A 72,089-nucleotide genomic window follows, 5' to 3' on the forward strand; every position below is an offset into this window, starting at 1 on the left:
CATCCTTGATGTATAGGGTGTGACTTCATATCTGGTTAAGTGACAAATATCAAAGTAAATGATCTAAAAAATTTTTTGTTTGGTCAGAGAGAAAGAGGTGTGTACAGGTAATATATATACCGCATCACCAGTTTATAACCTGTGGGGACATTTTTTGTTGGTTTTTATCTGTGAAGATTCGCCATGCTCTCCACCTGGAAGAGCTTGAAAGTATAGCCCAAGCTATACTAGTGGCAGCATAATCTGTCGCTAACCATATGTCGCAGCCGCAAGAATCCACAGAGGATTACAGTACCTGATCGGGTGCACATACAACAACTCTCCAGCTGAGGTCTTCTAGGTACGTATAAATGCACCAGTGTGGTGGACACTGGCCACATGCATGGCGACCCGCACACATAAGAATACAGCAAGGTCTAGCTGTTCACATAACTGTTCCGCCTACTTAATCCAGACAACACGTCAACACCTCTGACATCAGTATGCAGCAAAGACATATTACAAATTCGGGCCAGCTGGACACAAAGTGAGTCTCCAGCACTCACACCATCTCCTGACCCCTCTCTGCACCCATTCAAATGCCTGACCGCATGGGTTGCTCTCTTCCGGAGCCTGGCCTGGCCTGCTAAACCTTATCATGGTCAAATGCACAAACGCATTCTAATCCTACTCTTTTATCTTGAGCAGTCTGGATTTCGGTCACCAAGGTCGTTCCCACCACAAGCACATTGAGGATATAATAATGGTAAAAGGCACTATATAAATGGCAACTAAAATACATTACAATACAATCTGGACTAATAGCCCAACATATGGGTCTTCCTCACTACTCCTTTACCAAACTTGACAAGGCACTTACCATCCTAAAAACAGATATTAAAAGTTACTGTTACCCAAATTAGTTCCTAATATAGAATTGTGGGTCATGCCTATGAAGACATGGGCAAATTCAAATACATTTAATGCATGCAGTAAGCATGTGGTAATGAGCATGATCATGTGCAACCTTCAGTTAGTCCCGATTTTCGGATTTTCATACTATTGCATCATTTACTTCATACAGTAACATTGCACCAGGAACGGATTTTATGTGATTCCCTGCACACAAAGCCAGGCGGATATGGCGACTTTCCCATTTAAAACTCAGAATTTGCTTGTGCAGTAAAAGTGTCAGTAATTCTTTTAACACCACTTTGTAATGCACAGTCAAGCTACTTAATCCACCTGCTAAAGAAAAACCATGTGGCTCTCACATCAGATTAGAGGCACCTCAAGTGCTACTGACAGAATTCGAGATGTTTTCACGCCGCCGAGCAATGACTCAGTTTTGTTCAGACACTTATGCTTGTATGAATACTTAATGCTGCCTCTCAGTAGTGCTAATTATTAGATGCAGTGCAGCAGTTTCTCAGTCCCAACACAGCGACTGTCGCTAGGATTTACCATTACACTTGTGCCCAGCTATGCCACAATTGATAGTTTCTATAGGAGCTGCTTAGCATAAGCGATGTAGGGCAGATGAAGGCTGACAACTAAGTATTATGACTTCTCCTGTGTCTTTCGTAAAATGGCCACCCAGGCGTTTCCTTTTTAATTTGGTACTTTCTGTTCTGGATTTAGAATGGGAAATATACATCTACAAGTCCCAGAATGCAACATTGAAAACAGGACCCGTTGAGCCTTTCTGGAACGAAATGGGGCATGCGGGCTCATATAAGAACATTGGTGAATTACAAGCGCAAGCCGATCATTCTGAGCTGTAGGAAAAGTGTTGATAGCTGTGGTGTAGGTACCAGTCAATGTGATGTGTATATGTTCTTTTGCATAAAAATGTATTGAATAGTGATACCACAACATGTTGGGCCATCTGGGAGAATGGATGCCACTGTATGCTCTGCGATCTGAGTAACTTGCTTATCTGTGACCCTCCTTGAGTTGCCCTTGCTGTTGACATGGTTTTGTGCTTGTTGTCTGCTGCGAATATAGATATTTGATTGATGTATGGACTTGTCAATAGCACCACCGATACCATTGTACTATAGCGTTAAGACCCGATCAGGTCTTATGGCCCAGGGCATGAGTAAAAGGGCCGAGAGAAGCAAAGCCTTTTAACAAGAGGAAGGAACATTGAACAAAAGATACGTGTTGGAGGGGAGGAGTTGGTGCTGCGGGTGGGGGAAGAAGCCTCCAGGTTCCATCAAATTGGCAGTTTCAGCCCATGGTTCAAGGCATCTGAATGGCTGCTTCCCCCACCCCGGGGTGCAAGTATTAGAAAATAGCAGCCATGTTGATGCAGCCTTAGTTCATCCACCTCACCTGCTGAGCGGCCAGCCCCTGGCTCAATCCGTTTGCATTGTCCCCATTTATGTTAACTACGTTAACCATCGGTGGCCATATTGTCTGGTCGACGGTGCTTGTCAAAGTAGAATGGTCTTAAGTACTCAATAGTGTTGACCCCAGGGTGGGTAACATACTCATTTTATCTCAAGCCTAGCTCCAGAGATTGTTTTATCTTTGCAGCAGGGTTATTCATCAGCATTGCGCAAGCCTGCCCCCTTTATTGACTCTTCTACCTGATCAACACCACCTACCGTGCAGGTAGCCGATAGCCTCTTAACATCCTATCTCAAGACTGAGCTCCATTTGTACAGCCAAATGGTTCTTTCTGCCTTGCTCGATTTTTTGCACTACAGCTTCTTTGCACGAGCTTCACAATAAGTATAATTACCTCCATCTTGTCTGCTTAGGTTATCCTTCGTCTTTAAGTTCGCCCAGCATTCCACTTCTTTCTCTTCACCTGCATGGACCACATGTGGCATAATCTCCCCTCTCAGTGTACAGTCGGCCAGGATGCCATGTTTAGCATCTGAGTAAGCCTTCCCCTTCTATTCCCTCCCAATTCCATGTTAAAGACCTATTTCTTTGCTTACATGGCCCTCCTATTCTCCTTCGGGCAGTTCTTTCTGTTTGACGCAAGGCAGGTGCAAGATTTCCCTCACATAAAAAATGTTGCACTTTCACTCAACTTTCACTCTCCCTCCCAGCATTCGGCACTTAGTTGTGAACTCAAAGACAAGTTAAAATCCCTCCATTTGCTGTGAATCACTGCACATGTCTTGTGGAACACTGCAGACCCTCTGTAAAACTGCACTCTCACTGCCTCTGGAATTCCGCACTTCAAGCCTTTTGTGCTACCCTGCACTTCACATGCCAGGTGAGCACTTAGCTTCTGAGCTATTCAGCGATGACAGAGATAAAGAGCCTCATTACGAGGTTGGAGGTAGCCATGGCGTTATTAGCGCCATGGCTGCCTCCAAACTTGTTCCGACTCCGCCCTGGTGAATGGAGCAATTACTGGTCCATTCCAAGGTTGGCGGGACCGGTAATTCCCCATTCACCAGGGCTATTTCCCATTCCCATTTGAGCCCCCATAGGACTTAATGGGAATGGGGAAGGCGCTAATAACGGTACCGCAAATTGTGGTACCGTTATTAGCTCCAGAGTCCCCCTTGCGGGTCCCGTCCTTAACGCCTGGAAAAACCAGGCGTAAAGGGAGGACCTGCAAAGGGAACTCGTAGTAGGGCGGTAAGGGATTACCGGTACCGGTACCCTTACCGGTGCCGGTAATCCCTTACAGCCCACCTCGTAATGAGGCCCAAAGACTATAATGGAATACTGCATAAAGGGATTAACAAAAAACCTATGATTGTCTTGCTCAGGGCTCACCATTACCCTCAAAGATGAAAAAAATCCCATTAATGTACTTTACCATAGAAACATATTTTTAGATGTGTGCTGAAAGAAGTATACAATGGTTATTTTTCGAGGTGACAGATTAGAGTTTGCAGGTTTCGCCAACGAATAATGAATAAATGACCATTTTATAATCCAAAAATCACTTTTAAAATATGATTTTGTAATATAGCTGAAAAAAACCGCAGCGGTTTCAAATTGCCCCGTAGTACATTTTCTCTGGGAAAACGGTTAGATTGTCCTCGATATGCAAGATTTGTGTAGCAATATGTCTGTGGTTCAAGGCTCTGGCAGTGACATGGTGGTAAGCTCTTCTCTTGTGAATGGACATGAGGCGACCGGAGCAGTTGATTAAAGTTCGCCTCAAATGGTTCAATAAACTAACTTTGTGTTGTGGGAATTGGGGGTGCCTTGTGAAGTCCCATGTTGTAATTGAAGACGGTGTGGGAAGGGTTAATTGACCCTATTATGGAACATAATCTATGCTTTTCTATAAGGGTTCAAAGTGCGAACATCAATCAGCTTTATATGGGGAGATTTTTTCATGTCGCATGATCATAAATGCTAATGACTCTTTATTGTATAAAAGTTCTACATTTAGGGGTGTTTCTTTGACAATGCCTTTTCATGCAGCTCTGTTCCGTGGTCTGGCTGAATATAACTGCCCCAGCTATGTCTGAGCCCTTAATAAAACTCTGTTACTTCTTGCATTTCCGCACACTTCTTTCTGACTAGTTTTTGTAATTTTTTGTTGAGTTTCGAGGCAACCTGGATTCTGGCCAGCACTTCAGTCAAATGGAATTCCTCAGCAATCCTCCCTCTGTGGTTCCACGGAAGTCTCACAGCCTCCTTTTTCTAGTCTCCCAAGCAATATTTCCACCCAGAATAAATTTCAGCAGATATCCTTCGGTGATTCTTTTGGCAGTTGTCTCTTCATCCATAGTGTAAGACGTTTTTACTTGCTGAGCCCCGCCAAACGAATGTGATCATTGGGTGGTGCTAAGCCAGGATTGGACATTTATATTTCTCTCCATCCCAAAGCCCAGCCTCTCTGTAAGGATTGGTACAGGAGTCTAGAACAGAAATATTGCAACTCCCATTTGAAAGTCTGATTTCCTTTTGCATGTCAACTTTTTGCCACAAAGTACCTACATAGCAAAAGTTTGTAATTTACTAATTAATGCCATGATATATATATATATATATATATTCCGCTTCAGCCAGCTAATCATGGGGGATTTGATGAAACGACGGCCATGTTCACACCATGTTGCACGGGCGCATGTTAATTTCTTCGCCATTTATACAAATATATAACATGAACATGCAATTTACTCTCCAGATACCTAATTTTACTCTCCATCAGCTCGCCAATTCATACATTCTGGACATTTTCGGGGCAGCCAGAAACAGAATTTGGGTGATAACATAATTTCCAAAAATCACATTTGGATCAAATTTACATCAGAAGGTCCAGCTTGTTACTAGCTTTCAAATGACAGATGAATGGATGCAGTGCAACCTATTGTTGCTGAGAAAATCACTAGTTATGACAGTCCATTTAAACTAATGGGAAATGTTCACATGTATGCAAATCTTAGCTCCCATTTCTCTAGGTCAGTTTAATTTCTTAGTAAGCACATGACCGGAGCCTCCTGGACTGAATGTTTTTTTAAGGTCCGGGTAAAAGCCATTAGCCTCTTTGTTGTTTGAAAGTTGGTGGGATGAGGAGGTCCTTATCATACAGCAGACAATTCACCTCTGCCATGAGAAGTCATAAGTTCATGCTGGCACCTGCCACTTTGTCCTATTATCTGAAGTTGACCACAATTTTGATCTCAAAACCTTTTATTTCTACTCCCTCACCCATGGCTGATGATCACTTTATTGCAGTTGTAAATAACTAGAATTCAGGAACATCAAAGGGATCCCCTTTCCAGATTAGGAGGCCAACAGCCCTACAGTGAGGAAGTCATTTGTGAATTCTGCCCTGCAACAAGCAACAGGGTTTGCCTCGAGCCTAAATGAAGTTTAAATGTGACCCATGGAAACTAGGTGGTCATTTCTTTTCAATCATTGCTAGCATTTTGCATGTGAATCATATCTATTTGAATATATTACAACATTCTTTCCTCCTCTGACACCTCCAGGTTCTCTCTGATGTCACAAGCTGCTGCAGGGTTCCACAGATCAAGTATTTATTTATTTAATTTATTAATCCATGAGCAGAGAATGTCAGATGCAACAGCACCATTCAGAATGGTGCAGGTGCATCTGGCCTCCCCATTCCCATTGAGCCCTATTGGGCTCAATGGGAATGGGGAGCATTTTTTTACTGGCACCCGAAAAAGGCCAATTACCGGGTCCAGCGGGGCTGTAATGACTTGGTAATTGCCAATTCCGGGTGCCAGAAAAATACACAAGTTCGGCGGTAGCCTGCCGGTTTTATCAGCAAGGTTACTGCCAAACTTGTAATGAGGCCCATTGTCTTTGTGAAACATTGATGCATGTCTAGTACTGTGCTATCCTCTCTGAAAACGTTTGCCTTCTCACATTCTGGTGACATTGTTAAGCCCATTGTCTCTACTTTATTTTCACACAGGCCCTTTGAGTGGAATGTATGTAGAAAGAGAAGAGCTGTTCATATGTCACAAGTCTCTGGCTACTGTATCTTCAGGACTGCCTATTTGACACAAAACAGTTTGCTTCTTTGCACAATTTCAAATGTTCATCTGCATATCATGAAAAACAATCAGCAGGTCTGTGTGCTGATTGCATTAAAGGCTTTAAAATACAGTAATAAAAGCAATATCAGATTTTTTAGGATCATATTCTGGTACCTCTATACTTACCTTGATGTGCGAGACAATGATGCAAGAATCATTCTCCTTTTGCTTAACATGTTTCTGTAAAGAATTGTCATAAAAATATTGTTATGTTGGATTTTTCTGTCATTTTTGTACTTTTCATCTCAGGTTTACAAAACAGGGTATTGTCAAATAATTGCACCATGCTGTACGGCAAGAAGTGGGAAACAATGTGGTCAAATCCAGACATTTCACATTGAGCTCAAACCAGATTCCACTCCTACCGGAAGTGTGTGTGATTCAGTGCAACTCATTTAATCTCATGCTGCTGAACCTGTTAAAACTACCAGCCCCCAAGTATTTGTCAGCACCAAAGAGTGATTTAGTTTGCAGAATGTGCATTTTGCTTCATATATAATATTAGGGAACTTTGATATACTGTCCAATCCATAGGTATTTGTTTCTCTGCTGACTAATGGCAGCATAACCTTAAAACCATGGGCATCAATATGCTGAAATCTTTTTTTTCCGGTGCCCAGGAATAGGCAATTATGGCCTTGCCAGACCTGGTAATTGCCCATTCCTGGGCGCCAGAAAATGTTCTTCCCCATTCCCATTTGAGCCCCATAGGGCTCAATGGGAAGGGGGAAGCCAGAGCATCGGCAACGTTAGCAATGGCGCCCGCGAGCAGAACTCGTAGTTTGCCGTTCCGGGAACTACAGTACCGGCATGCTTACGGGTACCGTAGTTCCGAGACCGGCAAACTTATAATGAGGCCCCATGTCTTTCGACTAATGTCGGTGTGTGCTCAGAAACCAGAATATTCCTGCTAGCATTTAATCTGTATACACAATATATGGGTATTCAGTGATAAAGTCGCCTGGGTAAATGTTCACTGTTGCCTATTGCACATGACCAACATAATTCCCACAGGAAGGAAAGAATGCTACAGAGTTGTGCCGTAAGGAACACACAAATTATGTATACCACAGTGAACACGGAAAGCAATACATGATGAATTGATCAAGGCAGAATGTACTTGTCAAAACAGAAAGGCAATGGGTTTACGGACTCAGCAGCACCCCATAAAATATCCTGATGTATGCTATTTAAGACTGGTTAACAATGTAATCTTACTTCTTCAGATCCCTTTTTGGGCCCCCGCCTCCAAGGTGGGGGCCCTGGGCAAGTGCCCCTTTTGCCCTCCCATAAAGACGTCTCTGGGTCTGCAGTGGGGTTATCAACAAGATGGAATTTAAAAATACAGGTAGAATGCTAGACCATGCTCACATTTTGAGGCGCATCTTTAATCTGAGATCACTAAACGTTGTGGTAAAATCGCGCTGTGTGAACCTTGCAGAAAATGATGTCATCAAATGTACTTCCTTCGAACACAGGAGGATGATTCTAATGGCAGTACTGAATGTCCTACCTTTGAAGGGTCTTGTGTGCTGGCTTGGAAAAAAAAAGCCCAAGGCGCGCGTGGGTCCGGAGCCACTGTAGGACTATTTCACTTTATTTTGATCTGTTACCTGCTGACGGATGTTAGGAGGAAGCGGTTCTGGAGCCATTTTATCTGTTATTATGTAACAACTACAATGGAGGCGATGTCTCTTTCAATAAACTGTAATTACATGAATTTGATTGTAGACTTACTGGCTATAGCCATATAAAAAGGTATTTGAAAAAAAAAGCGGTTCATTACAAGTTTGGTGTCACCCCGCTGGTATTACCCGTGGGATACTACCAAAAGGACTTAACATTACTGGCAAGGAATGTCTGGCAGATTCCGAGTGGCAGTAATATAAGTAATTCCCCATTCCATGGAGTCCCATAGGTTCCATGGAGGGGATTGCCGAAATTACCAGCACCGGAATTACCAGTGCCGGTAATTATGGCCTTTTCTTCTGCCAGTCGGGGAAATATTTACCTCCAGCTCTTGCCTGGAGGTAAATAAGTACCCCAACCAGAAAACACGTGTTTTGTTGGTGCAGTAAAAGTGCTGGTGCCCGAATTAACAGCAGTGTTACTGCCACTTCGACAGCACCGAAAAAACTGTACACTATCTGGCACTTTAAGACATTGATAGTCAAGACAGGCTTCTGTGTGGCCTGAGGCACCTGCTACAGAAAGGAAAGACAGTCTTTACGGGTGTGATAAAGGCTCTAACAGCATCAAGATCAAGTTACCTATACTGCAGCCTATTTACCTTCCACGTGCTATGATTAAAATGTGTCCTGTACCTATGCTTGAACACAAGTACGCTTATAATGGACTGCTAATGATGCCCTTGAAGTAACAGTTTTTTATTAATCAGATTGCAGCAAAGTTGAAGGGGGTAAGAGAAATTGATGGAGTGCCCATGCTTATTTTGAACGCTTGCAGGGTAAAATATCAAGCTTTGGATTGTGATTGTTCCCATGTATCGCGTCACAAGAGATTCCTAATCCCTTCGTATCTTTTCTTCAGTGGCAGCCTAAAATCTTTTTGGACTAAATTGTGGAACACGCAGCTACCATTTTGAACTAGAACTCCACTTAAGTGTTATTGCTAAATTGCAATGAGTTCCAATTATAGCAACAGAAGGAACTGTACACTGTAGACTTGAAAAAAATCTCTTTATAAACAGTAAACATGTAAAATGTACCACAACTACTTGAAGCTGGTGTGTGCATCATAAGAGAAATTACTATTGCATTGTTACTGCAAAAACATTTAGTTGAACTGTGCAATTCCTAGTTGCTGAACATGTTCATGCCAACACAGAGCTTCTTAAGGGATTTACTGAGACTTTTTCTGAATTCTAATAGAACATTGCTTGCATTTGCATTTAGATTTTTATAGCGCTCACACAGCGCGTAGGCTTCGAGGCACTGTACAGGATTTTTAAAAAATTTTTTTAGTTGCGTAATTGTTTTTTTGTCTTAGTTGCGTATTTATAACGCGCTTAAATACCAAGAGGTTTCTAAGCGCGGACCTGAGGATCAAACCTGTGTTGCTTTGTGTCATCTTGCTTCCAAGGCAAGCACGTTGCTGCTGAGCTATCCTCCTGGGACGTCCCGTCCCTCCCGTGCTCATCTTTATATCTAATTACTGCTTTATAGGTACACATTCTGTTGTTAAGTGATTGAGCTTGGCCTTTTGGTGGGCTATACTGTTCAGGAGGGATTTGACCTGGCACAGAAGCAATCAGGAAACCACAGAAAACCAGACTTTCAGAATAAAGGGGCACTCTGGATTTCAAGATGGGCTGTCATGATCTCTGCTTCCAAAAGGTCAGGGTTTTCACAACTCCCTTGGAAGCAGATCCATAACCCAGGTTCCGAGTGCCAACCAGTCCCAATTGGGACCTTTTGGACCCAGTCCTGGCGCCAGTGGCACCAGGCTCATAAATATGCCCAGTCCCAGCGCTGGAAGCGCCGGGCTCATAATGCTTGGGTGGACTTACCTGCAGCAGACCATGCTGCTTACTTGCCTGCCAGTTGAGCCTCTGATCCTCTTCTGTTTGGAACTACTTTTCCTGTTGGGTGGGGCAGGAGCCACTCCCTAGATTCAGAACACTGGAACTCTTCTGGAAAGCAGGAACTCTTTTCTTACCTAGGCGTGGCTGTGGAAGGAGACACCTAAGCACTACAGGAGGCTATTTAAACCACACCCGATGGATGAATCTTGCTTTGCGTTATTCTGCATCCTCTGCAGCAGAACGCTCATCGTGTCTTCTGCATCTGATCCTGGGCCTAAGGAAAAAGGCTTACCATCCTGAATCCAGTCTTCAGCAACACCTATAAAGACAAGAAAGAACAGGTTAGCATTACGGTCTTCAGTGACAGCTCTTCACTTACCTGGTCCATCGGCTGTCACCAACGCCTCGCGCTGCATTCCTGCATCTGAAAGACAAAGGCTTACCTACTCTTCGTGCGCTCCGGAGGTCTTCACACTGCATTCCGGCATCTGAAAGACAAAAGCTTACCAACTCTTCGCACGCTCCGGAGGCCTTCGGCGCTGCATCCCGCATCTGAAAGACAAAACAAGGTGCGTTTAAAGACATTGGGGAACTTTAATACTCACGTGCCATTACTCCTTTCCACATCTAACCCAGTGGGTATTCCGGCACCCTGCAGCCGCTCCGAGCTTGTACCTGCAAAATAAAAAGACAGTTAGAGCGCATCGTGAAGCAGGCAACAAGCGCTTACTTACGTGCTTCCAGGCGCTTCTATTCATCACACGGGCTCCATCTTCAACTCACTCCAGCCCGTCATCCGCCATCGCCGGAACCCTGCAAAACAAGAAACATCATTACTAAAGACTTTAAAGACATTAGAATTACTCGAAACTTACCGTTCGTGCAGTAAACGACGGACAGCAGTCCTCTGAAGTCAAGAGGCCTGCTCCCCTTATCCAGTGAAGAAACTGGTTACAGCACCCTGCCCCGAGGCAGATGGAGAGCACGGCGTTCACTTACCTAAGGTGAGAGCGTTAACCTTTGGGGTTCTACAGGAGAAGAGAAAGGGAAGAAGAGAGAGACATTCAATAACCCAGTTCCTTAATCCCATATTTTCTATCTGCAGACATCTTACCCTTCAAGTCAGACATACAGTGCACAGAGGTCCAGCCCAAAGAGCCAGCCGTGTGTTACACATCACCTTTGCAGATACGGTATACGCCCAGTCAAGACCGGCGCCTCTACGGGAATCAGGTGAGCGTTACATGGGCGTTCTTAGGCACACAATTTCAGCATCAAATGTCAGTGTGAAAGAATAACTGGGGCACTTCAAATATGCTTACTTATGGTCTTTGGCGCTCAAGAGCATCACGTTCTACTTGTTTTCTATTTTGGCTTGGAGCATTATTAAAGTGGGATCTGATTAGCAGATCTCACTTTCTGAAGCAGAATTACCTGTATAATTTTTATAATTAAGAATAAAAAAGCTCATCCTGTCCGGCACTCACCAGATGACATTTTGTGGCATACCCCCAGCCAAATGGTTGAGCCTTTTAACCCTTCTAAGGGTTGTGCACATCATCAAGACAAAAATACCTACTGAGACTATCTGCATTGTAGTGCAGAAATCCAGGTTTGTTTTGGAGTCCATTTCTAGCCCCCATAGGGATATGGCCCATCACAGCAATTTAGGATTCTCTACCTGCATGGCCTTAACCACGTGAGAGTTCTGTGGTAATTCCTGAACCACTTGCACCTTTGCTTGGAGGTGTTGTTTTTTACCACCACCTACGTGGTGTCCTGACTCAGTCATGGTATTTTTTGTCCACCTGAAACTTTAAAGCCTTGATAGTCAATCCAGGCTTCTGCGTAGCCTGAAGAACCTGGTTCAGATAGGAAAGCTAGTCTTTTCAGGTGTGAATAAAGACAGTAAAATCATCAAGACAGGCAATGCTGAAATTCTGTAGGCCATGGAGGACCTGGTTTACCATTCTTTGAAAGGTGGCAGGGGCATTATTTAACCCAAGAGTAAAACAGTGAACTTATAGCGGTCCTCTGGTGTGGAAAATACTGACCTTTCATTTACTCGGTCAGGCCACCCTGCCAGTACCCAGTCATGAGATCAAAGGTAGTTATGTATTTGTTAGCACCTACCTTCATCCTTAGTTTGTCTGCACAAGCTTTTGGGTCAGCATGTCTCTTAGTCACAGAAGTGAGCCGTCTGTAATCCACACAAAAATGGACTTCAGTATTTCCATTGCTGAACTTTCTAAGAACCAGCACCACAGGACTAGCTCATATATTATTTGAAGGATAACAACCCTGAGGGCCAGAATCTTGGAAATGTCCTTGTTAATAGTGTTGCACACACTATCAGACATACATTGAATTCTGCTCACCACCGGCTTAATGTCACCTCTGTCCATGTCATGGACACACCCATCCCTGTGGCCTCAAATTAGCGAGAAAAGATCCACAAACTGGACTTGAAATTGCTTTCTATCAGGTCAGAGAAAATGTGCACCCCTCTAAGGTCACATCTTTGGCTTCTGCACATAGCAGGTTTAGGAGTAAATCTGTGTACACTTCAAACTCACCATCCGTCACCAGAGACAACACCAAATCAATCCTGTTGTATTGTGGATTTAGTGAGTTGACACTTATCCTGAAGTCCACTCGTGTTTACACTTCCATCATCCAGATCATCTGTTTTCGAGTGTACTCTGTCAAAGTGGCTTTCTGGTCATACCAGTGCTTTATCAACTCTGAGCTATCCTGATTCTTTGTAGATTGTTCCATGTACGTTGTGGAGTCCGCCCCAAGCACATAATCCATTATGTTGTGACAAGCCTTGAGGATTACCCTCTTATCTAGAATTTGAGGATCCTTAACAGGATGGCCAACCAGAAGCTTAATGGGACTGAACCCTACTTCATTATGCGGCACCTCTCTGTAGGTCGACCAGCAGATATAGCAGGAGAAAATCCCACTATTCACTCCTGTGTTTGTCCAGACCACCAATCGTCCCTGTTGGGCATGAGTCATGGCTCACCAAACTGGCTTCAAACACCAAAAGCCAATGGCTGTAGAAATGTGAAATTGCAGTAGCCACCACGTTTCATTCAGACATGGCTTCTATTAATATTTTAATAACTGCAACCAGGTTGTCTGGATTACGCAATTAAACCAAAGGTGCAGAAGGTGAAGAGGGTTTCAAAGGCACTGCTGCATTTTGCCGGTCAGTTGATGGGAATGTCAGGAAACCGTCCTAGCATGGTATATGTGTCTATTATGCTTATTGTCACAGAACGTTATGAAAGTAGAATCCGATTAGCAGATCTTTCAATTCAGAAACAGAATAAGCTGAATAATTTTATAATTAAAAATGAAGAAAGCTCAGGCTACCCCATAGTCGACAGATGGGATTCTGTCACAGTCATCCTCAATCTATCTGCTGCCTTTGACACTGATGCCCACTCATCTTTCTTTCTAATTTTTCCTCCTGAGCCTCTCCTGGCCGAAGTATAAAGCTGAACGCCTTTGTTTAGATTGCCTACTATTTCACAGGTTGCTCTATTCCTATCTCCCACAGCATGATAGGGAGGTCCATGGTCCTCTCCATATGACACTCTACATTGAGTGTCCTTTGGTAATCCCTAAAAATAACTGGAGGGAAATCAGGTATATCTAAAGGTTTCAAGGGAGCAAACCTGACACATCTTAAACAAAAACAAAAGGCTCCTGCACCTAATATTGGTTTGGACACACAGCTCACTGGATAGTTCTAGGGTTATCACACTTACAAAACAGTTCAAGCAATGGCAAGTGGAAGTTCATGGAAAATACAACCTGACTCCAATAATTATTCTGTTAAAATGGGTAATATTTAATAAAAATGTACTTGAAAGTAAACACATAAAAGCTAACATATAAAAACTAACAAATTGACCAGTGCACCAGAAAGTGCTTAGTGCTAATCACCAGACAACGGACAATGTACAAAATGCGCAATAGATCTGTACCTCTCTCTTAGATACTAGAATGACATCACGTGTACATGTAAACATATAAACAACTTCAGGTAATTCAAACCTTATATCTTTGGTAAACAAAACCACACAATGAACAAAATGAGAGACCTTCTTTGTGTAATGACTCTAATTTTGATGCCTATGTCGACAAATACCTAAAGTGCACCTTACAAGAGCTTCTAATACTCATCCAGATACTTATCATTAGTATCTGCAATTGCCCTACATGTTTCGTTCCTATAGTCCATGAGGTTGGTATTAGGAACTTCTTCAGGGGAGTATGTGGGCCAGGGCATATAAACACCCACAGCCCAACTCGTGGTAGTATTTGGGTAGAACTTGACAAGTCAAAGCTGTCGTGGCAGTGTGAAATCTTGAATAATGTTTCCCAGTGGACAGTTCAATGAGGTAAATGTCCAAAGCCAATTTACTTTAGTACAAGGGTTTAAGTCCAGGCCAAACCGTCTCTTAGTGTCGGTAAACAATCCTTGGGGGCTGCAATGATTCTTAGTGTAGCAGTCCCAGCGGTCCTTGACATGTAGCTGGAAGCTAAGTGAAGTGTTTGTTCGTCTTCTTCATATTGTAGTCCTTTGGGAATCCCACCTGCTTCGGGTTGTACCATCTTATTGGTAATGATACACGCATTTTCTCCTTCAAATCTTCCCCTCATACCCCTCCTTCACCTTCTAAGGCATTGCCCACTTGTCCCCTCACCTCTATCCTTTCCCCCTAATACAGGTACTCCCATCCCCCATTGTTCACAACTTGGGTGTTCTCTTTGACAGCATTCTTTGACCACAAACTGAAACTGCAACATTTCATAACCTCCAGCACTGTGGCTCCCAAGTTTCATTTCCTGATGATTCGTAAAGTTTGCTTCAAACTCATCGTCCAATCTGCTAAAGCTCATCTGCAACAGTCTCCTTTGCAATTTTCTGCCATGGCTCTCCAACTATCTGACCACCCTCCCAATGATCAAGCCCACACCCCAAATGGTACACCCCTTCCCTAAAAGCTCTCAAAACACTCAAGCGAACGTGTAGGGCCTACCATACTCCACAAAATGAAACAGCATTCACAAGACTTAACAGGGCATGCCTGTATGAAATCAAGGAAGCCAAAAAAAAACCACTATGGAAACATAATGTCCACATCCAATAAGCCTTACAAGGAACTGCACACGAAATTCAAGTCCACTAGCTGTCTAACCCCCCCTTCCACCAACACACAAGCGTTCTGCGATGAACTACCCAACCACTTTCATAACATTGTGCTTATTGTAATCAATTTAAAGTGATTTGAGATAATTTGTTTGTTACCACCCAATCTCCAACACCTGCTTCATTGCTAAACAAATAGACTGCACTGCATAAAACAACTTGGCCTCTTTACAGAAGCCAATAGGTTCCTCGACCCAGCCCAATCGGGGTTCCGACCCCTCTGTGGAACGGCATCCTCACTGGTCTCTACCTGGCATGACCTAAAAAGAACTGCTGTTTAGAAGGATGCGCTGCGCTCATTCTCTGTGATCTATCTGAAGCCTTTGAGACCATCGACCCCACAAACTCAGGAACAGGCTCCTCACCCTACACATCAACGATTCTTCCCTCAATTGGATCTACTCATTCATTTCTAATCACACGCAAATAATTTTCCTTCCACCTTTCTCCCGCGACCTGTCACAAAAGGGGTCCCACAAAGAGCGTCACTGCCACCCCTCCTCTTCATCATCTACCTAAGCCTACTGCCGGCTCTCATATGCTATGATTAGGAAGATGAGACCTTGATCATTTTTAAAATTCCCAAGACATCAGCCTTCCCCTTCCTGACCTCATCTCTTGCCTATCGACTATCGACCTATGGATGATGACCAACCACCTCATCCTCAACCCAGGCAAATCAGAAATCCTAATATGTGCAAATCCACTCTCATTCCCCAACCTATCCCATGCCACAATCCCTGGGAGCCCCACCTGCCGCATTCACCTCCGTTAAATATCTTGGATGCACCATAGAGGCGGACCTATATCTCTGCAAACACATCAAGTCTGTATGAAGAACTTGCCACTTCCAATTACGCATCCTAAAGCGAATCTTTCCCAATCTCTCCTATCCTCAATGAGCCTCTGCAATAATTGCCATCATCATCTCCCACCTAAACTACGAAAACTCCCTCTATCTTGGTGTCCCAGCACGCCAACTCAAGAAACTCCAACAAATCCAAAACTCAGCAGCCAGACTACTCCTTGCCCTCTTGCTCAGATAACCTATCACCCCAGCCCTCAGGATGCCACACTGGCTCCCTACCATCCTACGAGCAACCTTCAAAACCATTCGCCATACGGGACCAGATTTCCAACAGAAAAACATCATCCTCTACAGCACAAGGCAGCACTGGCTATTATTGTGGCAGCCCGGTCTTTGCACACTATAAACACCATCCATGACCTTGGTTCTCTAAAGCACCACTAGCTGCACACTGGCCATCAACATGTTGTTCACTCCATGAAATGTCACAAGATTGATTAGTCACTGCACCTGTCATGTATAAGGAAACCATGCAAATCACAATCAAATTTGTTGAGATTTACACCCGACACACTTGTATAGATTGTGATGTCTGCCAAGGCATTGTCCTGGGTGGAATTGTGTGCAATGACCATGTCTTGCGCCAGAGGGGCAAGTGGGGGTTTCCTGTGTATTGATTCAGAACGCAATCAGGAATTTGCCCTGGATCGCACTCAAATGACGTATGGGGTGGCTGAGTATTGGTGGCCTCTCAAGGTAAAGGTACAAATTGTAAAGGTTTGGTGCCCGAACAATATCTGTCAAGATTTGCCATGCTCTCCCCCGGGAAGAGTTAGAAAGTATAGCCTGTGCCATTCTAGTGGCAATGTGTGAAGCATAGTCTGTCGCTAACCATATGTCGCAGCCGCAAGAATCCACAGAGGATTACAGTACCTGATTGGGTGCACATACAACAAATCTCCAGCCCAGTTCTTCTAGGTACGTATCAATGCACCACTGCGGCGGACACTGGCCGCATGCATGGCGACATATGACAAATTCGGGCCAGCGGGACACGTAGCGAGTCTCTAGCACTCATGCCATCTCCTGACCCCTCTCTGCACCCATTCAAATGCCTGACCGCATGGGTTTCCCTCTTCCGGAGCTTAGCCAGCCCTGCTAAGCCTTATCATGGCCAAATGCACACACAAATTCTGATGCTACTACGTTATCTTCAACAGTCTGGACTTCGGTCGCCAAGGGCGTTCCCACCACTAGCACATTGAGACTATAATAATGGTAAAAGGCACTAGATAAATGACAACTAAAATACGATACAATCCAATTTGGACTTATAGCCCAGCCTATGAGGCATCCTCACTACCCCTTTACCAAACTTGACAAGGCACTTACATTCCTAAAACAGTTATTTGAAGTTATTGTTACCCAACACGGCCAAACTCCAATACTGTTAATGCATGCAGTAAGCATGTGGTAATGAGCATGATCATGTGCAACCTTCAGTTAGTCCCCATTTTCGAGTCCCCTTGAACTTCATTCGGGATTGCCATACCATTGCATCATTTGATGCATACAGTAACATCGCACCCTGAACGGATTTTATGTGAAGGAGTAATCCTGCACACAGAGCCAGGCGGATATGGCGACTTTCCAGTTTGTGCAGTAAAAGTGTCAGTAATTCTTTTGACACCACTTTGTAATTCACAGTCAAGCAACTTAATCCACCTGCTAAAAAAAAAACCATGTGGCTCTCACATCAGATTAGAGGCACCTCAAGTGCTACTGACAGAATTCGAGATGTTTTCACGCCGCCGAGCAATGACTCAGTTTTGTTCAGACACTTATGCTTGTATGAATACTTAATGCTGCCTCTCAGTAGTGCTAATTATTAGATGCAGTGCAGCAGTTTCTCAGTCCCAACACAGCGACTGTCGCTAGGATTTACCATACCACTTGTGCCCAGCTATGCCACAATTGATAGTTGCTATAGGAGCTGCTTAGCATAAGCGATGTAGGGCAGATGAAGGCTGACAACTAAGTATTATGACTTCTCCTGTGTCTTTCGTAAAATGGCCACCCAGGCGTTTCCTTTTTATTTTGGTACTTTCTGTTCTGGATTTAGAATGGGAAATATACATCTACAAGTCCCAGAATGCAACATTGAAAAGAGGACCCATTGAGTCTTTCTGCAACGAAATGGGGCATGCGGGCACATATAAGAACATTGGTGAATTACAAGCTCAAGCCAATCATTCTGAGCTGTAGGAAAAGTGTTGATAGCTGTGGTGTAGGTACCAGTCAATGTGATGTTTATATGTTTTTTTGCATAAAATGTATAGAATAGTGATACCACAACACGTTGGCCCATCTGAGAGAATGGATACTACTGTGTGCTCTGCGATCTGAGTAACTTGCTTATCTGTGATCATCGTTGAGTTGTCCTTGCTGCTTGTTGGTTACATGGTTTTGTGCTCGCTGTCTGCTCCGAATATAGATATTTGATCTATGTATGGAACTGTCAATAGCACCACTGATACCATTGTACTACAGCGCTGAGAAACGATCAGACAGGCCGGATCGGGTCTTATCGGCCCAGGGACTGAGTCAATAGGCCGAGCGAAGCAAAGCCATTTAACAAGGGTTCCCTGCAATAAGACCCAATCCTTGCCCACACGAGACGGTCTTAAGGGAATTAGCACCCCGAGTTACCAATCCGTAAACCGGGTGGGTGGGGGCAAGATGGTGCTGCAGGCGGGGGAAGAAGCCTCTAGGTTCCATCAGATTGGCAGTTTCAGCCCATGGTTCAAGGAACCTGAATGGCTGCTCCCCCCTCCCGGGTGCTAATAATAGAAAATAGCAGCCATATTGTGGCAGCCTTAGTTCACCCACCTAACCTGCTGGGCGGCCAGCCTCTGGCTCAATCCGCTTGCAATGTCCCTATTTATGTTAACTACATTCACCGTCGGTGGCCATCTTGTCTCGTCGATGGTGCTTGTCAGAGCAGAATTTTCTTAACTACTCAATAGTGTCGAGTCCAGGGAGGGTAACATACTCATTTTATCTCCAGCCTCTCCAGATTGTTTTGTCTTTGCAGCAGGGTTATTCATCAGCATTGCCATGCCTTCCCCCTTTATTGACTCTTCTTCTGCCCGACCAACACCAACTCCCGTGCAGGTAGCCGATAGCCTCTTAACATCCTATCTCAAGACTGAGCTCCATTTGTACAGCCAAATGGTTCTTTCTGCCTTGCTCGATTTTTTGCACTACAGCTTCTTCGCAATGGCTGCACAATACCTATATTACCTGCATCTGGTCACTTAGGTTATCCTTCAGTCTTTAAGGTCTCCCAGCATTCCACTTCCTTCTCTTCACCTATATGGACCACATGTGGCATAATCTCCCCTCTCAGTGTACAGTCGGCCAGGCTGCCATTTTTAGCATGTGAGTAAGCCTTCCCCTTCTATTCCCTCCCTAATTCCATGTTAAAGCCCTGTTTCTTTGCTTACATGGCCCTCCTATTCTCCTTCGGGCAGTTCTTTCTGTTTGATGCAAGAAAGGTGCAGAATTTTGCTCACTTTTCCATTAACACATATCTCTCCTCATACCCATACAAAATTGTGCACTTTCACTCACATTTCACTTCCCCTTCGAGCATTCAGCACTTAGTTGTAAACTCAAAGACAAGTTAAAATCCTTCCATTTGCTGTGAAGCACTGCACATGTCTTATGGAACACTGCATACCCTCTGTAAAACTGCACTCACACTGCCTCTGGAATTTTGCACTTCAAGCACCTTGTGCTACCCTGCACTTCACATGCCAGGTGAGCACTTAGCCTCTAAGCTATTCAGTGATGCCAGAGATAAAGAGTATAATGGAATACCACAAAAAAACTATTATTGTATTGCTCAGAGCACACTATTACACTCAAAGATGAAAAAAATCCCATTAACGTACTTTATCGTAGAAACATATTTTTGAAAACACCTGCAGAGTATATGTGAGTCTTATGCAACAAGGTTCAAAGGTTGATCATGTATGGGTTTGTAGATGTGTGCTGAAAGAAGTATACAATGGTTGTGTCGGGGGGAAATTCTGCCGGGGTCGGCCGGGCCGTCCGCAGACCTCCAGGCAGGGAGGCCCCAACTCCTCCCGTGTATCCCAGATGAGATAGAGTATGAGACACACACAAGGAGCAAGATGACTCTGCTGTTTATTAGACAAAACGGCAGGGATGGGTCAAGGAGCGTACGCGTCCGTCCTGACACACACGCAAGCATGGGGCTCGCAGGCCCTTTTTACTGTATTATGACGCGCTATTTGCGTCACTTCAGAAAGTTAACAAAAAAACCTATCGCCACTCTTAATTGGTTGCTCGAGTGGTAGGGTTAGTATAGCACACATATAGAGGACAATGTTAGTGGACAAAGGGTAGTCAGGTGATATATCTGGGTTGTCCCTACAATTAGATACATGAAAATTGTTACATGAAGACTCCTGAGGATTGGTTAATATTACTGGCGTCAGTGATAAGAGCCCCATGTTCTGATTGGTGCGCCCGTGAGCTTCCCAGCCTGGGACCACCGCTGTTCCCAGCTCTCGGTGTACCTGCAATTGCAACAATGTTTCACTATGGGTACGTGCAGACAATGTGAGGATTTGTTCATAGTTGGAAGGCTGACCGCTCCCACTGTCGCAGATGTCCATTGAGCCTTTCAAGTATATCTGCCTGTGTCTCGTAGCGAGGGATCCAGACGCCTTTTCTCTCCTGGGTTTGGCATCTCGTCAGGTTCGGCTTGGTCACGTAGGGAGGGACCGTGTTTGAGGCAGAATTCTGCACAATTAATATTGCTTTTCCACTGTGTGTCTGGTTTAATTTGTAGGTGTGACCTTAACTTTGGTGCGCGGAGTGCGAGGTTGCAACATCGTGCCTTTGATGCTTTGTTCTTGGAGTGTGGGTTTGCAACATTGCGACCTTGGCTGGTTGTTTCACCGGGCCCATTCTGCAGGATCAGCAACCAGACTCTTGCTCTGTTAATGTCCACGGGAGCTCTTGTTTGAGGCCTACTTTGGCCTGGTGCATAAGTGGTCCGTTTGGTGCATAGGTGCTTTAGGTTATAGTAGCATATAGTTCCATGACCAGTATCGTGTCTTCATTATATTTCTTATGGTGGTAACTGGTTTCAAGAGAAGCGTGAGCAAGCTTTGTAGATGAGTTCATGACGCGTCTTGCGTTTCTGCATTCTGAAAGCCTATGTAAAAATAATAAAGATGCACGTCCGTGAATATGCCTGTCGCCTACGTCATAGCACTGAGTATATTCTTCGTGTAGATCGGTGTGGGAATGTGTATATTTGTACAGATGTGCTTCCCGTTGTCTAGGTCGTCATGGCATCTCTAACGACGTGTAGATTTTAGTCTAGTTGGTCCGTGCCGCAGGTGTCGGCATGGCCAGTGCGGGCTGTTGGGCAGGCAGATGGACACATCCGTATGTTCCTGTACCAGGGTATTTGGTCGTCTGGTAAATGGACAAACTCTTCTTGTGGCGGGTGTCTGGGTCGTGACCCTCTAGGCCAAGCGCGAGAGGTGAAGGACGGGAGCCTGGTCTTCCATTCTCCCACTTCAGTCCCCCCTCTGGTCGACTTGTCGACCACAAACATATCCTTCTCGTTATCTCCTCTTACTCGCCATATCTTAGCTATTCCTCCTAGATGTCCATAATGGTTTACATGATCTTCAAATGACCAATACATATATTCACAGGTTCCTCCAGGAGTACAGTATACCCATTTCCCTATGTAACTCCTGGGGTTTCTTGGGTTCTCGATCTTCACTGATGGTGGGTCTAGATGGTTGGTGATGATTTGGGTGCGCAACTTCTCCCTCTCCTGTATTATCACACCTGTATGTTGGCCGTCATCTGCTGGCATCAAGGGGTGCATTCCCACCGTTTCGAGCAACTCGTCAGTGGTACGTGCCTTCCGGGCCTTCCAAAATCTAATTATGATCAGCGAAGCTCCAGCCAAAATAGTACAACCCACTATTATTTTCAGTCCATCTGACAGCCAGGATGGCATCCATGACCATAATATTGAAAACCAGCTCTTATCCTTGTTTACACCGTTACTTTCATCCATCATTTTGGAGTGCATCTGGGCCAATTGTGAAACTGCTTCCGTCAGTGTACCATTATCAGCATCGTTGGCAGGTATGAACGTGCAGCATGATTGTCCTATCTTTGCACAAACTCCTCCTTCCATCGCTGTGAGAAGGTCCAATACATATCTGTTCTGGAGTGCTACCATCCTTATAGCTCGCAGCTCCTCTTTTATTGCGTTAAACCCATTTACTGTAGAATTGATGGTCATCATTAGTTCCCATCTAGTTATTTGGAGCCATTTCGCGTTTGCATAAGCCTGCAGTCCCGGGTGTATTATTGAGGAGAAGAACATTGCTGCTCTGCTGAATAGTCTGTGTTCTGGCGGTATGGAGGTTAGTGCCGTTTCCGACCTTCCCCACAGGTAATTTCCTGTTAGTGGCTCTCCTTGTCTTTTTCTTCTATTTAGGACAGTATCATTGCTGTTGGTCCTGTTCCCTTGCTCCTCCTGAAGTGGTGCAGATCTCTTTTTCCTCTTGTCCCCTTCATCCATTTTGGGAAAGTTCGCCACATTGACATGCTTCTTAGGTACCACTAGTGATGGTACATTGACGTGCACCATTGTGCACACACCATTCCACAGGGGGGGCAGTGTATGGTATGCCTTTTCTCCACAGGCCCAATAATGGTCCATTATTACTGCTGTTCCTGCTCCCCCCTCAGGTAACTCCATCACACTTGCACAATTGGTGTTATATCCTACGTCCACATCTCCTTTATGCTGGTAGCATACCTTGGGCGCAGTCAGTGGTAGTATTGTTATTGGGTCTTCATCTGTTTCTACCCACGTGAGCATTGGTACATACTTGATCCACGTCGTCCAACATCGGTGATTGTGTGCCTCGATAGTTGAGATAGTTTCTTTTGTTATCATGTTGCTGCCAATCACTCCTATCTCCCAGCTGTTGTCCAGATACACCTTTCCTGTTATCGTCACCAGCGGCCTCTCCCAACATCCTTGTTTACCCGGAACTTCAGTGGCGTACCAATCACATGGTAGATACTGCAGTGTTACTTTCTTTGTTTCTCCTTTTGCAGGGCCACTTGTTATGTATCTGAATGCTTCAGCATGTAAACTGCTCTTGTGGTAACTCAAATAGGTCTTGAGGAAGTTGTTTTCATATGGATATGAGTCTCGTGTTTTCCATGTCATGTGCACTACCGTCCCTTGAAATCTTCCTTTCGTTTGGAACAGTGCCAAGTATATTATGCACCGTGCTGTCTTTTCATCAATTTCTGTGGCAACAAATGCACTCATGGCGTATGGTATTAATGAGCAAACGTAGCAGCTGTCCTCAGTTGTCTGCTTACCAATGCGGGTCATGTGTTGGTACCATATGTTGTTTGTGACGTGTGCTGAATCTTGTATATAATTATCAATACCTTTATTGTCTTAGTATGTGCTGCGTTTAACTCTATTTTGCTTGGGTGCAAGGTTACTACTATCACCTGACGTAACACCTGTTGCAGCAGGGGACGGGGGTATATTAGGTTTAGGTGCAGCAATAAAATTAATAGCATAGCTGTACTGCCATACAGAGGCAGCCAAGAACCCGGTGATCATTAAAATCCCTATTACTTTTATTACATATGCTAATCTCACCGGCATTTTGCTCTTACCTTGCTGCAGTCCTGGCAGCGTATTCTTGCGACGTTAAAGTTGCCCGCCTGAAAATTCTCAAAATGCTTGTTATTAAATGTTAGTTGTTTGTTTCCTTTAAGCTCTCCCTATCAAATAGTCATTCAGTGCCCAGGCGAAGAGCTGTTCCCACGCTACTCTAAGTGATCTGTCTCTTAGGATCGGCAAGTACGGGCGGAGGTGGGGCATGGAATATTCTATGGCCAAGAGGAATGCTGTGTAGTAGACACGCACCCTTCTTCTTTTTAGGTACGTTGGCCTTTTTATTTCGTATACAAATTGGTGTGACAATTCTTCTGGGTAGTTATCGTCTGGGAGTACCATCTACACCTGGGCAGTGAACTTGTTAGTAAGCTATTATCTTAACAATACAATAATACGCAGTTCCTGTATGTGCGAGAGAAAAAGAGAACATTCACGTGTTTACATGTGTATTTGTGAGGCAATGTCTTTCAGTTCAGTTATAACTATACTTGGGGGTCAATGGGCGGGGGGTTTGGGCTCAGATGGCGGAAGTATTTTTACTCTTTGAGCGTGTGACCATGGGGTGGGCAGTATGGGGATCACCCCTTTCTTCGTAAGTTATTGTCTTCGGGGAAGCTGGGTAGTGACATGGTAAGGGAGCAATTGGGTCGTTGTCCGTGGTAGAGCTTCCTTCCTCTGTCGGGGATGTTGTTGCTGCTCTTCCACTGGACCTGTCGTTGGCGCTGGGGCGGGTCTGCAGTTTGTAGATCTTTACATCATGTAGGTGGTTCCAGGCACGCTTGTCTTTTAGTTTTACTGCTCTTGTTGATACGTCCTCTACCAGATGGGGGCCAGTGAACCGCTTATCGTTCCACTTTCTATTGAAATTGCGAAGTAGCACGTGGTCACCTTTGGCAAGTTTGCACAAGTTCTCCTTTTCCAATTCTGTACTGGCGCCTTCTTCTTGACTGCTGGCAGACCCGCCCCGTGTGCGCTCGAGCTGTTGAGACACAAACACAACACTAGTAATCAAAGAAGACACATATTGATACATTTCATCACCTAACACACTTGCTGAACTTTCGTGGTCAGTGAATGCCCTTGACGTTGGCGTTAGGGGATGGCGCATTTGACGTCCAGTTACCACCTCGTGAGGGGTGAGGTGGTGGTCGGACCCTGGCCTATTCCTCAATTCAAATAGGGCTAATGGAAGGCAATACAACCAGCTTTTCTTTGTTGTTTGTTTTATTTTTGCAATTGCCTCCTTCAATAGGCCATTCAGGCGTTCACATACACAGTTAGCCTGTGGGTGGTATGCACATGCGAATTTATGTTTTATGCTCAGCAAGGATGTGATATGCTGGAACATTTCGTTTGCGAAATGTGGGCCATTGTCTGACCTTAACACCTCGCACACTCCCCACCTGGGGAAGACTTCCCTTACTAGGAATTTGGCTGCTCTAAATGCATCTGGGTGTGAACAGGGCCCTGCTTCAATCCACCTAGAGAATGGACATACTACTACAATCATATACCTATTACCTTGACATATGTTGATCATATCAACATAGTCAATGTGAAGGTGCCGAAAAGGTCCCTCTGGCCGGGGTATGGTACCTCTTATCACCTTTCAGGTATGACCGCCGTAAACTGCTGACATGTGAGACAATTGCTGATAAAATTCGACACATGAGAATTTAACTCGGGACAGAACCAATCTTCTCTAATTCGTGCTGCAATTATTTCCTTGCCTGTATGGGCTGGGTGATGTAATTGGCTCAGGGCGGTGTTTAAAAGTGCCAACGGTATTACAACTTTCCCAGTGCCACCCTGGCGCCATAGTGCGTCGGTTGGTGACATCGTACATCCTCTTTTTACCCATATTTCTTTTTCGGCCATTGGTGCAGCCGCTTGTAGCTCCATAATCTGTGTGGCTGGAAGATGGGTGTACCCTTCTCTTATCAACATCTCCCTAGCCATTCCCCTCCCTCTCCCTCTCTGTGAGTCTGTGGGGTTCCATATCTCACCAAAGTATGCAGCATATTTCGCATGTGCGTCTGCTGCTGCATTCCCTTTTGAGACGTGATCTTCACCATTGGTGTGTGCGGTGCATTTTACTAGGGCTAGTTCTTGGGGGTCGTTTATAACTTCAATCAGTTCAGCCAATAAGAGGGCATGTTGCACTGGAGTGCCATCAGCTCTCCTAAACCCTCTTCTTCTCCATTTTGATAGCCCTGAGTGGACAGTGGATGTAACATATGCACTGTCGGAGTATATGGTTACTCGCTTGTCAAAACTTTCCTTCAATGCCAATATCAGTGCAACCAGTTCCGCGGCTTGAGCAGAATAATGCTGTGGTAATTGTACACATTTCATAGCCACACACACCGGCGCCTCCATCATTTTTACCACTGCTGCCCCAGTCCTCCGTATCCCATCTCCTTGATCAATAGTTGATGACCCATCAATAAACAAAAGCTCACCTCCCTCTAATGCGTTTTCTTCAACTTTTCTAGTACACGAGTACATTTCAGTTATTTGGGTGCAGTCATGGGCGTAATCTCCCTCCTCAATTACTTCTGCTAGGAACCTTGCAGGGTTAACCGTGCTACATCTAACAATTGCTAGTTCAGCTCCAGACAAAATGATCTCATAACCTGATGCCCTCTGCGTTGTTAGTGTGGACTTAGGTTTATTCAATATTGCAAATAGTGCATGTTCCACAAACAGTGTAGTTGGACACCCCATGGTTATTGCTGATGCTTTTTCCACTGCAAAAGCAGCTGCAGCGAGACCTTGTTCGCAAGGGAAGTGACCTAACATCACAGGGTCTAAGTGACCACTGTAAAATGCTACTGGTTTATAGCCCATGCTCGTTTTTTGGGCCAATACTGCTTTCATCACTGCTGAGTCGCAATGTGAAAATATAAAAAATCGTCGCTCATAGTCTGGGGATGCCAGTACCGGAGCAGTTGATATCGCGTCTTTCAATTCATCAAAGGCCTCCCTCATTTCCATAGTCCACCTCAACTTTTTCTCCCCTTTATTGGCTTCTCTCAAACCCTCAAGCAGGGGTCCTATGTATGAACTGTAATCAAATACCCATGCTCTACAGTAGTTGCACAGCCCCAGAAATTGCTGCAATTCTCTCACAGTCTGTGGCATTGGAGTGCTTGAAATGGCCTGTGCTCTTTGTGGTGCAATCTTTCTTCCATGTTGGGATATCAGTTGGCCAATATAAAGTACCTGTTCCTGACAGTATTGTATCTTATCCATGTCTACCTTGTACCCTTTTTCAGCCAATATCGTCAACATTTTTAAGGAGTCCTCTTTGCATTTACTTTCGTTTGTACTGCAAATTATTATGTCATCCACATACTGTAACACTGTGCTTTCCACTTCAACGTTACCCAAATCCATCTGTATTACTCTATTGAAAATGGAGGGTGATTCACAATACCCCTGTGGCAATCTGGTATGTTTCCACTTTGTATTTCGGTAAGTGAAGCTTGTCAAATCCTGTGAGTCTGGGTGTAATGGTATTGAGAAAAAAGCATTTTTAAGGTCAATCACTGTAAACCGTGATGCTTCTGCTGGAATGCCACACAATATTGTGGCCGGGTTTGCTGTTACTGGATACTCTGCTTCTACTATGTTGTTCAAGGGCCTGAGGTCCTGTATGAAGCGCCAAGACCCCCCTTTAGCCTTGCGCACTGGGTACACAGCCGTGTTACATGGTGACTCTGAGGGGACCAATATGCCATTATTTATAAGGGCCGTTATGGTTTCATATATGTCCTCATCTGCCTCTTTTGACAGTGGGTACTGTTTCACTCTTGGTAGTATGGCACCCTTTTTCAATTTTATCCTTACACCCCCTATGCTTTTTATGCATCCCACGTCATAAGGGCTAATAGTCCATAATGATTTGGGCACCTTTGACATATCCTCCTTAAAGAAGGGGACTGGGGTGCATGCGGGTGCCTCAAGTGCCATTGCAATTTTCTGTGCTACTTGTTTGTGAGCCACTCTTAGCCATATTTCTACACTCATCATGAACACCATTTCACCTTCCTCCTTTTCTTCTGAGAACAGCTCCTCATCTGACACCTGGGTCAGCCTACATCCTTCTGCTAGTGCTATCACTGCCCTCCATGCTCTCCCTTCTTTATCTTGGGCATGTACAGCAATATAATCAGCTGTTGCAATAATGCTCTCAATGTCCATTACAAACACCTTTCCTTCTGGTTCATTAACAGGTGTTTCTGGTCGGAACAGATAGGCTGCTGGCCTCCTCCATATCTTCCCTTCTATCCCTGGCATCCATGCAAACGCCATGTCTGTTTCATACTGGAATAGCTCGCCATCTACTGGCTCCGCCCTAATCGCTGTCTGTCCACAGTATGCTTGCATAATCTGTCGTGCTGCGAGCATGTTAATCCCTGGAGTAGAGCAAATTATGCCATCCTCTGTAAAGGAGATCGTCATATTCAACCTGTTCATTATGTCCCTCCCCAGTATATTCACTGGTGAGGCACTATAATATAAAAGTGGAACCGACAGATCATAATCTCCAATAGATAAGGGAACGTTATCAGTAAATGGAACCAACCCTTTAGCCCCAGAAAATCCTTGGGTGTTCATGGCTTCGCCTGACATCTTAAATTTACCTTCCCTTATGCAAGACCGGGTTGCCCCGGTGTCAACAAGGAATGATAATTTTTTGTCACCTATCGTTACCTCTATGCGTGGCTCCTCCGCACTATTAGGTGTTACTGACAGGATGGGACACACCAAGGCCGTCTGTGGGCTGTCCTATTGTGGGTTCAATGATTGGCCATTCCCTGTGTAAGGGTTGTGTCCCAAGACCGTCACCCTACCCAATTGCGTTTGTTGAGTTTGGGGTTGCTGTGTTAGCGCTACTTGTTCTTGTGGCAGTGGCTGTTGTTGTGTTATTTGTTGTTGTTGTGGGTCACCTCCTTGTTGTAACGTCTGCTGTTGTTGTATGCCCTGCTGTTCTTGTGAGGTCCTAGGTTGTGCCTGTTCATTCCATGCTGGTGTTCCTGGCCTGACCCTACACGTACGTGACATGTGTCCTAATAACCCACAACTCCAACACACGGGTGGTTCCCTGCTTTGCCATGGGAAGCTCCCTGTGTTGTCCTGGTATACTGGTTGCCCTGTGGGGTAGGAATTTCTAAGTCCTCCCACCTGCTGTTGGGCATTATATCCGTATCCTCTCCCTCTCATAAATCCTCCTCTCCCCCTATTATAACTATAATACCCAGCTCCATGCATTGGGTACCCTCCTCCCATGTTTGGTGCGTGTAATTGCAGTGGCGGGACTTGTTGTGTTATAGTCTGTGGAGCTGCTGTTTGAGCAGGATCTTGTGCAGCCACTACTTGTGTGGGGCTTTGGGCCATTGGTGTGGGCGTAGTTATTAGTGCCCCTTCCATTGTGTATTTAGTAAGTTTTTTCTGTACTAGTTTAGCCTCTTCTGTTTTCCTGTCCTCTTCCTTTTGTTTCATTTTTCCTTGCCATGTCCTGCAGTGATGTATTATAGTCAGTTGTATTTCTGGCCATGGTTTTGCTTCCATTCCCACTACTTTCTTTAGTTGTTTCTGAACTCCTTCTGGGAGCCCTTGTACTAGTATATGATAAAATATGGCTGGTGTTTTGTCCCATTGTTCTCTAGTTTCCATGCGCCACTTCTCTTGGATATCCTGGATATAATCAACAGGATCCTCATTCTCACGCATCTTACGGGAAGTAATTGCTCCTATGTCTGATGTGTCTGGGTACTGTACTCTCAGTGCCTGCCATAACGCATGTCTGCAGTTTGCAAATGGTGCCCCATCATGCGATGTGTTTGTTATTGTTACCCCATGGAATCCCGCTCTCTTCCAAATGTCATCCGCTCTATCCCCTAATATTGATATTAACAGGCCTTTTACATCTCCTACTGCTAGTTTCTGTCCTGCGGTGTGTTTTTCCATTTCATATATCCACTTACCCGCACCTCCACTTAGTGATGGGAGCCTACATTTTATATTTTCTTTATCCGTATGCTTCCAGGGGACGTACTGTGGTCTAACCCCTCCTCTCTCCAACAGTGGCATTAAGTTGTGTCTTGTGTCACCTTTTATGTTCCATAATATCGAGTCCTCACACCCCTCCTCTTCTTCCGGTTCCTTTACCTCTTCAATTCCGTCCTTATTACCCCTGCTCCTAGCTCCTTCTCCATCCTTTCCCCTTTCGTCATTTCCTGTATTTAATGTGGGCGTGTTTATTTGTCTGTCTTGCCTGCGACTAGGGAGGTCTCTAAGCCGACATGCATAGGGTGTCAGTTCGTCCATGAAGGGCGCGAGCTTTATTCTGCGCAGCGAGCGTGCGGTGGTTGAGCATGTAGGGTGCGATGGGTGCGATGGGGGATGGGGATGGTGTGGTTTCATGGGTTTGTCCTTCCACTAGTCCTTGCACTCCCTCCTCACTTCTCTCCAGGTCCTCCCTTCTCCTACTGATCCATGGCGAGTCTATGTTTGTTCGAGTGAGGTATAGCTTATCTAAGCTTTCCCTTTCACTCTTTCTTCCTTCTCTCTCCACTTCTTCTTCTTCCTCACTGCAAAAATCATTCATAAATGGCACCCCCCACTCTACCTTTTTTCTAAGTCTATTAGGTCTATTTCTCCTTTTCCTTTGTTACCAACTGCTCCCCCTAGTGCTGATGTTGTTGCTACTTCTCTACTTCTATATACATCCCCCCATCTTTCACTCTCCCTACTCCTCCCTTCTCTTTCCCCTACACTTCTCTCCTCCATCTCCCTACTATTTTCCTCCCTTTTCCTTTTCAATTCCTCCATCACTTCGTTGCTCATCTGTTCCAATATTCTTTCATTCTCTTTCTTCCTTTCCCATTTCACTCTTTCTCTCTCTACTATACTTTCTATTACTTTCCCCTCTTCATATTTCTTAGCTGTCTCTGATAGTACCCTCCTCTTCCATATTGCCATTTCTTTTTCTCTTTCTTCTTCTTCCTTCTTCTTCTCTCTCAACACTACTCTTGATACCCTGTCTGCCGCTGCTTTTACCCTTTCAGCTTCTCTCCTTTGCTCCTCATTTCGTTCCCTTAATTTTTCCAATTCGTTCTTACCTTCTTTCCTTTTCCTCACTCTCTCTCTTTCCTCCCTCTCAAGCTGTTTGATCAATTCATTCTGCTCATCCCTTAGCTTTGCTAATCTTTCCTCTAAAATCTCTTCCTTTTGCCGTAATAGCTCCTCCCCCCTTATTTCACTCTCTCTTGCACTATCCTCGTCTGTTCTCTTTACTACCTCCCTCTCTTCTCCAGTTAGTGAACCTCGTAATTTTAATAATATCTGTGCAGCTACCCACTCATCATTTCCTATCTCTACAGTCTGCTCTTCTCCAATCCTCCCCTCCCCCACTGGCATCTTCCTATGAGCCACATATGGTGGAGGGCTGTATGCCGGGTTCGAGTATCCTTCAGCCGCCCTTAACTGTCCTTCTATTTCTCCTAATTCTCTTAAAGGGTACAACCCTCCTCCCTCCGTTTTCACTCCCGGTGTTATGGGTATCTCGTTGTTCGGTTCCTTTTTTATGTCGTCTGATTTAACAATCTTTTCTCCTCCCTCTCCTCCGTTCCCCGTATTCTTTGTGCTTTCACGCCCCTGTTTCCCATCCTCTCCTTCTTTCTTAATCTCCTTTTCTTCCGGTGTTTCCCCCATAGTGAACATTCCATTTGGTCCTGGTCGGGACCCCTGGAACATCCTCCATAAGTTAAACACCTCCACATGGTTTGCCAACTTCTTCCCCTTGTATGTATTGTGCAGATGGTTTAGCAGTGAATGTTGGGCATATGGATCGAAACTCCCATTAGGCGGCCATGGTGTTAACATTTTGTTATCCGTCCCCTGGGTCCACTCTATGCTGTACTTGATTAATTTCTCCCTATGGGGTGGCAGTGTGGTGCATATGTGTTGTAGTGGTGTAGTGAGGGTGTTCCCCCACCCTCCCGACCCCGTCCTGTATGACATAGTGGCGCTCCACTTGTTATCCTTCCCTTCACTAGTAGTTTACAATATACAACCTTATATTGTTTACCTGGCCCCGTAAGTATGGGGACTTACGACAATCCTTTATGTATGGTTTTACATTTGTCGATTCCCTTCTGTTACTACACCCTTACGGCCCCCTGCGGCCGAAGCGCACGCAGCCCCCTGCGGCTGTGTACCCTTTACGACGCTCTTATACAGTCGTCCTGTTTCCCCGTTCTCCTCCCCCTTTTACACTTGCCGTGGCCGGCGTTCTCCGTGCGCAGCCACGCCCCTTTCCCCTTCTCCTTTTCCCAATCCACTCGTTTATCGTTTATCTCCATGTCCGCTCCCTTATCATATTTCTCTTCCCCACCACTCCCAAAACCAAAGTTCCTTGTGTTCGCGATATCCTATTAAATCCCTACTGGTGACGTCACCGATCTCTTCGAGCTACTGGTACATTCTTATTATGTTCTTTAAGTTCAAATACACTTGCAATCTACCCCCGCTAACCCTACAGCTGTCTTCCTGTCACTCCTGGAACAAGGTAATCAAATCAATAATATAATCGGACTGCGCACGCCTCTCGTGTGATACGCCCCTCAACAGGAGGGCTTAACCAGCCAATTATCTTCCGTATTGGGCAACTAGGCAACTAGCCACCGCCTACAGGGAATCGTCATCTACCTATCGAGTTTCTTGCTCGAACAATAGGGATCCTCGTCTACTCATTGATCAATAAATGCCAAATCGTAGGAAACCACACACACCACCACCCTTACACGTAGTCACGACTTAGGCCAATCAGTGCCTTACGAGCGGCCGCACGTGATGTTTTCGTGCTCCGCTCTCCCTCTGTCGCGTAACGTAGCCGACTGCTCTTGCACTCGTTTCGCTACCATTCATTCCATTGGCAACACTAAGTTGTTAGACCTTCGCCGTGCATCTGTACAACACCTCCCTTATTTACTTCCTCCCCCCTCCCTCACAATTTCGCATTGCTTGTTGTGCGTGTCATGCTCACCAAGTTCTCTCGATGCAGGGCCGCTCGACTGCGTCCACCCCTCCAAGCGGCTCGCCACCTCCCCTCGTCTGGACCACGTCTGGACACTCGCCAACCGCGGGCGGGATACTTCTCAACCGGCTCCCGAGGGCCAATATCCGGATTGCACTGTCCGGTCTTCTCGCAGCTCCGCGATGGTCCTGTAGTCCTCAGAAGGGGGCAACGGCAGAGGGGGCCGCGCCGCCGGGCCTCCTCGCAACGGGAGTGCCTGGAAAAAGTAAAAAATAAAAAGTCGATCTTAAACAGATCTCAGCAGTGCCTCCAACTTGTCGGGGGGAAATTCTGCCGGGGTCAGCCGGGCCGTCCGCAGACCTCCAGGCAGGGAGGCCCCAACTCCTCCCGTGTATCCCAGATGAGATAGAGTATGAGACACACACAAGGAGCAAGGTGACTCTGCTGTTTATTGGACAAAACGGCAGGGATGGGTCAAGGAGCGTACGCGTCCGTCCTGACACACACGCAAGCATGGGGCTCGCAGGCCCTTTTTACTGTATTATGACGCGCTATTTGCGTCACTTCAGAAAGTTAACAAAAAAACCTATCGCCAATCTTAATTGGTTGCTCGAGTGGTAGGGTTAGTATAGCACACATATAGAGGACAATGTTAGTGGACAAAGGGTAGTCAGGTGATATATCTGGGTTGTCCCTACAATTAGATACATGACAATTGTTACATGAAGACTCCTGAGGATTGGTTAATATTACTGACGTCAGTGATAAGAGCCCCATGTTCTGATTGGTGCGCCCGTGAGCTTCCCAGCCTGGGACCACCGCTGTTCCCAGCTCTCGGTGTACCTGCAATTGCAACAATGTTTCACTATGGGTACGTGCAGACAATGTGAGGATTTATTCATAGTTGGAAGGCTGACCGCTCCCACTGTCGCAGATGTCCATTGAGCCTTTCAAGTGTATCTGCCTGTGTCTCGTAGCGAGGGATCCAGACGCCTTTTCTCTCCTGGGTTTGGCATCTCGTCAGGTTCGGCTTGGTCACGTGGGGAGGGACCGTGTTTGAGGCAGAATTCTGCACAATTAATATTGCTTTTCCACTGTGTGTCTGGTTTAATTTGAAGGTGTGACCTTAACGTTGGTGCGCGGAGTGCGAGGTTGCAACATCGTGCCTTTGATGCTTTGTTCTTGGAATGTGGGTTTGCAACATTGCGACCTTGGCTGGTTGTTTCACCGGGCCCATTCTGCAGGATCAGCAACCAGACTCTTGCTCTGTTAATGTCCACGGGAGCTCTTGTTTGAGGCCTACTTGGGCCTGGTGCATAAGTGGTCCGTTTGGTGCATAGGTGCTTTAGGTTATAGTAGCATATAGTTCCATGACCAGTATCGTGTCTTCATTATATTTCTTATGGTGGTAACTGGTTTCAAGAGAAGCGTGAGCAAGCTTTGTAGATGAGTTCATGACGCGTCTTGCGTTTCTGCATTCTGAAAGCCTATGTAAAAATAATAAAGATGCACGTCCGTGAATATGCCTGTCGCCTACGTCATAGCACTGAGTATATTCTTCGTGTAGATCGGTGTGGGAATGTCCAGTGTGTATATTTGTACAGATGTGCTTCCCGTTGTCTAGGTCGTCATGGCATCTCTAACGACGTGTAGATTTTAGTCTAGTTGGTCCGTGCCGCAGGTGTCGGCATGGCCAGTGCGGGCTGTTGGGCAGGCAGATGGACACATCCGTATGTTCCTGTACCAGGGTATTTGGTCGTCTGGTAAATGGACAAACTCTTCTCGTGGCGGGTGTCTGGGTCGTGACCCTCTAGGCCAAGCGCGAGAGGTGAAGGACGGGAGCCTGGTCTTCCATTCTCCCACTTCAGTTGTTATTTTTCGGGGTCACAGATTAGAGCTTGCAGGTTTCGCCAACAAATAATGAATAATGACCATTTTATAATCCAGAAATCACTTTTAAAATATGATTTTCTAATATATTTGAAAAAAAACCACACCGGTTTTCAATTGCCCCGTAGTACATTTTCTCTGGAAAAAGGTTAGAGTGTCTCCGATATGCAATATTTGTGTAGCTGTTCGTCCGTGGCACAAGGCTCTGGCTGTGACTTGGTGGTAACCTCTTCTCTTGTGAACGAACATGAGGTGACCAGGGCAGTTGATTAAAGTTCACCTCAAATGTTTCAATAAACTAAGTTTGTGCTGTGGGAATTGGGGGTAGCTTGTGACATCACAAGTTGTAAATGACGGCGGTGTGGGAAGAGTTCATTGACCCAATTATTGAACATAATGTATGCTTTGCTATAAGGGTTCAAAGTGCGACCATCAATCAGCTTTGTATGGGGAGATTTTTTTATGTCGCACAATCACAAATGCTAATTACTCTGCATTGTATAAAAGTTCTAGATTTAGTGGTGTTTCTTCGACAACACCTTTTCATGCAGCTCTGTTCCATGGTCTCTTTGAACATAGCATCCCAGCTGCGTCTGGGCCCTGAATAAAACTGTGTTACTTCTTGCACCTGCGTACACTCCTTTCTGACTAGTTTGTAATTTTTTGGTGAGTTTGGAGGCGACCCCCGACACAGATATTTGTAATCTTGGATGACCAACATTTGCCATCTTCTTCAATGAACCATCGTACACATTTGTTGTTTTACTTGTAAAAGAAAATGTCTCTAAGGCTTTCTGTTCTGTATTATTCTGTGTTCAGTATGTGACTTTCGGACAGCAGACAGGTTAGCTGTGACGCAGTCCTTCCATCTTCATCTTGAAGACATTTAAAGATATAGTAAAGCAACGTGTAAATCACCTTGAACACAGTACACTACTTCACTATACACAGGTGCCATTTTAGAGATTGCCTTCAATGCATACACTGTAGGACAGTTGTAACGGTTTATTGAGAGCCCATCCTCAACCCTGGAATTTCCTTCCCTCCCCAATTAAGCTGTCACACAACAAACTGTTCAATGGATTCTTTGTTTAGCCCCATTTAAGACTCATCTCGTGCCACTTACATCCACCCCCCATGCCACCAATGAGCCAAGAACAAGGCCGGTGTACAGAAAATATATATATTTATTTGAATTATAGATTTACAGAAGATTGCACTAAAACTACACACACAACCTTCTCTGTGGCTCACAATTAAACTTCTTTTAACATAAATAAATCAAACAAGTCGGTTTGGGGAACACAAATCACAATCCTTTCTGGGCTTCCCATTTCTATAGCATGTATCACATCAGAACCTGGCAACATGACCACACCAATTGCACACTTTATTTTAGGCAGATTTCAATTTGAAGAATAATCAACACTAGTCAAAGAACAAAATCAGTTTACATATGCAGTGCTGGGCATTTGTGATTTTCCTGCATGCAGTTTGGTTCAACTTGATCACATTTAAAATGAATTTAGACTGGCGCTGTGCTCTCAGCAATACTTCTCAACTCTTACTTTAACCCACTTTTAGTATACAGTGCACTTTTCTAATCAGAGACTTTATTCAATGTACCCTTGAGGTAGTGAAAGACCAGGGTAAGCAATGGGAACAGTTATTCATTTATTCATTTCAATTTGGTTTTTCAGTGCCCCCCTTCACTTAAAGACCCATGTTGTGGAAGTTTGATATCTGTGAATTTTCATTAGTGGGGCCAAAGGCACCCCTTTGTTAAATACAATTTAAAAAGAGCCGTGACAATTGGGAATTTCGTTTTTTAGAGAGGGATACCGTCTATTTAAAAGCATGTTTTTGGGACAAGTATATTTTGGGTTAAAAAGTAAAGGCTGGGGATGGGTCCGTTGGGAATTTTCATTTTAGGAAAGTATACCCCTTTTCATTAGAAAAGTCAGGGGTGAACAGGAAAATCAATGCACCCCAATTACTTTAAATAACTTTTTTGTATCTTCCCGCTAGAAGAGAGGGTGAAAGTTTTGAATTTTTGAAGCTCCCTCCTGCATCAACCTATTTGCAAGTTATAGATCCCCACGCTGACATGTTGTTGGACAATCTACTTACTTTTGGAAATCTCTGGGCTCTGTACTCATGGAATCTGGGCAGGATTCTGGCACTCCATTCAAATGGAATTCCTCAGCAATCCTCCCTCTATGGTTCCAGAGAAGTCTCACAGCCTCTGTTTCCTAGTCTCTCCAGCAATATTTCCACCCAGATGAAATTTCAGCAGATATCATTTGGTGATTTTTTTGACAGCTGTCTCTTCTTCCATGGTCCAAGATCTTTTTACTCGCTAAGCCCCTCCAAAGAAAAGTGATCATTGGGTGTTGCTAACTTCTGATCTCGCAGCCAGGATTGAACATTTACATTTCTCTCCACCCCAAAGTCCCGCCTTTCTCTAAGAATTGGTACAGGTGTCTAGAACAGAAATATTGCAACTCCCATTTGAAATTCCAATGTCTTTTTCCATGTCATCTTTTTGCCAAAAAGTACCTACAAGACAAGAGTTCGTAATTTACTAATTCATTTCATGATATATATATATATTCCGCTTCAGCTAATCTTGGGGGATTTGATAAAACGACGGCAGTGTTCGCACCATGTTGCCCGGGCGCATGTCCATTTTTTGCCATTTATACAAGTATAAAGATATGAACATGCAATTTTCTCTCCCGATACCTCATTTTACTTTCCATCAGTTCACCAATTCATACATTCTGGACCTTTTCGGGGTGGCCAAAAACAGAATTCGGGGGACTACATTATTTCAAAAAATTGCATGTGGATCAAATTTACATCAGAAGAACCAGCGTGTTACTAGCTTTCAAATGACAGATGAATGGGTGCAGTGCAATTTATTGTTGCAGAGAAAATCACTAGTTATGACAGTCTATTTAAACTAATAGGAAATGTTCACATGTATGCAAATCTTAGCTCTCATTTCTCTAGGCCAGTTTCATTTCTTGGTAAGCAAGTGACCCGAGGCTCATGGACTGAGTGTTTTTTTAAGTTCTGCATAAAAGCCTTTAGCCTCTTTGTTGTTTGAAAGTCGGTGAGATGAGGAGGTCCTTATCCTACAGGAGAAAATTCACCTCTGCACTGAGAAGCCATAAGGCTATGCTGACATCTAGCACTTTGTCCTATCTGAAGTTGACCACAATTTTTATCTCAAAACCTTTTATTTCTTGGTATTATTCCCTCACCCAGGGCTGATGGTCACTTTATTGCAGTCATAAATAACTGGAATTCAGGAGCATCACAGGTATCCCCTTTCCAGATCAGGCGGCCAATAGGACTACAGTGGGGAAGACATTTGTGAATGATGCCCTGCAACAAGCAACAGGGTCTGCCTTTACATGTGAACCATGAAAACTAAGTGGCCTTTTCTTTTCAATCACCATTATTTTGCATGTGAATCATATTATCTATTTGAATATATTACAACATTCTGTCCTGCTCTAACACCGTCAGGTTCTGCCTGATCTCACAAGCTGCTGCAGGGTTCCACAGATCAAGTATTTATTTATTTATTTAATTTATGTTTTTCATGTGTATAGTGCACACAAACCCTTAGGCATCAGGGCGCTGTAAGCAACTATGTAAGATGCTCAAGCCTTTGACTATATTCACTATATAACATGTTACTTGCAGAAACACACATAGGGCCTCATCACGACTTCGGCGGTAACCCTTAAAATCAGCGGTAACTCTATTAGCGCCGATTTTAAGGGTCCGCCGGATCACGAGTCCAAATACCGCCGGCGCCATTACACCCGGCGCAAGTACAGCCGGCTGTAGAAGCGCCAGCCATAGCAGCGCCAGGAACCATTTGCGCTAAAACATCAGCAATCACGAGTCCAGCATAGGTGCTATGAGCGCCAGAAAAGCAGCAGACAATCTGCCGAAAATACCTCCAGCTGGAGGTAACAGAACACAGGCCACATCAATAAGGGCCCAGGCGCACCACTGCAAATCAGAGGCCTACAAAGGAGCCACCCATGCACAACACACCCTCCCCAACACCATTACACCAGCAGGAGCAGGAAGGAGATAGCAATAAGGGCCCAGGTGGAACCACTACAAATCAGAGGCCTACAAAGGAGCCACCCATGCCCAACACACCCTCCCCAACACCATGCTGCCATTTGGAGCCAGGAGCCTTGATGTTGACTTCTAACTGCTGCACCTGGAGCTATAGAGGCCAGCCAACAATAGATGCAATAGAAGATCATCGCCCGCATGACTTCACTCTTTAATTCCTCCAATCTCCTTGTGAACGTTTACAACCACATTTTCCTCAGCCCAAGTGTTGCACTACAGGCAATGTTTTAGCGTTTCTGCCTGCCCCGGGTTTTTACAAAGCTGACAATTTCTTTCATGCCAAGAGATTTATTTTATGAGACCCCACCTTTTTTGGGAGCCTAGTAAGTAAAGACCAAGGCGCATATAAATGAAACAATATTTTCGGCCCTGGAAATCTCTTCACGGAGGACTCTTTCTCCTTAAATTTCCTTGGCTGTGCAGTTAACTCACTTTGTAGTTTATTCAATGACATTCTCTGTATATCTTTCTCCCATTGTACAATGTTCATTTCGTTTTACATCTTCACTGAGCATTCCATCAAATATACATTGTCTGAGTCCATTTCAGCAAGAATCAGGTCACAGCACTCCCCAAAATTGCTCAATGTTTTGTCATAATTATTGCTTAAAGATATATTCAAATGTTCAAATAGCGCACCCGATGGGGAAACTAATATTGCCTTAGCCAATGTTGTTCTATTAAGTCTAACACTGTCATATCATGACTCCTCCATGGCATATGAAGGCAGCATCCCCGTTAAAATATGGTTGGTATCAAAAATATTCTTACCTGCTTCAGTATGTATTTGGAATTTTTAAATATTTAAGTTTATGCACTTTTTTTATGCCTGCATGCCACTTCCGGTGATGTCACCAGGATTAAAGAGGAATTGATGGTATCTGGGTCAAAGGTCAAGTGAAATCACTTCATGTGATGTCATCAGGTCTGTGATGTTACTTTGCTACCTCTGGCATTTTGGTGAATCAACATCCCTGGTGTGAACATATCTCCTTGTCCTTTATGAGGGCACACCCAAACACTCACGCTTTCCCCTACTACTTTCTGCCCATCTTTAGGAACGTCATTTCACTGAAATGTCAGAGGTAGCGGAAGTGACATCACATGACCCTTGACCTCTGATGATATCACATAACGTGATGTCATTTTATACCACCCCAAAGTGACATCACAGGAAGTGATGCAACATGACCTTTCACCCATTGACCAAACAATAAGCATTGTTCCTAATTACACTACGAAGAACATGGTTATGATATCGCTGTAATGTGATATACATTTCATACAAGAATGGATCACCATATCTATCGTTAATATCACTGTGTATAGACCCATGTTACCAAATTACTGTGAATGCAAGCAAACGTCCAAGGCCATAATGATGTGTTATTATATATCACTTACGCTTACACGCTTTATATAGAACAAATATACATACAATATCACCCAACATGAGTTGGTACTAATTTAGCAACATCAGCAGAATGAAAGTCTGAGTTGGCTTTGCCAAGATTCAAACCTGCAACCTGCTGATCACACACACATCACTGCAGCGAGCGCTGAACCCACTGAGCTATCTTACCAGCTATAGCAAAATGAGCAATTACATGTCTGAATGTTCTCAAAGTCAGAAAGCAAATTACACTCTGTAGTGGATACCATTAAACTGGTAACCGATTCAACAGCAGGCCAGTTCATCTGCAGGTCTGGTGCAAAGTTGGCCACATGTCAAGCATGCGTGGATCTACTTTTCAGGCTTCCGAGGTTGGCATCACACGGCTTCCTGTACTCTTGTCACTTGTTACCTCCTACATGCAAACAAATATCCGGAACAGCATGCCAGGGAGATAGACACATTACAAAAAAGCATTCATTGTAGCACGATGAAATCAAGAGCTGCTTTATGTGCTATGGTCAAACATTTCTAGAGTGTACACAAGCTTTTAGGCACAATGATTTTGCCAAGTGACCAAGGACACTGGATGTATTGTGATGAACATAACAGAGCCAACAGCAGGAAAAAAAAAACATGCTATAAATGCAACTTGCAAAAAGCTAAATACATAGCCCGAAATGGATGGCTATTCTACTCAAAATGCTTTTTTGTAGTTTTTGTCTGCATTGTGACTTTGAGCTGTTAAAGAACAGACTCACAGGCCGATTCATGGAATTAATGTGCGCTGAAAATTCCCACGCAAGCGTGCGAAACCGTGCGAATCGCAGTGCAAGTGCAAAAATCGCAGTGCAAGTGCGAAAATCGCACCAAAACCCACGCACACCGATTCATGGATGCCCGTGCGCGAGTAAAATCTGGGATGTGCACTGAAAATCTGCGTGGCGCACCCCGGCGCACAGGTCATCTAACGGTGCGCTACGGCCACAGCGAAAGCGCACGAAGCACGGCGCACATAACAAAAGTAGGCGTAACACAGGGCGTGACACGTGGAATGGGGAACAACGCGTGAAAATGTGGGCATCACGGGGGAAGTACAGGAGGCAAGTCTGTGGAATACCCACATGCTCGCCTATAACACGTATTCATGGAATCAAATAGGGCAAACCAGCGCGCGGGCAAAGACGCGCACAGGCCTAAACACGTCCGCCACACGAAGGCAGGCGGTAGCGTCCCTGCGCATGAAAAAAATGTGCGCCAAAATGTGCGCTAACAAAAAGCACGTATATACAGCTCTGATGAATGTCCCATACTGTGGCCCTCTAGGACAAATGACGTGCAAAGGGGTACGCGGCAAACACGGACACCTGCTGTGTCAAAAATAGCATGTGCGTGTATTTCGGGGGTGCGCAGGAAGTTTCACATGCGATAGGCCTTGGGCGAGCGGGGTACATGTAAATCTGGGGTTTGCGGGAAGTTTCACACGCGATAGGCCTTGGGCGAGTGGGGTACGTGTAAATCTGGGGTTCGCGTGAAGTTTCACATGCGATAGGCCCTGTGCGAGTGGGGTGCGTGTATTTCTGGGGTTCGTGTGAAGTTTCACACGCGATTGGCCTTGGGCGAGCGGGGTACGTGTAAATCTGGGGTTCGCGGAAAGTTTCACACGCGATTGGCCTGGGTACGTGTAAATCTGGGGTTCGCGGGAAGTTTCACACGCGATAGGCCCTGTGTGAGTGGGGTGCGTGAATTCCTAGGGTTCGCATGAAATTTCACAGGCGATTGGCCTGGGCACGTGTAAATCTGGGGTTCGCGGGAAGTTTCACATGCGATAGGCCCTGTGCGAGTGGGGTGCGTGTATTTCTGGGGTTCGTGTGAAGTTTCACACGCGATTGGCCTGGGTACGTGTAAATCTGGCGTTCGCGGGAAGTCTCACACGCAATTTCAGCAGGGTACGTGTATTTCGGGGGTGCCGTGGAGTCCTACACGTCAATTGGCAGTGTGGCTCCTCCCAGGTGTTTGCTCTACACCCTCCACGGCCCCTGCAGGCAGCCCACACCATAGGGGACTACCCTGCACCCCTGGTCATGTCCTGCAGGCAGCCCATCCACCATGGGCATGCCCCCCAGGCAAGCCACATGTCAGCTTGCACTACTGATCACCAACGCATGACCCCCTCCACCCCCACCCCCAGCACTGAGGGGCACCTGCCAGCAGGCCCCCACTCATGTCCCCCAGCACCCCCAGCCCCCAGCAGTGCAGGGCACCTGCCAGCAGGCCCCCACTCATGTCCCACTCATGTCCCCTTGCATCCCCACCTCTCAGCAGTGCAGGGCACCTGCCAGCAGGCCCCCACTCATGTCGCACTCATTTCCCCTTGCACCCCCACCCCCCAGCACTGAGGGGCACCTGCCAGCAGGCCCCCACTCATGTCCCCCAGCACCCCCACCCCCCAGCAGTGCAGGACACCTGCCAGCAGGCCCCCACTCATGTCCCACCCATGTCCCCTTGCACCCCCACCCCCCAGCAGTGCAGGGCACCTGCCAGCAGGCCCCCACTCATCTTCCCCAGCATCCCCACCCCCCAGCAGTGACGGGCACCTGCCAGCAGGCCCCCACTCATGTCCCCCAGCACCCCCAACCCCCCAGCAGTGAAATGGCGATCTCATGACACAAACCAAAAGTCAACTATGTACATCAACACACGTCCGCCACACGAAGGCAGGCGGTAGCGTCCCTGCGCATTAAAAAAATGTGTGCTAACAAAAAGCATGTATATACAGCTCTGATGAATGTCCCATACTGTGGCCCTCTAGGACAAATGACGTGCAAAGGGTTACGCGACAAGCACGGACACCCTCTGTGTCAAAAATAGTGTGTGTGTGTGTATTTCGGGGGTACGCAGGAAGTTTCACACGCGATTGGGACTGGGCGAGCGGGGTATGTGTATTTCAGGGGCTCGCGGGAAGTTTTACACGTGATTGGGCCTGGGCGAGGGGGTACGTGTATTTCAGGGGATCGCAGGAAGTTTTACACGCGATTGGGCCTGGGCGAGCGGGGTACGTGTATTTCAGGGGTGCGCGGGAAGTTTTACACGTGATTGGGCCTGGGCGAGCGGGGTACGTGTATTTCAGGGGTGCGTGGGGAGTTTTACACCCGATTGGGCCTGGGCGAGCGGGGTACGTGTATTTCAGGGGCTCGCGGGAAGTTTTACACGTGATTGGGCCTGGGCGAGGGGGTACGTGTATTTCAGGGGCTCGCAGGAAGTTTTACACTTGATTGGGCCTGGGCGAGCAGGGTACTTGTATTTCAGGGGCTTGCAGGAAGTTTTACACGCCATTCGGCCTGGGCGAGCGGGGTACGTGTATTACTGGGTTGGGCATGGAAAAGTACAGGAGGCAAGTGCGCGGAACGGCCACACGCTTGCCTACAACACGTATTAATGGAATCGAATGGGGCTAAGGCATGCACCAAAAAAGACTCGCCAATCCGGAAATACGTACGCCAGCAGGAAGCAAGTGTACGTTTACCCGCGCAGCATAAAAGTGCACGCAAACAACAAACAAGCTCAGAGGCCAGGATGAATATACCGTTCCTAGCAGCAGTGGCCGTGGGATACCGCAGGAGGAGGAGGAGGATTGTCAGGGCCAGAATTTTTACACCCAGAACCAGCCTTTTTGGGATGCCTGATGACCAGGTGTATGGGAGGTACAGGTTTCCACCTCACATAATACTTGACCTGGTCAGTGAGTGGGAGGATGACCTCACATCAGCCCCCTGGAGAAGGTCCTTAATGTACTGCACTTCTTGGCCACTGGATCATTTCAGCGGACAAGTGCCATAGTGGGGGGAGGGGTGTCACAGGCCACGCAGTCACGCTGTCTACACCAGGTCTTGGCCATCATCACTGCATGCCCCTCAGTCCGCAGGCACATATACCTGCCTAGAATACCTGCAGAAAGGCAGGCTGCCGTCCAGGATTTCTACAGGGTGGCACAATTTCCCAAAGTGCTAGGTGCCATTGATTGCAACCATGTGGCTCTACGTCCCCCCAGTGCATCTGAGCACATCTATAGAAACCGAAAGCACTGGCATTCCATCAAGATCCAGGTAGTATGTGATGCCAAGGGAATCATCACCTCAGTATATGCCAACTATCCAGGGTCCACCCACGACAGTTTCATCTACAGAATGTCAACCCTAAACCAGGACCTAGAAACTGGGCGGCATGGCGACACATGGCTGCTTGGCGAGTATAAATGCCACAGCACATGCATGCAATGCATGTCAGATACTGAGTAATGTCACAACCCCACTAATGATACCCATCACCACCTCCCCAGGGGACAGTACCTACCCTCTGAGCACCCACATGATGATACCAATTCGGAACCCCACCACGCCACCCGAGATAAGATACAACACAGCGCACATTGCAACCCAGGGCATAGTGGAGCGCACATTCGGAGTGCTCAAGTCACGCTTTCGCTCCCTTGACCGTTCTGGCAGGCAGCTGTTATACGCTCCCCCAGTAGTGTGCAGGATCATAGTGGCAGCATGTGTCTTGCACAACGTTGCAACATGCCGGGGCCTGCCCGTGGACATGGTGGTGCCCCCACATCCCCAACCACATGCACGCCCGCTGTGCATGGGAGTGGAAAGGGCACGGCGTGAGGCAGACCGTATGCAGCGGGTGGCTAATTACTTCACTTAAAATCACACCCCTGTGGAGTGCACACAGCCCAGGCACATACCATCTGACAATCAATGATGATGACTCAAGGGACAGTCAACTATCACTGCCATACCAGCTTGAGATTGTTCACCTGGAAGTGTTACATTGTGTTCATCCCTACCAAAACACAACCAATTCTGTGTAATTAAAAGACATACATCTATGCCAGGGCTGCACAACTGATTTTGAGAGAGGGCTGAAAGTATCTTACATGAGGGCTATAGTGGCCCGAAAAGTAAATGTGGGCGTGGCGTTAGGTGGGGCATGGCAGGAGGCTCCTTCAACCCCCAATTTGCATTAAACACATGGAAAAAGAATATGTTGTTGAGGGGTAACGAATTTCATTTGCATTTCAAACGGACATTTAGTACTACACATTATCCATTGTCATGAATCATTTTAATTTAGTAATTGTATATTGTCTGTTCAATCAAATCATATATATTTTATTGACCCTTGATTGGACATTCAGTATAGTTTGCTGTTTGGGTTGGCCAAGAGTTGTATGGCCTTCGTTGGGTCAGGTTTCCTCATAAACCAAAGGTTGTACAGTTCCTAACTGTTCCTGTTTCATCTTTATTATTGGGTTCACTCTTGGAGTGCAACACAATGCCCCATGGCTCCCACCCCCAACCAAACACCATGCCCCATGGCCCCCTCACCCCCAACCAAACACTAAGCCCCATGACCCCCTCACCCCAACTAAACACAATGCCCCATGCCTCCCACCCCCAACCAAACACCATGCCCCATGGCCCCCTTGCCCCCAACCAAACACTAAGCCCCATGGCCCCCTCACCCCCAACCAAACACTATGCCCCATGGCACCCTCACCCCCAACTAAACACAATGTCCCATGCCTCCCACCCCCAACCAACACCATGCCCCATGGCCTCCTCACCCCCAACCAAACACTAAGCCCCATGGCACCCTCACCCCCAACCAAACACTGTGCCCCATGACCCCCTCACCCCCAACTAAACACAATGCCCCATGCCTCCCACCCCCAACCAAACACCATGCCCCATGGCCCCCTCACCCCCAACCAAACACTAAGTCACATGGCTCCCACCACACTTCGGGCCAACATCTCCAATCAGGCACAAACTCGAACCCCCACCCCTCTAACTCAGCACACACACTCTCAAGCGTGCACCCATACAGACCCGAACCCCACACCCACCAAATTGCTAAAACATGACAGTACTAAGTGAAAGTAGTGGTAGTCTTACAACCTGAATAAGCCAGCACATCGAACCATTCCAACTGTAGAGTGTTTGCTGCCACGCAAATGTGCCAGTGTACTGCACACTACATGAACGCCATCTGCAAAGTAGACGGCCTTGTGAAGACATGAGGAAGGAACCTGCAAATTAGGAGGAAGAAATGGATGCACAAGCACATATCAATACACCATGCAGTGTACAATACACCAACAATATCCACTAGGAATCTATGCACAGTATTGACTACAGACTGCCCACACAGCTCATGGGAGTCCAACGTCACTGTGTAAGTCACTGTCACTTGGGCACACCCTTTGCAAGCCCATGGAAACGGGAAGCAGGAGGTGTGTGTGTCTCACAAACCCAAGCATCTAACCCAAACTCAGGACAAGCCTGCATGTGCCCAGCCGGAATACAGTGGATGCCCACGGGAGCCACACAAGTCAACACACTGTAAAAAAAAATCAAAAATCAAAAATGGCCATGTGAGGGCCAGGGTGGTGGGGGAGGCCACCCAGGAGGTCCAAGGACAGGGTGCACACCAACAGCCACCTGTGTGGATGTTGGGAAAAAAAAACACCTCCATGGGCTCATGGCCTGCACGGCTACGCTATTGTGAGAGAATCGCTGCTGTCGCTCTCCCCACCCTCTGCTGCTGCATCAGGAGGTGGTGGCACTATGGGAGGCAGCCCACGCAAAGCCCTGGTCTGGTCCTCCATGGCAGCAAGCATGCGGGTGTGGAAGGTCTCGTTCTGGAGGATTATAGTGCGGAGATCCCCATGCACCACCTGACGTGATGCCCGGATCTCCTCCCGAGTTGCCTGCATCTCAGCTGAGAGCGAACGTGTGAGCTGCTCCAGCTGCTGTTCTGTCCTCAAGTTAGTGGAAGCCTCAAGGTCAACAAGAGTCTCCCTGAGGTGATGGAGTTCTACCCTCAGGGCTTCCCTGTGGCCCTGGGACTCTATTGATATTGATTGGCGTAGTGTCCAGCGCCGCCCGTCTGTCCCTGTTGGACGCCAACATGTCCTCCCTGTGTGATTGGCAAATGGAGTCTGTTGCCTGGTGTAGTTGCTCCATCTGCCTTTCATGGGGGACAATGGAAGTGGCCACCCTCTCCATTGCTCGAGCCATCATCTCAGCTGATGCTGCCTGTTGGTTTGCCATACCGTATATGGATTGCTCCCATGCGGTATTGCCCGGTGGCATACGGCCACTGCGTCGGCAGGCACCACACCTGTTTGGGGCAAGGCGAACTGCGCCTTGCTGTGCCGGTACTGCCTGAGGCTGCAGGACTGCATTCCCCCTCTGATCTGCTGGCCCATGAACAGGATCAGATGTTGCGGAGTGTGACCCTGCATCTGTAACCACCAAAGGCGGACCTACCAACACTGACATCCCCATAGAGGGTCTACCTCTGGTGCAGGTGGGTTGGACAGAACAGAATCCCTGCCAGAATGACTTACCTGCGACGCCACATAGGTCTCATCATCCGAATCAGCACCTGAATCGAGGTCTGGGGAGGTGCACCCAGAGACACCCCTGGAGAGAATGGTCTGCAGCAAGATTGGATTATCACCCACCACCACACCACGTCCCCCACTGGTTCCCGGTCATGCCTGAGATCCCTCCTGGGTCTGCACCATCTCCTCAACCTCAACAGCATCAAGTGCGTCATTGCCTGCAAAAACATGAAAGACAGAAAATGGAAACAGACATTAGCACCATGGCACACAAATAGGCCTGAAAAGCTACAGAACCAGTACATGATTGACTCATGTTCCACATGACTATAACCCTCCCATGCATGCACTGTCACTGAGTTGGAAGGGGAGGCAAATGGCAGACACTGATGACACCATGATGGAAGAGCAACACATTAGCTGCATGCTGGGTAGCAGTGCCATCACACATTGGCCTGTGAGTGGCATGTCCAATCCACATACATGACACATGCCATCACACAGATGGCATGTACCATAGGCATGGTACATATGACAAGTACTGCCATATGTCAGTGAATGAGTACTGTCACCCATCCATGTGAGATGGACATGATGAGATAAAAAATGCTACATAGTGTGACAATATTACACATGTGCCACTCACTGCAACACATGCAGCGTACAAGAATACACTGATCGCAGGCCGAGGTACACATCAATGGTTCTTCACTTAAACCTCGCATGAAAAAACGATCATGTACCACATACAAACTGGCCCCAAAAATCAATGTCAGCAGGCCAATTCTCAATCAGCCTGAATGCTGTACTCATTCACCTAACAAGGTAACACATGTGGGCCTATGTGGTGTGTAATGAATGACAGAAGCATGTCACATATGTGACAATAAGGCTGAGAAATGCGTAGTGAAAGTGGGAGAATTGAAACAATCAGCCTGATGAACACTGAAAAATACGGAACAATGTTGTTGCAAGATGCCACTTCAAGGGCAACTGCTGTAATGTTGCGCAAAATGTCTACTGTGGGCAGAAGGGATACTGTAATACCCAAATCCAAGGCCGCAGAATGTTTCGGATGAAGCACATGGGTGACCCAAACCACTCAGGCACACACACCCTCACCTGGCACTCAATCAGAACCCGTCACACAAACAACATACACATGGATCACACACACATGCATGTGCACTCACCGGACAATGCCTCGTAATCTGGCAGTTCTCCCACACCTTGGATGTGTTCCTCTGTGACGTAGGTCCCAGCAACATACTCATGTATAGTGAGTTTGTTGTTCTCTAGTGGAGACCCACCGCCAGTCACCAGAGTAGCGGCATGATTTGAGGCCAGCTTTTTCTTTGCCCTGCGTTTCAGGTCATTCCACCACTTGTAGCAATCACCAGCTGTGCGCCACACAAATCCAAGGCCATTTATGATGTCCGTGACGGTCTGCCAGTGTGCCTGACGTTGACCAGGTGTGGTCTTGCACCCTGCAGTAATCAACATTTTGCGGTCATGTGTGGACACATACTCCACAAGTGCATCACGTTCGGCCTCATTGAAGCTAGGCTTCCTTGACGTGCCGCACTGTGTAGCCGTGTCTGGGGTATCAGCCTGTAGTGGACAAGCACTCTTCCTCTTTCTTTTCGAAGGTGGTGGGGATCGTGAGTGGCTTATGCCGCTCTGGTAACTAGGGGCAGGAGCACCGGTGGACCGGGTAGTAGGAGTGTGCAAATGCACACTGACCATGGGACTTGGAGCAGGCATTGGCTGGAGTGTGATGTTGTCAGGGGGAACGTTAGTATGATGGACCAGGACTGACACTGTCCTGGCTGGGAGAGTAGAGCTGGAGCAGATGGAGCTGCAGCTGCCCCTGCAGCCTCCCCACCCTGCATACTTGGGGAAGCAGATGACATAGCTGCCCCAGATCCACGTGGATTGGTGACAACAACTTGCACCGCCACACATGGCATAGACTTGCTGACCTGGAAGTCAGCCAGGGAGTCATCCTGTGCCAGGTCAGGTGCCACAATGGGCTGGTCCAACAGAGGCTGAGCTTGGATGGTGTCAGCCACGTTTACCTCAACCATGGGGGGGGGCATGGGTGTCCCTGATTGTTCCTCCACACATGGGGGCATAGGGGCACCCTGCAAATCCCGGCCACATCCCCTACCGCGCCCAACACACCCACCTTTTGAGGGTCGGCCACCTTTGCCTCCCTTACCGCTTGGTCGCCTCCCAGCCATGGCACTGATGTTGTTGTGCGTATGGGAGTTGCAGTAAACTATTGTCCTGGGCAATTGGGGGTCAAAGGGGTAGGATACCAGATGGAATTAGTATCCTAGTGCTCTAACAAGGCTATTTGTGACCCCTGGGGGAAGGTGACGTGTCACGCAATGCACAGGTAGCCCAAAATCAAAAATAAACGTGCACACAACCCCTCGTAGACCACGTGCGTGAAAAAATGAACTCGCACTATGCTGTGGCACCCAGAAACACAAAAATAAGCGTACGCGTAATACACACAGCCTACAATGACCTCTGAAGGGGAACGCAACACACGGGGCAAGCACAGTTGCTAAGTATGTGCGGAACTCACCGTCTGCCTGGAAAAAGAACGTGAAAAATAGGGGCATGTGCGCGTTGGCAACACCCCCGCCAAAAGAAGAATTGTACGCTGTCTGAGGAGACAGGATAAAAGGAGAAGTGAACTCTGTTTGAGCAAACAGGCCAAACAAAAAATCAGAAAAGAGCTGTCAGAGGTAACAGGGAGTACGAACTAGAAACGCTGTGAAGTAATCGCGTGTGAACTGACAAGAAGTACAGATTTCACCCACTCGCTCTCCACGAAAAGCACGTACAAGGAAATGGCGTCCTACACAAAGCTTTTAAACCGACCCACACGTATACGTCAGAGATGCGTGTATGCGGGCGCTTTCATCCAATTACACGCGATGACACTCCGACGTGCATTTTATCCACGTGTGCTCTGTCATCACGTGCTCTGAGGGAAACGCCCGTGCGAGTAATGTAACTTATGCGCCTACGCGCTAAGGGCCTTTGGTCCAATGGAATCGCGTGTGTGCGCTGACGCACTTACGCGCTAAGGCCCTTTCCTCGGATTACACGCTGACGTGCAAGGTTTTCATGTCCCGAATCACTCCGTATCAAGCTGGCCATGCAAAAACACACAGAAGACCACGCTCCTGCCCTGAAGGCCATTTTACTGCCCCAAGAGCCCCGAGCACGCTCCCACCTGCCATCTGCTGCTGCCTGCCTGCCTGCTGCTCATGTTCCCTGCTATTTGCTGGCTGCACATCAGCCATCTGCAGGGGTGCAGTTGCTGTGACCACCCCTGCTGGAACTGAAAACTCCCGATTGGGATACCATCGCTCCATAGCCCAGCCCCAGGACCCAGTTGCCCACCCACGCCTGCCTCTGGGGTTGCCATGTCGGGCACACCACCATCTGGCAGCACTGGCAACCCCCAGCCAGAGAGGCAGAGGGCCACCAGCTTCACTCCCACCAAAGTTGGTGTCCTGGTGGAGCAAATCCTGGGGCAGTATGATGCCCTCTTCGGAAGTTTGCGTGCCGACAAAGAAGGACGGACCAGGATCTGGACGGACATTGTGACTGCCATAAACGCGGAGGGGGTGGCAGTCCGAAAATTCCAACATGTCAAGAAGCGCTGGGAGGACTTCAGTTCCAGGACCCTCAATAAGGCCCGGCGCCTCTTGAAGGCAGCAGATGCTAAGGTGCGCCGGGGCAACCTGTCGGAACATCAAATGAGGGTCCTGGAACGCATATCCCCAGCACTCCACATCCAGGTCCTTGAGAGGCAGACCCGCCTGGAGTCGAGCGGTAAGTGTACATGCATACTGATTGTAAACTGTGCGTGTGGAGGTGTGCCAGTAGTGTGCAGGTGGCACATGTGGTTTTGTAGTGCCATGTATGGATGTGCATGTACAGGGCCATGAGGCTAACACATGCAAGTCCTCTCATGTGTGAGACACATGGATGGTGCATGTGTGTGTAAGCTTGCATGCCAAATGCAGATGTGTGAGCACACATGCTTGAATGACTGTGTATGGAAGTTGGCATGGTTGTGGTGTCACCACACATGGATGCCGGTTCCAGCTGCATGTATCTGCACCGTGTACATATGCATGTGTGTGTATTTCACAAGGGTGCAACAGTGATGCAACATGGATGCTTGGGACACTGATATGTAGAAGACTGATTGCCAGATGTGACATGGATGCCCATCTCATCACTGCTGGAGGTGTACACATGCATGTAAGTGTGGTGGCGTGTGTGCATGTCTAGTGCACTCCCTGTGTTTCATGTGATGTCTGGCTCACCTTTGGCTGCTCATGCTGTTGTATGTGTATGGATGGTGCTGGCTGTTGTCATATGGCTGTGAAATTGCTCAGGTGTGTGAGTTGACATGCCATGTGTGTTGGGGATTGTGATGCCATGTCTGAAGTTTGACACTGCCACTCATGTGCAACTGGCATGTGTGTATCAGTCCATTGTACAGTGTCCTGATGCCTGTCTCCTATCTCTGCCTGTCTGCAGCATCAACTGATGAAGAGGGCGGAGAGGGTGCTGTGGAGCACAGCGGCAGGGATCACACCACCAGCCGGAGACACAAGGCCCGGCTCCCCTCCCAGGTTGTGATCTCGTCAGGGAGTGAGGAGTCCGGTGCCGTGTCCCAGGCTGCAGCTGCCGAGGGTAGGTCCAAGAGGCAGAGGTCAGAGTTGGACTCCTTGGCAGCAGAAGGGGCAGCTGAGACCCCACAGGGTCCGCCGAAGGAAGATGGCATGGAGTCATCCTGGTTGGTGGGGGGTTTGGTGGAGGAGGAGGCCGCGCAAGGGACAGAGATGGGGTCTGGAGGTGGGGATTCCACTGGTGCCAGTGGTGCAGTGCAGGGGCAGGGACAGAAGGCAGCACAGGCCGCCACGGAGGTGCCTGTGTGTAATCCTGTCCCCGATCCTGTGACTGCATCATCCCGCACCAGCAGGGATGCCTACGTCCAGACCCGTTTTCAGGGAGGGTATCCGCTTACAACAACTGGCCTTCCTCTCTCTGCAGACGTGGCTATCCGGGACCGGGTTGTGCCTGTCCTGGGTGGGGTGGCGTTGCATCAACGGGCCATGCAAGGTGACCTGCAGTCTTTTCATGGGGAGACTGCACGTCATCTCGAATGGCTCGTTGACCACGTCAGCCTACTGGGACAGGTCACCAAGGCCGGATTCCTCCGTTTGGTGAACCTTGCTTCGACCCCCTCCTCACCCGAACCCCCTATGCGCCAGTCGTCCTCTGTGCCATCTTCCCACCCATGTATCACTTGGGTACCCTGCGGAGCTGCCTCTGACCGTCCGGCCAGGCTGGTGGAGGACCCATCTCTGCCACAGTCGGGAGTCGGACATCCAGCAGCGGTGGCCACCTCAACAACTGCACCCCAGCCGGAGGAGGATGTGCAGGCAGCAGGAGCCAGGGCACGGGCACAGGCACAGCAGCAGCAGCAACAAGGTGGGAGCCATGATGGCTCGGGGCCTTCAACATCGGAGGGGCAGGCATCAGCTGGAGGGCAGGAGGACCCAGGACGGGAAGTGTCTTCCGTGTGGCAGCGGTTAGGCCATGCTATAGATGCGGAGCGGCAGTGGGCGGAAGAGGCACGGCTCACGATGGTCAGGGCGGAGACCTCCATGCAAAGGGCTCTGAGGCGGGCCGAGTGCCTCGAGGCAATTCGCACGGACCTGGAGGTCCGGATGTCATCGTCCCTGCGAAACATCGGGGCCTTAGAAGAGGACCGCCTCTGGGACATCGAGCAGGAGTTCGATGATGCCCTGTCCCGGGAAAGTGTCGGACTAGTCTGCTGCCATTGCATGTAGTTAATTAGTGTTAGGTTTCCTTTTGGTTTTCATTTCATTTGGGGCGCTTGGACAATGCTCCACCTTTTTGTATATAGTTGTTCGTTAGGTAGGGTTTTTGTAGGTTTCCTTTCATTGGTTGGGCTCATGGACCCTGGAATTGTACTTTGTATATAGTTCTACACTGGATTTAACTTCATTTAAGTTTCTTTTTTACCATGGATCAATGGATGTGTCTTATTTTTACACACTTGGATTTGGTTGGACGGACAGATCCTTTGGATCCATTTGCTTTTTGATTGATTTGGATTCTGCTTTCACACATTTTTTTTTAATATTTTGGACATTCAGCTTTTTCTTCATTATTTCCATTATTGTGTGTTTTTTTTTATTAATTTGGTTAATTATTGAATACACATTTATTATATACTTTACTGATGTGGTCTTATCTCTTTTGTTTTGTGCATGTCACAATGTTGATATTTTCATAGTCATGTGTCACCATTGCGTGGGTCTGAGGGACATTGATTCATGGCCATGCTGGTTATGTATTTTCTATCATGACTTTGGAAATTCAATGTGGGGTGTTTGGACTGGGGTGGGATTTGGGTAGCCATGAGGGGCATGGGTCTGGATTGTGATGATCTGTCGGGGGGGGGCATGTGTGGGGGCCTGCTGGCAGGTGCCCCTGACTGCTGGGGGGTGGGGGTGCAGGGGACATGTGTGGGGGTCTTCTGGCAGGTGCCCTGACTGCTGGGGGTTGGGGGTACTGGGGGACATGTGTGGGTCATGCTGGCAGGTGCCCCTGACTGCTGGGGGGTGGGGGCGCAGGGGGACATGTGTGGGACATGAGTGGGGGCCTGCCGGCAGGTGCCCCTGACTGCTGGGGGGTGGGGGTGCAGGGGGACATGTGTGGGGGCCTGCTGGCAGGTGCCCCTGACTGCTGGGGGGTGGGGGCGCAGGGGGACATGTGTGGGACATGAGTGGGGGCCTGCCGGCAGGTGCCCCTGACTGCTGGGGGGTGGGGGTGCAGGGGGACATGTGTGGGGGCCTGCTGGCAGGTGCTCCTGACTGCTGTGGGGTGGGGGTGCAGGGGGACATGTGTGGGACATGAGTGGGGGCCTGCTGGCAGGTGCCCCTGACTGCTGGGGGGTGTGGGTGCTGGGGGACATGAGCGGGGGCCTGCTGGCAGGTGCTCCTGACTGCTGTGGGGTGGGCGTGCAGGGGGACATGTGTGGGACATGAGTGGGGGCCTGCTGGCAGGTGCCCCTGACTGCTGGGGGGTGTGGGTGCTGGGGGACATGAGTGGGGGCCTGCTGGCAGGTGCTCCTGACTGCTGGGGGTGGGGGTGCAGGGGGACATGAGTGGGGGCCTGCTGGCAGGTGCCCCTGACTGCTGGGGGGTGGGGTGCAGGGGGACATGTGTGGGACATGAGTGTGGGCCTGCTGGCAGGTGCCTCTGACTGCTGTAGGGTGGGGGTGCAGGGGGACATGTGTGGGAACATGCTGGCAGGTGCCCCTGACAGCTGGGGGGTGGGGGAGCTGGGGGACATGTGTGGGGTCCTGCTGGCAGGTTGCCCTGACTGCTGGGGGGTGGGGGTGCTGGGGGCATGTGTGGGGGCCTGCTGGCAGGTGCCCTGCACTGCTGGGGGGTGGGGTGCTGGGGGACATGTGTGGGGGCCTGCTGGTAGGTGCCCTGACTGCTGGGGGCTGGGGGTGCAAGGGGACATGTGTGGGACATGAGTGGGGGCCTGCTGGCAGGTGCCCCTGACTGCTGGGGGGTGGGGGTGCTGGGGGACATGTGTGGGGGCCTTCTGGCAAGGTCCCCTGACTGCTGGGGGGTGGGGGTGCAGGGGGACATGTGTGGGGGCCTGCTGGCAGGTGCCCCTGACTGCTGTGTGGTGGGGGTGCAGGGGGGCATGTGTGGGGGCCTGCTGGCAGGTGCCCCTGACTGCTGGGGGGTGGGGTGCTCGGGGACATGTGTGGGGGCTTGCTGGCAGGTGCCCCTGACTGCTGGGGGGTTGCTGGGGGACATGTGTGGGGGCCTGCTGGGAGGTGCCCTGCACTGCTGGGGGGTTGGGGTGCTGGGGAACATGTGTGGGACATGAGTGGGGGCCTGCTGGCAGGTGCCCCTAACTGCTGGGGGGTGGGGGTGCTGGGGGACATGTGTGGGGGCCTGCCGGCAGGCGCCCCTAACTTCTGGGGGGTGGGGGTGCTGGGGGACATGTGTGGGGGCCTGCTGGTAGGTGCCCTGACTGCTGGGGGGTGAGGGTGCAGGGGGACATGTGTGAGACATGAGTGGGGTCCTGCTGGCAGGTGCCCCTGACTGCTGGGAGGTGGGGGTGCTGGGGGACATGTGTGGGGGCCTGCTGGCAGGTGCCCCTGACTGCTGGGGGTGCGGGTGCAGGGGGACATGTGTGGGACATGTGTGGGGGCCTGCTGGCAGGTGCCCCTGACTGCTGGGGGGTGCGGGTGCAGGGGGACATGTGTGGGACATGAGTGGGGGCCTGCTGGCAGGTGCCCCTGACTGCGAGGGGGTGGGGGTGTTGGGGGACATGAGTGGGGGCCTACTGGCAGGTGCCCCTGACTGCTGGGGTGTGGGGGTGCAGGGGGACATGTGTGGGACATGTGTGGGGGCCTGCTGGCAGGTGCCCTTGACTGCTGGGGGGTGGGGGTGCAGGGGGACATGTGTGGGACTTGAGTGGGGGCCTGCTGGCAGGTGCGCCTCACTGCTGGGGGGTGGGGGTGCTTGGAGACATGAGTTGGTGATCATATTGCAACGTGACATGTGGCTTGGCTGGGGGGCATGCCCATGGTGGATGGGCTGCCTGCGCGACATGACCAGGGGTGCAGGGTAGTCCCCTGTGGTGTGGGATGCCTGCAGGGGCCGTGGAAGAGGTAGAGGGGACACCTGGGAGGACCCACACTGCCAATTCACATGTAGGACTCCCCGCACACCCCCGAAATACACGTTCCCCGCTCTGACAGCTAAATCACGTGTGAAACTTCATGCGCAGCCCAGTAATACATGTACCCTACTCCAATCGCGTGTGAAACTTCCCGTGCAGCCCTGAAATACATATAACCAGGCCAATCACGTGTGACACTTCCCGTGCACCCCTGAAATACATGTACCCAGGCCAATTGCGTGTGAAACTTCCCACGCACCCATGAAACACATGTACCCAGGCCAATCGCGTGTTAAACTTCCCGCGCACCCCTGAAATACACGTACCCAGGCCAATAGCATGTGAAACTTCCCGCGCACCCCTGAAATACACGTACCCAGGCCAATCGCGTGTGAAACGTCCCGCGCACCCCCGTAATACACGTACCCCACTCGCACAGGCCCTTTCGCGTGTGAAAGTTCCCACGAACCCTGTAATACACGTACCCTGCTGAAATCACATGTGAAACTTCCCGTGAACCCCAGTAATACACGTACCCCTCTCGCACAGGCCCTTTCGTGTGTGAAACTTCACGCGCATCCCGGTGATACACGTTCCACGTTTGGCGTTTGCTGTGTGGCAGCATTGTATAATGGTCCTGGGTTAGCGCAGCTCTTTGCGCTGAATTGGGATTTTTTATGGCTTTTCCTTGCGCGAGGGCGTTCTTGGAGGCGTAACTGGTCGCTGCGCCACTCTGCGCCACGGCTGGTTTTGGAGGCTAAAATCCATGAACACGATGTGTGCGGAAATCGATTTTAGCGCACGCGGCTGGCGCAGACATTTGTGCGCCAACCGTTTAAGGAGTCTAGCAATTATTGTAGCAAATTCATTTGTTATTCCTATTCTTTCTTATTTGGGGTCATGGAGCAATGTGGCAACTCCCTGTTTTTATTTTAAGGGGACTTACCTAACAAGAAAGCCCACCACCCCAAAAACAAAGAGCCGCAGGGTGCTGGCCCCAGCCCAGGAGCTTCTATCTAAAAACATAATAATAACAACAACAAAACCCTTTTTTTGGGGGGTAGCAACGGAGAGCACATGGGCAGCAAGGGATACCTCAGGGGCCGCAGGTATGAACCCTGGCGACCGCCAAATGACGTCCCTTCGGCCATCACTAATGTGTTTTTTTCTAATTCATGAACCCTTCCTTTTTGCTCACTAGATTTTTCGATTCAAAAATATGTTTTCAAATCTACCACTACCTTCTTTGGAATGGGCATTCGCTGTGTCTATGCACGCTCGCAGAACCCCATGGCCCTCAGAAGAAATCGTATTTATTTGGAGCTTTAGAACTACATGCATAGAACGATCTTCAGAGCAGCGTAAACACGGCAGGTCTGATTACAGTGCATAGATGGGGGGAACGGAAAGCGGTGGTAGGAGGGGGGGGGTTACAGAGTTAAGTTCTGAGCCAGAAGGATGCCTGTGTTGTGAAAATTGACAATACATAGCCTGATTCATGGAATTATTTGCGTGAAAAACGCAGATTTGCGTGACTTTCTGGCCGAAAATCCCCATACTTCAAACAAGGATTTTCGGGCAGAAAGGTCCGCAAATCTGCGTTTTTCATGCAAAAAAAATCCATGAATCAGGGGGCTGTGTTGTTACTCACCCAGCCAATTAAAGTATTCTTCAATACCTTCCACCACTGCCCCGTGCTCATACCCTCGGTTCCCGTCCCTCTGTTGAGAAGAACTTGAAACACAAATGCTCAGGGAAGGAGCCAGTTTTCATATGCTGAGCTCCCACAGAAGAGGCCGCGTCAAATTGCACAGCCCCTGCAGGCAGCAATGCGCCTCTGCAGGCAGCCCTGCCGCCCCGCAGTCAGCAATGCGCCACTGCAGGCAGCAATGCGCCCCCGCAGGCAGCAATGTGCCTCTTGCGGTGCAGCGGCCATGGCAGCTACAACATATGTTTCAATCATTACTCAATTTTCAAAAGACGTTTTACCTCAGCGTGAACTTATTTTCTTTAGAATATCACAACGCTAAAAAAGGTCATTTTAAGTTTTGGCTTTACTAACACCAAGTGGAGTCTGAAAACGATTGGCATAGAAAGGGATGGACGGCAAATGTGTATGAACACACATTTTACCATTGAAGTGATGCTTCGTCGTGCGTTCCATGCTTTGTGATTTGCTGAAAGGTGAACATTGTGCGTGTACCTTAGTTGCAAATCGTTGATTGTGCTGTCAAAGTCATGTAACAGATTTTATGGCACCGCACACTCCAGCCAGAGACGACTTCTACTGACACTGAAGGTGGGGCGCAATAAAACACGGATTCTTCCTTGAAGAGGCACCCAACCCGTCTCACACCCGCTTTAACAAACACCCCGTGTCGCAATGGACCATGAACCAGGCCGGTGTGTAACAAAGAAATATTTATTTATTTTTAAAATTCAAATGAAAATCAGAGCAAAACATAAATTTAGGGCAGCAGTCACCAGTGTGCTGACAATATAATGCAAAATGTTACAATACAATTAATTCTACTTTCTGACATCATCTACATAAAAACTTAAATAGAGATGGAAACAAAATCACTTTTTTTCACAATCATAGATGGCACTTATGTTATGCACTCCCTCTGTAACACTTCCCCAAACACCTGCCAACTAAATTCTGTGTGGATGAAAAGCAGTGGCAATGAGTCAGCAAGAAGAGGGAAAAATCAGTTTTTAAATTCGACCCACCACCCCAGAATAGGAGGCCAAAAATTAAAACCATAAAAATGAGCATAATAGCATACTCGGATTGCACTTGTTACTTATAGATCAGTTTATTTATATTTATTTATTTGTTTTAAATTTTATAATGAACCACATGCCTGCAGGCCTCAGAGCACACAGAAAAACCGACAAGAAGCACAAATAGAAAGCAGGCGGGAGTTATGGATGAGCTGAGAGTTAGAGCTGGTTATTATTGGCCAAGGTTGTAAAGGTGGGTTTTTATGGCCTTCTTAAAGAGAGGGTAGTTCTGTATTTGGCGTATGGCCGCTGGGAGCGCGTTCCATAGAGTAGAAGCCTGAGTGTCAAAGCTGGCGCCACCAAACCGGGCCATTTTGAATCTCGGCTGGATGAGTACCATGGCCATGGCAGAGCGAAGATTCCTATTCTTAGGCTTGATCTTGATACTCTCTGATAGATATGTGGGGCTGGTAAGACACACACATTTATGAGCCAGAGTGAGCACTTTTTGTAATATTCTTTGCCTTACAGTAAGCCAGTGAGTGTTTATGAAAGTAGAGATATGTGTGTGACGCGATCATTTGAAAATGGTGTGCACAGCATTGTTCTGTGTGACTTGGAGTGCCTGTATGTTGCCAGCAAGCAGACTATTGCAATAGTCCAGTCTAGAAATTATCAATGCTGTAGACAACAAAGCGCAGTTGTCATTTGTTATGAAAGGTTGGATACATTGTATCCGTTTGTTAATGAGTCCACAGTTCCACCGGATATTGGATACATGATATGATATGATATGATATGATATGGTATTTGTAACGCGCCTATACACAAGTGTTTCAACATGAGTACATGAGACTTCATTGAGCGTTCATCATCAAGAATAATGCCTAGTGTTTTCACTTTTGTTGAGACTGTTATAACATGATCTGTGATCAAGAAGTTGGAATAGTCTGGTGTTAACTTGCTCTGAGTGTTCTTGGTGGCAACGATCGTGAGCTCTGTTTTTTTTGTTATTGAGAGCTAAAGAATTACAGGCCATCCATTTCTGAATGGCACTGTAGATGTTATTGAGGGTGGCTGCGTCATTCTTGTAATGTCCACTGAGCTGAATAACAACATGAGTGTTGTCTGCTTAATTTGTATATTGGACACCCAGGCTGTTCAGTAGATCTAACAGTGGCCGAATATACAAGTTAAAAAGTAGTGTCGACAGGCAAGAGCCCTGCGGAACACCGCAGGTTTGAAGGATAGGCGTAGAGTGATTGTTGCCAACACAAACCCTCACTGTGCGTGGTCCTAAGGAGGCGATCCATTTCGATGCCAAGGTGGAACAGTTTGCGACCTCTCCGAGCCTCGTCACTAGAAGGGTGTGATCAACGAGATCGAAGGGTGCCGAGAGATCTAATAGCATCAGCAGAGCAAATTGGTTTTTATCTGCTATGCAGGCCAGGGTGGATTTAAGATCAAGCATAGCAGTTTCTGGGCCATGGCGAGCCCTATAACCCAATTGACGAGTGCCCAGGATGTTATACTCTTCAACATGAGTTTAGAGTTGTATATATGCCAGCTTATCAAGCTTATCAAGACCCTTCAGAAGAGCACTTTTTGGGCGGCTTATAACTTCGCTCTCCCTGGACGATGTGGGATGTTTTTACCCATGCATCCGAGCCCTACCTCAAAAAACTGTGCAGTAATGACATGGAAAACATCATGATGGCCAGAGCTTCCCAGAAAATGCACAGGGAAATGCATGAAGAATAGGCTGCCACTCATTTTTGCCAATGTTATGGGCACAGAAGGGCACTGCCTAAAACCACCATTGGACTACCCACACAGTAGTCTGAAACCAATGGGAATAGCAATGCTGATTGCCAAAAGCAACCTAGAATTGTGGGGAATTCATTTTCTTAAATCCCAAAAATGGGTGCATTACCAGTACTCACCACTATCAGAAAGCCGGCGTTTTAAAACAACACCAGACTTTTTTGTGTAAAACTGAATAGATGAACCCAAAGCATGCCAAAGAAAGACTTTCTGAGAGGTGGATACAATGTAAAGTTATATTCTGAAGTGACTTGAAGGTTTATAACAAGACTGGCTGAGCTGTGGATTTCAGCAGTTCAAGTAAATTTGGACTGAAAGACACTAAAAATCTAAATGTTTAAAAGAAATGAGTGACCTACTTTTGAGTGTCACACAGGTTTCAATTGTTTAAATGTCATAGTTTTAAACTTAAAATCAGCATTCTAGCTGCATATGTAAAAATTGTCTTGACTTAAACTGGGGAACAAAAAGTGACATTTTATCTGAAACCTGGCTTAAGGAACTGAATTCTGCCCATCAGCTAACCCCGACAGGAGTTGAGACTTGCACAACAGCTGTGTTCCCAGGCTGCTCCCACCAAAAGGGATATGACACTTCTCTGATTGAATTACCTGGGCTCTGCCGGAAATTGAACAAAGCCCTGTCCTGACTCAGGCAAATGTTTTATTACGGGGGCCGTAAAAGTAGCTTCCTCCTGGAAGAAAAGGGGAGGAGCACTGCCTGTGAGAGCAAGCTGGCCTGGCAGAACTGGAAAAACCAGAAATTCAACCTTGTGCTGGGGGGAAACCACACCCCTTTGGGGCCAGAACATAACTCTAAAAAGATGAATAACTCATAGTACGGACTTGTGAAAATTATTTAAATGATACCATAATTCTTGTGATTTTTCTGCCCACATTTTAAGAGGTTTTTAGAACCGGTGGTATGATCTGGGGGCAAACTAGCAGTTAAGAGGGTATTACTTAAAATGTATGCATGTTAAAAATCTGACACTTCATCAATCAATGCCTGCATGCCTTGCACACATTTGGGTAAATTTGAGTAAGAATCTGATATTGGTAACTTGACCAAAAAGTGAAATATGTTGCCATTTCTGAAAGCAAGCTCCCAGGAAGAGCAGATTTGGACAGGGTATACCTCCTGTGATATGTGATGGGTGCATGTAATTTTAAACAAATGTGTACCTGTGCAAATATGTCTTTTTGAGCAAATATAGATTGTGTGTAAAGTTGACAGGGGTGGGTTCTCTGTACCATAAACAGACCTCATCATGATGATACTTCATTTCATTCCCCCAATCAAGGGGAAGAGGATGAAGTGGCCAATGACAAGTGGAGAGGGGTAGAGCCTAGTGATGCTGCACACACACCCATTTTCAAAACACATAAAAGCAGACAGTCAGGACAGATAGGGACCTTCAAATCCATTTGCTGCGGGAAGCTCTGCCGGGAAAATCCATACTTTATCTCCATCAACCTTCAGAGAGCCAACATAGAGACTTCAATCTATCCACATCCAGAGATCCAGACTTCAAATCTATCAATATCCAGACCACTGTTAGCAGAACCAGAGAGCTGACCCAGATCACTGTGAAGTGCCGAGACCAGACCAGAGTCCAGTCTCAAACCTGACCAGATCTGTGGCGAGGCCCATTTATTTAAAAAATATATTGTGAGTACCTAGCAGAACTGTGTAGAACCAATCTCTTAGTTAAAATAATATAATTAAATCTATTTTAATCTAAGTAGAACTGCCTCCTAACTGTCACCTGTCATTTTCTAGTTGCTAGCTGTCACTTGTCTTTTTGAACTTTAAAATTTCAAATCTGAAAAACGACCTTTACCATATCGCTCATATCTCCGTGACCGTTTGTCTTAGAGACTTGCAGTAACTTTCATCTGGAAGCTGAGATCCTAGGCTGTCCTAAGACCCCAAAACGATAGTGCTAGTCCTTGTAGTTCCTCTGTAATCGCGAAAAACGCACTCGCGAATTTGCCGCGATTTGCAAATTTCTACACGTGTGAAAACAGAAGCTTCTTTACTTTCCTTGCTAAAAATTTGTTTGCCTCGTAAGAACTATCCCTGAATCATTGCTAGAGTGAGCCTGGACTAATATTAACTAGATACCACTCACCCTGAACCTCTAGAGGGAATTAAAAGCATGTTAGCATATTTTTCACTTCATTGCCAGCACATATAAAAGCATTTTGGGCCTGTGTTTTAAACTTCTGTAGTCTAAGCTTGCTGGGGTGAACTGAATTACATTTGATTGCATTTCTGAGAACTGTGTGCTTCCCTTCCATTTCCTTGCATTGCATAAAAGGGGGGGTGAATTGCCAGAGAAAAGTGATTACATTGTTTTGTTGAAATCATATTGAGTATTTTCTGTATTGCATTTTTCATTCAACATTACATCCATCTGAACTTATATAAAGTATTCTCTACCACCTTATTCTTCTGTTCATATTCACAAGTGTGCTAGTGCCAGACTATCCATTATTGATTACTGCTCAGATTAAGTGTGATATTCAATTATTAATTTATTATAAAGTGTGATATATATATATATTGTTTAAATTATCAAATAAACCTTTAAACTTGCAAAACAGAACTACTTCTTGGCTCAGTGGGGTCAAGGGGGATTCCAAGAGAGGGGTGTTATATAGGGGTAGTCATCCAGAACGCATGAACTGGACATAAAGATATATCAATAAGGGTTTCCATTCAGTACCCCAGACTAGGCATTGACTTAGCTGTAGTGTTGAATTGAATCCTCTTACAAATTGGGGGCTCGTGCCGGACGTTTGGGTTAGATCTATCACTTGTGCAGATTAATACAGCGTGCCAGCTGACCAGATACACATATCCGGTCGGATCACCACGCTGTGTTACGCTGTAAAGCACTCCTCAAAGGAATGCTCTAAGGAAAAGGTCTGTTTTGCAAAAATAAAATACAAACTTCTGTAAGTCAGGAAGGAACTCAAATTCCAGAATGACGACCTTAGTAGACATGAAAATAGCCAGAGAGCACTTCTTACATAAGTTATTTGTGAGAGGTGAGTGGACTCATCAGGACCAGACTGTCTGGTTGCAAGCAATCGCACCCCAGATCACGGAAACAGGGTCAGATAAATGGAGAGACCAGGGTCCCTTACATGTGGCCCTGAGTGAACTATATATGTCCTCTAAGGCCAAGGATGAGCACCACAAGATTGCCAGGGTAGCGGCATATTTATATTTACATATGGGAGCCATGCAGGACAAATGTGCTGAAGGCCAAGATCTGGCGAGTAGGCAACTGCTGGCATTACAGAAGGCCCAATCTGATCTGGACTCTTCTGAGCAGAGGCTGCAGAGGAGCCAGGAGTCAGAAAATGATAGTAGGCAGTATATCATTAAAATAAAAGAGGACATGGATATACTGCAACAGGAAAAGGCTGACCAGGATACTAGATTTCTGGCCCTGCAGAAGGAGCACCAAGACAGTTTGGACTCCTTACTGCAGAGGCAGAAAAAGCTGGAGCAACAATTAGACTTTAACAGGGCATGCACGGAGCAGGTAGCCACCCTGCAAAGTCATCTAGATAGAGTGAAGGCAGAGAGCAACAAGCTGATTTTGAAAGACCTGGATACCCAGGCAGAGTTTGATGAAGAACGCCAGAAAGCTGGTGCCTTTCAAAGGCAGAGGGACGACCTGGCGGCACAAATGCAGGCTCTTAGTCAGGAAAGAGACGCCTTAGGCCAGGAAGTCTGCCATTTAAAAAGAAAAACAGAAGAAAATCACTTGGCCCTCCAGGGGCTGGGTGACCTCCAAAAAGAACACCAGAACTTGTTAGAACACACCAGGAGGGTGGAGGATGCTCTGGAAAGAAAGGAGCAGGCCAATAGGGACACAGCTCAGGAGGTAACCCTCCTGCAGCAAAGACTGGCCCAGTGCTCCAGGACCAATCAGGAGGCACAGAGAGAGAATGAGGCTCTCTGCCAGCACAATGATAGGCTCCAACAACAGGTAGCGATGCAGGGGAGACTGATAGAGTCTAGTAAGGGCTTAACTGAGGAACTGAAGGCTCAGGCTCTTGCATTGCAACAGGGAGCAGGGGCGGATGGAGACCAGGTTAGCTGGGAAAGGGAAACTCCTGAGCCTAACCTCAGGAGCCCTAGTACCAGAGGCCTTTATATCTCTCAGTCCCTGGACTCTGCCACCCCCATGTCCCCTGGCGCACATGAGCACAGGGCCACAGGGATGGCAGATTACTATCCAGCCAGAAGCATGGGGCTCATAGGCCAGTACCACCCAGGAATGGAGGGGCGGGCATCCGGGTATGGGCACCCAAGCACAGTGCAATTTGATGGGGAACCCCAGGAGAGTAGGCCCATTAAGGGCATCCTGAAAACCTCTGCCCAGTTAGGTCAGTGGGGGGGGGGTACCCATCAAATCCTGGCAGCAAGGAGGGATCTGAAGACTCCTCTGAGCGGTACAGGACACAGGAGACCAGGTCCCCACATTGTGCCAGCCATTCCCAGGCTCGCAGAATCCGGGAAAACCTTTAAGAACAGACGGCAACCTCTGGGAGCAGTGCCTCTGAGTCAGAAGATGAATGGACCAGAGTTACCCGGACCAAAAGGGCCAATAAGACAAAAAGGGCCTCGCTTAAGGACCCCTTAAAGCAGATTAAGGCAATCAGGAGCGTCATCACGCCTTATCATAAGAACGCCAAGTATTCTGTTTGGGAGCACTTAGAGTTGTTTGAGCAAATGATGGAGACTTTCCATTTGAAGGACAGCCAAAGCTGTATTCAATATGTAAAGTGGACCTTCTCCCGGAATACTCCAGTTTCTTTGCGGGGCTGGAGGACCAAAATCATTTAAGATGGTCCACCTATAAGGCGGCCATCTTGAAACATTTTTCTACTCATAGAAATCCTCAAGAGGCTCGCAAGGCAGCCTACAATTTACAATGTGGGGAGGATCAGGCCCCACAAGAATTTGTGCAGGAGTTAAAGCGTGCTTTTGCACAGACCACAAGAAGGGTGCGCACGGATAGCAGAGAATTTATTAATACGTTTTTCCATGCCTTGCCCAAATACATAATGACCCAGCTCGTGAGGGATTTTCACGAGAAAAGATCTTTAGACTGGGTCATTGAACAGGCGACCCGGATCTATGAGGTGCAGAAGCCAATAGAAAATAAAAATAATGCGCAAAAAAACCCCAAAGCCAACAACACCCCTGCTGCTGCCAAGGTGGCAGAGGTAAAGGTCACCCCCGTTTTAGAGTTGGAGATGGGGGGGCCTAAAAACCTACATGCACCTAATAATGCTAGGCCCAGAAGGTCCTCAGGCCAGTCACAGACAGGGAGCCAGGGAGGCAGCCCCACAAATGGGGTCCCTCGCTCTCCTGATTATGTCAGCCCCCGGTACAAGGGAAACAGACCCATCCTGGGTTATGTGTGGACTCCTCCAGCCCCAGGGGGGGGATCCAGCCAAGCACCAAACCCAGAGAACTTCCCTCCCAACTTCTCACAGGAGGGCAGAAACTCAACAAACCCTGGGCAGAACTTCTTCCCCAGGTATCCACCCAACTTCCAGCCCCAAAATCCTCCACCCTTCTTTCCCCAATTCCCTGAGCCCAGACAACCGAATCTGGGAGAGGGGAGGCCAAGGGTGGAGGGGTATCTAAATCTTCCCAACATGGGGTACTACCAAAGAAGGGATAGCTACCCTTCCCGGGATCAGCCCAGGGGAGAAAACATGGCCCCGTATCAGCCTGAGCGGGTTTCCCAGTTAGAGCGCCAGGTTCAAAACATGGCGCGGGATCTGGGTCACATACTGAGGGCTCAGCAGAACCCTCAGATCGGCATGCCGGCGCAGAACGCACCCAACTCTGGACCATGTGCTCCAGAACAATGACGGGGGCAGCACCCCGATAACTCACCTGTTCCCAGGGAGGAGGCACAAGGGCAAGGGGGACGTAAAGCCTTGGAGGAAGCTTCCTTCCTCACTTGTAAACAGCCCCTGGAAACCCAGGAACTGGAAACAAAATCTCTTGCCCCTGAAAGTCTGCCTCCTAAGGAGCAGAGGGGGGGTAGGAGAAACAAAAGACCCAAACAGACTCAGTTTGAGGAGGAGGTGCAGATCTTCCAATTTGAGGGAGAGGGATCCTCAGAAGATCCTGGGAAAAGGATCTTCTCCTTCAGAGATGGGGGAACTCCTCCCAAGGAAAAATGGGCCCCAAGGGATTCCAATCCTGACTGGGGAGATATGGAGACTGAGCTACCGCCACCCATCATCTCATCCCAGAACCCACAATACCAAAATCCCCTGGTTCAAACCCATCCTGATGACTGCCTCCAAAAAGGGGGGGTGGCCCAGAACCGGAGCCAGGGGAACCCACAATGGCTCTGATCTCCAGTTGCCAACTTTTTCTTTCAGATTCCCAAGGCTCTCCACAGAATTCTGCCCAAATCTCTTCGCTAGCGATGTCCAAAACCAGAAAGTTAGCCCGGCAGTTGTCCAAAAATGTGCATTATCTGTGCCCCCTTGAGGAGAAGGAGGGAAGATACTATGCCCCGGTACAAGTCCAGGGGCAGGGTACAATTTTGGCACTGGTGGATACTGGATCTCAAGCTACCCTTCTGTCCAGAAGGGCCTTTGACGAACTGAATGCAGGAAGGGGAGAGAATTACCAAATTCCTCTCACCTCTCTTCCTGGACAACTGCAGAACTTTGACGGGAAGGAAATTCCCGTTGAGGGGACTGCAGACTTGGACATTAAGATTGGGCGACACAAGGTGAAACACCCGGTCATAGTAGTGACTCCAGAGGGCACCCCTTGTTTACTAGGGAATGACCTCCTGAGGAGGTTGTCACCCTTAATAGATTGCGTAAACAAGGTCCTCTGGACCCAGACTATCCGACCAATAAAATTAAAACAGAGTGTCAACCATGTTAGTTTAAACGGCACCTGCCACATGGTTGAACAAAAATCTGACCAAGTAGAATTTCTCTTCCAGAATAGCCAAATTCCAGACGTGACAGTAATAGCAGTAGGACAACTGACTGGTGACGGAGGGTCCTATCTATTTCTGAAAATCAACCTTCCTTCCAGTCTAAAGTGGTACTCCACGCTGGAAGGAAACACTCTGAGATTCTATACTAATCCACAATCAGAAACACCCACTCCTATAGTCCAGAAAGATGTGAAATCAGCTCAGAGCCTGGCTGATATTCAGCAAGTTGGAGAGCAGTTGTTCATCCCTGTTCAGTTAAATGATGGGAAGGACTCTGTTCTCGCTCGAGTGTGTGTGAACAACGGTAAGAGCTTCATCAGCGAAGCCATGTTCCGCCAACTCCCAAAAGATCCAGCCATTCCCACATTCAAACTGATAGACAAATGGGAAATGGACCTGGAAGCACCCAATTCCAAACATCTCCTGCCAAGCAGGTGTGTGCTCAAAATCTCCATTGGCAACAAGAGCATAGTCCATAATTGTTGGGTCGTGCGAGACTTCACTGCCGCCTTTTACTTAGGCAGTGACATTCTCAATCGCTTTGCCATTAGTTTGGACCTAATAAACTTCAAAGCTTGGTCCCGATTAGCGGATAATCCCATGGGCTTTGATGATCCAGAAAAAGCATTTAGGTCAGCTCAATTGCTACCTTATGCAGTTGAAATTCAGATCAAAGAGGAAGTCACCATCCCAGAAAGGACCCGACAATTCTCCCTGGAAGTGAAAGTTAAAAGAGGGCAATATCTGCAAAACCCTGATGCTTGCATACATCTAAACGCTTCTCTCCAACAGCAAGGGTTGGGGGTAAACCCAACTCCATTAGTCAACATAGAACATGACACCATTCTAATAGAGGTGGATAACAGCGACTTAAAGAGCATTACTCTGGCCGCAGGCACCATTATTGGAATGGCGGTTGATGACCGACATTATTCCATAGATTTAGGTAATGAACTGTTAGGGCCAATCCCCAAGGACTGCTTTGACAGTGACAGTGATGACAATACAACACCAGACAGGATTTTTACCCGGCATGGGGGGAACTTCCTGGTGTACACTTCTTGCCCTTGTGGTAAGGAAGATGTGACTTGTGACTTCAGGAGGGATGAGGTGATTATCCAGGTCCATGAGGGCTGCCTTTCCCACCTGAAGCCTCCAGTCCAAATCAGCACTCTGACCAGGGACTTCTCCACCCAGCTGGAGGAGGCCGCTGAAATAGCCAAACCAGAAGTCTTTCCAGGCTTCAGGCAGATGGTGGAAGAGAGAGTCAACCTAGCTGATGCCTGTGTGACTCTGGAACAAAAGCAAAAGTTGAAACAAGTTTTCTTGGATTTCCAAGATCTCTTTGCGGTAGACTCATATGACTGTGGTTGCACCGACATCCACACAACAACAATCTCCACGGACCCTGGCATGACTCCAGTGTTTGTGAAGCAATATCGTTTGCCTCTCGCATCCATGGAGTCCCTTACTGAAATAATTAAGAACCTTGAGTCCAGGGTAATAATCCGTCCCGTCCACAGCACCTTCAATAATCCGGTGCTGGGAATATTGAAGCCAAACGGCCAGTGGAGACTCTGCGCTGACCTTAGGGAGCTCAACAAACGGGTCCATACTTCCCGATGGCCTCTGCCCTACATTGACCAAGGGCTGGCCCAGATCCAGGGGTCACAGGTATTCACTGCAATAGACCTGACCAATGGATACTGGACTGTGCCTGTCAGTAGGGAGGACCAATACAAGCTGGCTTTTACCTTTGGGGGCCAGGAGTACACATGGACCCGGACTCCCTTCGGATACCTTAACTCCGGTAATGAGTTCAATATTTTCCTACATAAGGCCATGCCCGACCTGGGTGCGAGGGGTAACCTGGCTTATGTAGATGATGTCCTCATCAAAAGCTCAACTGTTGAGGAACACATAGCGGAGATCCGTTATGTTCTGACACAGTTCAGGGCCGCCGGAGCAAAAATTTCCTTTCAAAAAGCACAGTGGTGCAGAACCCGTGTTAATTTCTTGGGGCATGAGATTACTCCTCAGGGTCTCTGTCCCCAGGAAAAGAAAGTGGAAGCACTACAGAAACTGAAAGACCCCACAACTCTGCGGGAACTAAGGAGCCTCCTTGGACTGACGAATTACAGCAGAAAGTTCATTGAGGGCTACGCAGAGATCACCAGACCCCTGATTCATCTCCTGAAGGGGGGGGTCAAGTGGGAATGGGGTCCAGAACAAGCCGAGGCAGTAAGACAACTCAAAAGAAGCCTCTCACAAGCGCCCTGCCTAGCTTACCCTGTCAGAAACAAGGAGTTCTTCCTGGAGACGGGGTTCTCTAATACGTGCTTGACGGCAGTATTATACCAAAAGCATGACAAGGTCAATAAAGTAATCTCCTATGCGAGCAAAACTTTATCCCTTGTGGAGGAAAAATTCAACGATTGTGAGAAGGCACTCCTGGCAACCGTGTGGGCATTGAAGAATTACCGCCCGTTTATCCAGGGGGAACACATCATAGTGGAGACTCCACACCAGCCTCTGCAATATCTACAAAGTGACAGAATCCGGGCCGGAAATGTGAGTAATTCCCGAATTACTTCCTGGATTCTGTCAATGCAAGGCTTTCCTGTGGAAGTCCGATATGGCCAAAACAAGAAGAGTCCCCTCGCGCAAGGTCTGGCTGACTTGCATGATTGTGCCAGAGAAAACTGTCTCGAGGGCGAAAGTCTAAAAATGAAGGACAACATGGAGGCATACCTTAATTCCCCCCACAAAGTCTTTGAAGAAGACAAGTGTGAGGGAATGCCCAATGTGTATGTGGATGGATGCTCTTACCATGTTGACAACGATGGGGAGAAAGAACTGGTGGCTGGCGTAGGAAATGCATGGGTGAATGAGTCCCCAGAACCCTCCGCTGGATACAAAATTGGTCCCCGAAGTAGTCAGGTGGCAGAATTGATGGCTGTGCATCAGGCCATCCTCACTGCTGTCCAGCATTAACTCCACAAACTGGTCATAATCACAGATTCGGATTATGTACGGAACGGGTTCGTGGAGCACCTGGTTAATTGGAAAACCAGAGGCATGTTATGTGCTAACAACAAACCCTTGAAACATGGGAAGTTGATCCAAAACATTGATGATCTGGTCACCTCGAATGAGATGACCATCTATTGGAAAAAGATCAAGGGTAATTCCAAAGTAGAGGGACCAGACAAAACTGGAAATGACTTAGCTGATCAGCTGGCCAAAACCGGGGCCACCCAAGGGGATCTAATTGAGATTGAGTCCCTGTTGGGGGAAATCCAGGTCACTGCTATCACTAGGTCCCAGACAAATGCTCACAACGACCTTTCAATTGCACAATGGAGTAAGGAGACCCCTGATGCTGATTTGATTACCGCTCAGAAGGGGGATCCAATAATTGGTAAATTTTACCAGCACCTTGAGGACCCTGAGAACTTTCCCCTGACGGATACCGATTACACTGGGAAAGAGGACCTAAGAGTGTTGATGAAATGTCCAAAAATGTTCCGGATCCAAGACGGTTTGCTGGTAAGGAAATCCAAAGCTGGCCACGATCAGTGGGTGGTACCTACCTCATTCCGAAGCCTGATGTTAAGTCACGCCCATGATGCGGCCACCGCCGGTCATAGGGGGTTTCACACAACATTGGAAATCTTAAGAGAGGTTGCATACTGGCCACACATGGGGCAGGACCTCGACCAATACTTGAAGGGGTGTCTTGTGTGTGCACAATTTCAGCCATCATCCCTCACGCACCGTGCGCCTCTCCAAAAGAGGGGGATGACACTGCCATGGTCAGATTTACAAATCGACTTCGTAGGCCCCGTGATTCGCTCTGCTAGGGGGAATAAGTACATGTTGACTGTGACATGCTTGTTTACCAAGTGGGTGGAATGTCTCCCAGCCCCAAATTGCAAGGCAGAAACCGCAGCTGCCCTGATGATTAACCACATCTTTTCCCGCTTTGGTCTAC

This window comes from Ambystoma mexicanum, chromosome 1q, assembly GCF_040938575.1.
Source record: "Ambystoma mexicanum isolate Mex_15411 chromosome 1q, UKY_AmexF1_1, whole genome shotgun sequence".
Lineage (NCBI taxonomy): Eukaryota > Metazoa > Chordata > Amphibia > Caudata > Ambystomatidae > Ambystoma > Ambystoma mexicanum.